The sequence below is a fragment of the Gastrolobium bilobum genome, unplaced genomic scaffold, assembly GCF_033153095.1.
Source record: "Gastrolobium bilobum isolate Gb01-03AN ecotype WA unplaced genomic scaffold, APGP_CSIRO_Gbil_v1 utg34958, whole genome shotgun sequence".
NCBI classification, from domain to species: Eukaryota; Viridiplantae; Streptophyta; class Magnoliopsida; order Fabales; family Fabaceae; genus Gastrolobium; species Gastrolobium bilobum.
In genome coordinates, this window is record NW_026896229.1 from 143,579 (window position 1) to 208,129 (window position 64,551).

General features: G+C 36.4%; 5 protein-coding genes and 1 non-coding gene across 6 annotated transcripts; 2 read left to right on the top strand and 4 right to left on the bottom strand.

The window, feature by feature from the left end:
- Positions 1-1,069: 1,069 nt before the first annotated feature.
- On the top strand, positions 1,070-4,955 carry LOC133298384 (uncharacterized). The gene is made up of 5 exons (XM_061497652.1): positions 1,070-1,201; positions 1,715-1,890; positions 2,961-3,059; positions 3,166-3,317; positions 4,438-4,955. The coding sequence occupies exons 2-5, from the start codon at positions 1,720-1,722 to the stop codon at positions 4,823-4,825; spliced, it is 810 nt and encodes a 269-aa protein (XP_061353636.1). The 5' UTR covers positions 1,070-1,201; positions 1,715-1,719; the 3' UTR covers positions 4,826-4,955.
- A 2,941-nt stretch (positions 4,956-7,896) lies between these two features.
- LOC133298392 (U2 spliceosomal RNA) lies at positions 7,897-8,091 on the bottom strand. Its single transcript, XR_009749794.1, has one exon. It is a non-coding gene; the product is annotated as a U2 spliceosomal RNA (small nuclear RNA).
- Positions 8,092-16,107: 8,016 nt separating this feature from the next.
- On the bottom strand, positions 16,108-25,507 carry LOC133298377 (small ribosomal subunit protein RACK1-like). The gene is made up of 2 exons (XM_061497644.1): positions 25,223-25,507; positions 16,108-16,362 (listed from the first exon to the last, which is right to left on the bottom strand). Exons 1-2 carry the CDS (start codon positions 25,505-25,507, stop codon positions 16,108-16,110), a joined length of 540 nt encoding a protein of 179 aa, XP_061353628.1.
- An 814-nt stretch (positions 25,508-26,321) lies between these two features.
- Positions 26,322-29,554, bottom strand: LOC133298374 (proline dehydrogenase 2, mitochondrial-like). Its single transcript, XM_061497641.1, has 4 exons — positions 28,994-29,554; positions 27,010-27,655; positions 26,480-26,720; positions 26,322-26,384 (listed from the first exon to the last, which is right to left on the bottom strand). Exons 1-4 carry the CDS (start codon positions 29,552-29,554, stop codon positions 26,345-26,347), a joined length of 1,488 nt encoding a protein of 495 aa, XP_061353625.1. The 3' UTR covers positions 26,322-26,344.
- An 8,511-nt stretch (positions 29,555-38,065) lies between these two features.
- LOC133298375 (proline dehydrogenase 2, mitochondrial-like) lies at positions 38,066-40,225 on the bottom strand. Its single transcript, XM_061497642.1, has 4 exons — positions 39,619-40,225; positions 38,666-39,311; positions 38,325-38,565; positions 38,066-38,221 (listed from the first exon to the last, which is right to left on the bottom strand). The coding sequence occupies exons 1-4, from the start codon at positions 40,168-40,170 to the stop codon at positions 38,182-38,184; spliced, it is 1,479 nt and encodes a 492-aa protein (XP_061353626.1). The 5' UTR covers positions 40,171-40,225; the 3' UTR covers positions 38,066-38,181.
- Positions 40,226-58,761: 18,536 nt separating this feature from the next.
- Positions 58,762-60,726, top strand: LOC133298378 (uncharacterized). The gene has a single exon (XM_061497645.1). It carries the CDS (start codon positions 58,762-58,764, stop codon positions 60,724-60,726), a length of 1,965 nt encoding a protein of 654 aa, XP_061353629.1.
- The last annotated feature ends 3,825 nt before the right edge of the window (positions 60,727-64,551 follow it).

The following is a 64,551-nucleotide window of genomic DNA, read 5'->3' on the forward strand; positions in this document are numbered from 1 at the left end:
GGAGGTTAAGCCCCTCTTGGGCGTGTCTCTTTTCTGGTCATGTCCCATGTGAGCGGTCTCTCTCTTAGGTCACGCTTCATGTGAGCGTCTCTCTCTCTTCACTGGGTCACGCCCGTTGGGCGTGTCTCTCTCCTGGTCACGCCCTATGTAGACGTGTCTCTCTTAAGTCACACCCTACATAAGCGTGTCACTCTTCACTGGATCACATGTAGGTGTATTTGACTGCTATACCTGTGTAAATAATTTCAAAACGACTATATTTGCATAATTATTTATTAAAAAAAGTAATATTTAAATTTTTTTACCTAAAGGAAAGACCAAAGTTTAAATTTTCTTCGTAAGATTTCCAAATTGCAATAATTTAGGGTTATTTTCATAATAAAACGCATAGACAGGTCTAAGATAAAATAAAAGATGTAATTAATAACTAAATTAATTTTTTTAAGGCTTCCATAAGTTTTTTTTTTATAAAATTAAAAATTAAACACGTAACCTAATACAACTTATTCAAACTCCTCACCACAATAAGATTTATTTTTGATAATTTCTACCTACGTAGATTTTGGTTTCTATTTATGTATATTTTTTTGAGATATGGTATTATGTCTATCTTCTTTCATATATATTTTACATATTCTTTTTCAACACAATTAGATCATGATCTTAAGAATAGAGAGAAAGGACAAATGTCGGTTAAGATTATGGTCTATTAGAAATGAATAGACGTGAAAAAAATAGACATAATATCCTATCTTATCTCATTTTTTAAATATCAGTCACCATATTTTTATCATTTAAATTCTCATATTTTTTATTTTTTATTTTATAACAATTCTCATATTTTTTTAGTTACTTTAATTTTTGTTTATAATTTTTACTTATCAAAATGTTAGTATTTTATAAATATTAATTTTTGTAATTTTAATTTATTGAGATATCAATCCTTACAAAAATTAAAACTCATAAATAAAAATTCAAATATTATTGAAACTCATATTCCAACTAAAATAACACAAAATGATAATATAAAAAAAAAGAAAAAGAAAAAGAAAAAGGCAAGAGCTTTCCAAATACCGTTTTTGCTTGTGCGGGAGGCTTCTTCTCAGTTCTCAGATCTCAGTTCCTTCTCCGAGACACAGTTCTTCATCTTCTTCTTCTTCTTATTGTTGTTGTTTACACCACCGTGATTCTTCTCTTTGAGGTTCGTTCTTCCTCTTCAGATCTCTCCGCAGATTTGAATCCCACTTTTTCCTATTAATATCTATTCAAATTCTGTTCCTTTCTCTTTCTACCCCATAAACGATTCTGCTCTCTCTCTCTCTCTCTATGGCTTTAAAGCTTGCAACTTTTCTCTCTGTTCCTTATTGGGTTGTTTTCAGATTTGCATGCAACTTCGAATTTTCATTTTTTTTTCGTTTTTTTGATGGATCTTGAATCTACGTTTATTTTGGTGTTTATTTGTGTTGCTGATAGCGTAGCACCTGTTCAATTCATTGATATATGAAAATTGTTAAAATGGGGTCTTCTTATTGTTATTCTCTTTCACTGAATTCATTAGTTGCTTATAATGTGATGAAGCATTTTGTTTTTGTTAATGATTTGTTGAAGTGTTGGTTTCTATGCCTTATGGAATGCCAACCTAGTGTTGATTTTTCTGCACATCTAAGTTGTTTCTGATTGCTTTTTTTTTTTTTTCTTTTTTTTATCATGGCAGTAAGAATGTATAATAACGTTGGATCCCAACCTGGGGCACCGCAGCCCCCAACAAGCTCGCAACCTAATCCTTTTGGGAGTGCATTTAATGTTGCGGGTTCAGGACTCATTCGAGGTGGACTGGGTGCATATGGAGGAAGAATATTTGGATCCAGCTCTGAATATGTACAAAGCAATGTAAGTATTAAGTAGCAATCTAGCAATATATATATATATATATATATATATATATATATATATATATATATATAGGGCTTAACATTTCTGCAGCAGCCGTAGATAGTGTTATCTACAGCCCACACAGAAAAGTGGGCCCCACGGCTTCTTAAAAAAAAAAAAAAAAAACTCAGGATTCGGACGTGTATCCTTGCTTGCTGTAGGTACAGCAGCTGTAGAAATCATTTTGCCATATATATATATATATATATATATATAATTTGCCATGTGGTTTGTAAGATTATACCTTTTAATGTTTCTTTATATTTGTTATTAAAGGAAATACTCAAATTGGTCCTTTACGGGGGAGTTGGGACATCGAGTTGGTCCTCCAAAAATTTTGGACATCGAATTCGTCCTTCATAATGTAAAGTAAGCATTAATTTAGGGACCAAATTGACGTCAAAGATCAATTGAGTGACTAAATTGATGTTCATTTTAATAGGAAGGTCTAAATTGATGTCCAAAGTATTTGTAAGACCAACTTGATGTACCGTGTATCTTTAGAAGACCAATTTGAGTATTTAGTCATTGTTATGTTTTATATGGACTTCAAAGCTCAAATTGTTTTTCTTTTTCCCTGTCTTCCTTATGCTTAAATTGTGTCTCGACAACTGATCATGCTGGGAAAACTGGCATAACCTCTTCAAATCCAACCCCTTTTTAACCAGTTGGTATATCATCTCAGCAATACATATCTATTGATTTTCAGAAACTATTTTCATGTACTACTTGGCACTTTATTATCTGGAGTTCACATTTAATATTTTGAAGAAATTTTGAAATGTTCCCAGATTTACTTTTAAAATCTAATTCATATATGGCATTATGCTCTCTTCAATAATGATTATATATCAATAGTTTAGGCTTCACTGATTTTTGAGGGCTAAGCCAACGTAGCTGAAAAATGACATTAAATAGCTTAATGGACCTTAATTTGGTATCTTTGCTTACCTCAGTTATAGATAATCCTCTGAATGTGTGAATTCAAGGTTTTTATTTTTAAATTAATCTTCTTTATTGAATAACAGATAAGTCGCTATTTCTCTGATCCCCAATACTACTTTCAAGTGAATGACCATTATGTTAAGAACAAATTGAAGGTGGTTTTGTTTCCATTCCTGCACAGGGTAAGCAGTAATGTCACACTTTTCTGCATTTCCCTCCTTGGATTTTCATTTGATTATCTTAATTTTATCTTCTTGCTGCCCTTATCTTTTATCTTTTCTGGTTCAGGGTCATTGGACTAGAATTACTGAACCAGTAGGGGGTAGGCTCTCCTATAGACCACCAATTTATGACATAAATGCACCAGACCTATACATTCCATTAATGGCATTTGGTACCTACCTCGTTCTTGCTGGCCTCTCATTGGGTCTTCACGGAAAGTAAGTAATCTTCTTCCTCTACCCTAATCCCATAGTATAGTACCGATGCGTTCTATTTATTTTTCTCAAATGTGTAGTTAGCAATATTACCCCTCACTACCCTGTTTGTACTTGTGCCTTGTGTATCTGTATATCATAAATGTATTGTGTAAAATTCTTGCCTTTTTTATAGTGCAAGTTTTATTGTCAGTGCACTGCATAATAGGGATTCCTCTTTTTTCCCTCAAAACACGCACAGCTTACCTTATATATATATTTTTTTTGTAATACCTTCTATTTTTAACTTGTATTGTTTGCAACCTAGAGTTCCGCTCTTTGTCAGCAGGTTTAGAACTCGGCATAAATTTTAGCTGAACAAATTTTCCTTCTCATGCTAAAACACCTGTTGTTGAGATTGACCTTTTCAAGACTGACTTTAAGACTTATGTAATGCTACTTGTAGTAGTAATTAGGGACTCTTGAATTGTTATGGATGGGAGTTACCACATTGTTAACTATATGCTATTGTCTTTTGATTAGGATGATTTTAAAGGAATAGATAATCTGTTTTTTTCCTTCTAATGTCCCTATTCTGTGCTGTGAGTTTTATTTGCTCTGGATGAAATGTTTGTAAATCATTATGTGAAAAGGATTTGTGTGGTATGGGTGTGGTGGGGAGGGTAGGAGAATGCAAATTGCCACCTACCTGGTGCAATCCCGGTGCAATAAAACACATGGTACTCTATTAGCAGTGTTTAAGATTGGCAACTTCATTTGTTGCAAGGAATTTTGGCATTGTCAGAGTGTGATTTCCTGTAGTTTCCACCCCTTTTTTTTGTTGTCTTGACTCTTGAGTGCACAAGTTGTTTCGGTTAATTTCTAAGTCCAAAATTATTTTTATGTTGTTTCCACCAGAAAAGCTGTAAGAACCTTTTCGGAAGCCAGAGAAGTGTTGAACTTTAAGATGTCATAGAGATTGCTAATTGTATTTTCATCATGATTGCCGTTTTGAAATTTTCAACGTTGGCTTTTGGCAAATTACACTCAGAATTTTGTTTAGTTCATATAGCTCGTTTGTTCTATCTCCATTTTTCCCTATAGTTTTGTCATGGTTTCTTAATGATGCTGTATTTATGTCCAGGTTTAGTCCAGAAGCTTTGAACTTGTTATTCATCAAAGGATTGCTTGGTTGGTTTATGCAAGCCACACTGCTTAAGGTGACATTGCTTTCATTGGGCGGTGGAGAAGCACCCCTGCTGGACATTATAGCATATGCCGGGTATACTTTCGCCGGCATATGTTTGGCTGTTTTTGGAAGAATAATTTCGGGCTACTCATACTACTTTTTTATGCCATGGACCTGTTTATGCATGGCAATATTCTTGGTGAAAACAATGAAGAGAGTCCTTTTTGCAGAGGCCAGGAGTTCTGACTCGAGCAGACACCACTATCTCTTACTCTTCATTGGTTTTGTTCAGGTCCCATTGTTCACATGGCTCGGCAACATTACTATCAATTGGCTTGTATAGAATATAGAGTGATAGTTTTTACACTGTACTTAGGAGCAATTCTTAGTGATAATTTTTTGGTTGTTGATGTTGAACAGTTGTAATATATGGACTTTTAGTTTCCCCATTATTTTTTTCTGTTGGGAATAAACCTTATCCACATATATGCTTATTTTTCCCCGTACTTAACAATTGAAACAATATTCTTCTCTAAAGATATGTATACACTTTGAAGGTCGATTTTTTTTGTTTTATGCCTTATACACTTTTGATCTGGTGACACTTGGCCAATATCATACATTTTTTTGTTTTGTTTGTGTATTAATCTCTGTTCTGCCAATGTAAAATATGTGACATGATTTCTGCCGCTTAGCTCCATACTCCTTTGAAATGGATCTAGAGAGCTGGTTGTTTGCAGAATTAGTTTTTGGGCAGGAATGAAATGATTATTCTCTTTTTTTTATGTCTTTGAAATGGATCCTTTGAAATGATTAGTTTTTGCAGAATTATGTCTTGTTTTAACATGTCGTGTCAAATTTTTTTTCCCTTCATATAGAATTCAACGCAATTGAAATGATTATTCTCTCTTTTTTATTAAAACAAACTTCTATATAATTGCAACTGTATATCAATGACAGAAGCTTTTCACATGAACGGGGAATATATTTCTCATAAAGCAATATACAAAAAAGTAAGAACTTACTAAAGAGAAGAGAGAGAGAGAAAAAAAAGTGAGTTCTATTCATTTTGTGTTGTGAGATGAAATTGTCTCATTCAACATAAAAAATAATTTTTTCTAAAATAATATAGGGGTTAATGTTTCTTATGTTGTTAGAGAGAAAAAAAAATTTATATACATATAAAAGTGTATGGAGCTCATGTGAAGAGAAGAGAAAAAAAAATATAGATCACACATATTTTTATGTGTGTATAGGAGACAAATTTATTTCCTAAAATACCAAAAATATTAAACCCTATAATATATTAATATAATGTGCTTTATTAGTCTCTTTTCACAGGAAATTTTTTATCTCCAACGGTAGACACAAATCAGCAATGAGTCCCACTAAAAGAAGAAAAAGAAATTTTTTTGAATGGATCCACATCTTTTATAAATTTGCAGGAAAAAAGTCTTATCTCTTTTAGAAGAAAATTAATAAAGCCCTAATATAATATGGGTTTTATAATTCTTATATAATATGAGAATTGAAAATTTTCTATATATCCTTAAATTTTCGTACTAATGTTGTCCCACACATTATTTTTTTTAATATATGAGTCCCACATGTTTTTTGCCTTTATGACGTAAGATTTCTATTCTCCCAAAACGTGGTTGATATAGGTAGGGGTTGAATCTGGAGAGATCGGATCGCTTTTGAAAATGTAAGGAACACAAGTATGCAGTAGCCACATTGAAACTAGAAAATCAGAAGCTTTCTTTGATCTTCAGTGATTGTAAATGGTTTGTTTCCTTCATAGCTACTAGTTTTGACAAAAGCTTCCTTTATGGTTGGCTGATTTTTGGTACTAACTTTCCAATTTTGCTAACTTGGCCACTGCAAGTATGTAGAGGGTGTGAGCGCCCCTTATGTGTAAAACATGATTTTGCTAGTGAATTGGCCAAGAAATTATGAATTTAGAGAGGCGTAAAATTTAACAGTTATGAATATGCTTATATGTTTGTGCTTCAGTCAGAGTGAGCTCATCTTTATCTAGCCTTCCGAGTGAATTTCCTTAGTTATATCTTGATTTCTTTAAGATCTCTCTTCGGTCCCGAAACCATTTTTCTTCATAGATAAAAGGGAATATCTGAGATGCCTAAGGGTCAACCATTACAATGCTGAGAATGTAATCTTCACCCTGTTTGGTTCTTCAGTTATTTTCTCTTCTATAGTGATTTCATCTCACATTCATGTACTGAAAGCTCTTGGAGTTGTGAAAGGATTTTGGCTATGGAAGAAGAAAGAACACTTTTCAAACAAGGCAGCACATAATCTTTAGCTTTTTAAGATTCAGAAAGCCTAAGATTCCACCATGTTTTTTTTTCCATATGTGCATCAGTTTAGGAAGAGCATACAGATGCATTTCTTGCAGATTATAATTGTACAGCGTTTTGGTGCACCCTTCATCTTCATTTGCATCCACTCCCTCGGATACTGAAGATGAAGATTCGTTTATTGTTTCATTTGGAAATTCATTCTTGGGTTTGAGGAGAGGATATTAACCAAAACATGAGTTGTTTTAGGTGATGGAATATTCAGCATGTTGGGTGGAACACAAATCAACAGTTTTTCACCACCTTCAACAACCAGTTCCGTATCTTTTTTCAAGTAAGGAAGCAGGTGTTGATCTTGCTCAATGCATCTTATGTTTGTAGTGCAACCTGCAAAATATATACTTCTTGATATAAACTGTTGTTGTTTTAGTTTTATTTTTACTTTTTGGTTTAGGGTACTTCCATTTGTATAACATTTCTTGGTTAGTAATTCCAAGAGAAAAGTGAAAGTCAATTCTATCAGTTATTATATCTTTTTTCCTTTTATGAGTCATCATAACTTTTGCTGTGCTTATATATGGAGAATGCATGTATGTACCTTCAAATTCTCATTAGCATGATAGATGGTCATCTCCCATTACGTGCACATACTCATATGATCCTTTATATATATGGAGAAGCACAAGGTTTTCATCTTTGGGCTTTTTTCAATTATCATTTCCTCACAGCTAGGGAGTTCAATACTAAGTTCCTGAAAAGATACATTTGAGTTGGGAAGATAAGGAAGCTCCCGCTTATTCAACAATGGAAACGAAATCGTAGCTCTGATTGATCCTTCAGTTTCTTTATCTTTGTAATTATCTCCTCTATCATATGATGAATTCTCGCACTCGGATGTGCTTGGAACCCCGTCATTGGAAATATAAATAATCCCCTCCACACTGGTTATTTGATAAATCAATTCTCTCCATCCTACTGGAAGCATTATACATGAACAAATAAAAAAACAAGAAATTAATGATAAAAAAGTAAACATAAACTTTTTCCGAAATTTTATTATATTAATAAGCAATATAAAACGATTTAACTTGATTTGGTGGGGTGCGCCGGCCCGTGCAGTAGTGCAAAGCATGAGCGACACTTGAGAGCCCCAGTAGCAAGCTACTGTAATGGACCCTCCCCCTTAAAAAATTAATTTAATATCATGTGAACCAATGGTCCACGTATCAGATATTAAACTGATAAGAACAGATACTACACTTGATCTTAGCCAAAAGGCCGAGAAAGGTATGCTTTGAAATGAAGCTCGCTGTTGTTTTTATATCTGTTATGAGCTCTGCTGCATTTCTGTCAGGCCGAGGTGGGACTCTTATACAGCAAACCAAAATGATAAAAGTTCAAAACTCGCTGCTTTGTTGCTTTCCTTAACTTTGTACTTTTGATTATGGTTGAGAATCTTGAGATCTTGATGCTGTTTAAAATTTGTATTTCCATTATGTTGAACAGCTTGGAAACGTGCCATTGTGAAATTTTCACTATTGGCTTTCTTAATGATGCTGTATTCATGTCCAGGGGTTTAGTCCAGAAGATTTAAACTTTTTATTCATCAAGGGATTGCTCGGTTGGATTATGCAAGCCACACTGATTAAAACATTATAGCTTATGCCGGGTATACTTTCGCCGGCATATGTTTGGCTGTTTTTGGAAGAATAATTTCGGGCTTCTCCTACTACTTTTTGATGCCATGGACCTGTTTATGCATGGGAATATTCTTGGTGAAAACAATGAAGAGAGTTCTTCTTGCAAAGGTTAGGAGTTATGACTCGAGTAAACATCACTATCGCTTCCTCTTTCATTGCTTTGGTTCAGTTCCCATTGTTCACATGGCTTGGCAACATTACTATCAATTGGCTTTTATAGAGTATAGAGTTATAGCTTTTACACTGTACGTAGGAGCAATTCTTAGTGATATTCTTTTGGTTTCCCCATTGTTTTTTCTGTTGGTAAGATTGGGGAATAAACCTTATCCACATATATGCTTATTTTTTCGCCGTACTTAACAATAGAAAAAATATTCTTTTCTAAAGATATGTATACCTTTTCACCAAAAAAAAGATACTGTGGTTGGATTGTATGACTGTTTTGATGCTTTGTATAGATGCATTCATATAGAGCTATTTGATAACATGATATGTTTTGTTCTGATATGACTTCGATAATATGATTTCTGTAATAATCTCTGGCCATTGATTGTATAGTACCCTAATGTCCGCTTTGGGGTCCTCCCTCGGGACTAAAGGTGTACGCCTCTGATATGTCTGGTTTCGCTTTGGGGTCCTCCCTCGGGAACACGTGCTTTGATTTCCGCTTGGGGTCCTCCCTTGGAAATGACGGCGCACGCCTCTGTTATGATATGGATATATGTTTTGTTCTGTTATGATATCTGTTATATGTTGTATTCGTATACTCTGTATCTGACTTTCATCCAGGAGTGAGCCAGGGGTATGGAGAATTCTCTATAAACCTAGAGATTATTGAGATTTGTAATCTCACCCCTCGTTGGGACCATATTTTCAGGTTCCCAGATTCCCGGTGAGACCTCTCTAGTCAGGGACACGACCCATTGCTGAGGATTTGGACGGATTGGATTTTGAGTAGCTGTAGGCTACTTCTATTTTGGAGTGCATTTATGTATTTCATATTTTCTTAATTGATGGATCATGATGTTAGATCCTTTACTTGTATATGGCATGTATATGTTTTGTACATGCCTGTCAGTTTGATGCATGTACATTTAAGTATTCAGGCACGTTATATGATGATGTAGTATTCAGTTATGATTATGTATTGAATTGCATGTTGTTAGATTAGCGGCACTGAGCCAAGTTATGCATGTGCCCATAGATGGGTATTTGATTATATCTGCATGACTGATACTTCTAGATTGATGTGCTGTATAAACTGTTATCAGGAAATGCTTTTGAGTGGGTATTTGTACTTTTGATTATTTTTTAGGTCTTGATGTTGTTTTCAATTTTTATTTCCATTGTGCTTAACAGATTGGAAATGTGGCCATTTTAGATGATAGAGTAAGCGCGTTTATTTTGTAGTTTTATGCATGATTATTTCTGCGAAGTAATTTAAGTAGAAGTAGATTTTTAATTAGTTAGCTATAAATTACATAACTCGTCTTGATTTTGATGGATACTCCCATGGCAATTCACCAAGGATGGTTGTTCTGATGCACAAGGTTGTAGGCAAAAGCTCACTAGATTTGGTAGATTGCTCAATGTAAGATACTGTAGTTGACAAAATGTAGTGATGATATCTATTTTCTCCTCGATCCGTTTTGCTAAGAACAACTTCTAGCGTGCTGCAGTTAATAATGTTGATTCTCTTGTGGGATGGCCACTCTAAAGAACATGCCTCTTGGGAGATGGTGGCACGATCACTAGATAATGAATTCTCAAGTAGCTTGAGTGAATTTGATTAAGAAAGAGTCAAACTATCTTTTTCTTCTCTCTGGACTAGTTGCTCTACCACCTTACAGCTTCATATTTTTATTCCTTGTAATTTCACAAGGAGTTTTGATATTGAATATGAGAATAAACATCTCAACTTGTGACAAGCATCTAAACTTAACAACCTGAGGTTGTTGAATGCAGTGACTCCAACAGGACTTGTAGATACCATCAACTTCACTAGACAATTGACAGAGGTACCAGAAAAATAATAGGAAAGAACCATGATTCTGTGGCTCACTTTGTTTTTTAGTTTTGTGAGCCATTTCTATTTGTTATGTGTAGAACTAAAAAATTTGTGTGTCATCAACTGTTACTTTGCAGAAGAATTTACTCTGAGGGCGCGTTTGGTACGCGACTTATTTGTGAAACACCGGGGAAAGCATGGTTGGGGATATATGTTAGCAACGTTTGGTAGCTTCAATATCTAAACTTCGCGGGAAAATTTGTTGCCGGAAAAATGTGTTCATGTGATAAAATTTGTACGGTCCGACAAATTTATAATCCACAAAATAAGTGGAAAAGTTAAGTCCCTGGGGAAGCAAATATTAAAGGCGAAAATGTGGACATATATAACCTTCAATGAAGAAAATCACTTCAAACCCAGATCCTTCCAAGTCTGACGATTTGAGATGTGAACCGCTTCACTAGTTGAGGTATTTAAACGTAAATGAAGAAAATCACTTCAAACCCAGATCTGTCTCAGACAGTGGCGGACCGACGTGGGGTCAAATGACCGCACGTGCGGACACAGAAATTTCAATTTCAATTTAATTTTTTTTTCTATTTACTTTCTCTCTTGCTCATTTTGCTCAGTCGAACATATCGTAGAGCTGTGACTCGGAGCAGGAGCGACTCGTTCACATTCTGATCAAGATCGCGTTCGGAGCAGGAGCGACGCCGTTTTGAGGAGCCGACACAGTGGTGCTGCACCTGAATCTGGCCATCACTGCCTCTGATAAACCAAAACCTACCCACTTCTCGACTTCTCACAAAGGTAACTCGGAGATGGTTTTGTGCAGTTTTTTTGTTTTCAAATTTTGCTTCTGTGCGCGTGTGAATAAACTAGGGATAGACTCGCCGGAGATCCGAATGGAAGTGGCGGAGCAGCCCCCTTTGCCCTCCGTACCCAAACCAAAAATCTGAAAAAAACAAAAACAAAAAATCAAAAAACAAAATTTTTGCAGTTCCGCCTAGAAGTAGGCTTTCCATGTCTGGTTCTTGTGATGCTTGCAAAGATTCTCTGGAGTTGTTTATCTTGTGGATTTCCCCTACTAATTTGACTTTAACTGCTTGGATAATGGTGTTTCTGTGTGGTTTCCCAATGTGAATTCCCCTTTCTGCTTTAATTCTGAATTCTTTAATTTGTAAATTAATTCTTCTCACTTTCTTTGACAAAATGCATTTAGTTAGAAAAGACGTGCTAATAATTGATAGTATCATGTGCAGTGCTTTAGCAACATTCTATACCCGAAATTTCATGAAAAGTTTTCCAGATATGAAGCCACCTTCATTACAGGTTGTAATTGTGAAAGTGCTTTTGTAGTTTTGTAATTTTAATCCCAATTTATTTTACACATGTTCCTATGTTTTTCGTGAGCCCTTGGGTAATTGTAAAAGTGCTTTTATGCTTTTGTAGTTTTGTAATTTTAATCCCAATTTATTTTAATTGTGAAAGTGCTTCTATGTCTTAAAATTTAATGATTTATTTCTTTGACGATATCTGTTCATCAATCTTGCTTTTTTTATTCAATTAGAATTTCTTGCAAAACATGTTTTCTATTGTATTGCTGTACAAATTAGGAAATGTGTATCACTTGGTTTCATTTCTCAAAGAGGAAATAAGTTGTTAATCTTAAAACTATATAGTTTTCTATTGAAGCTATAATATTTGACAATACTATATAAATGGTAAAACATATATATTTGCAACTCGAGCTATAATATTTATTTGGGATAAAAAAGTACTAACTTTTTGTGGTTTTTTTTCTGTACCCTCACAGGTTTTGGTTGATAACTTTGGTTGATTCTCCAAAGCTTTACTTTTGAAGTGGAAGTAAAAATTTTATCATGATGTTGAAACATTGAGAGCATAAACAATTGTAGGTTCATAATAATTCGACAAGTCTCAAAGAAAGGTAACTTTTTATATTTTTTTAATTTTTTTATAATTATTTTAATAACAACAAATGGTATAATTTATATTTACTTTGGATTTTTAGGTTGTCATTGTTTCAATAACATAATGAGTATAATTGATTGAAGTATATATTATGATTTGTCACGGATACAATCTTATTTCAAACGTCAAAAATGCACAAATACAGAAACCGAATCCTATGAACCTCAGAGACAAAATGTTTCAATTGTGGAAAATTCTCCTCAATCTCAAAGACAAAGTGTACCACCACAAGCATTACAAAGAAAAGATCAAGATCTTTTAAATGCAATTGGTTTAGTGAAGGTTGTCAAGTCTCGTTTACAAGAGGTGAGAGATAATGGTTTTGATGAATTGCTTCAAGAAACGAACATTTTTGCAAATAAATATGATATTGACATTCCAAATATGGAGGATGTTTATTATCCTAAAGGGAGATCAAGACGGAGATTGGAATCATTCACATTCTTGCACTACTTTAAGGTGGAGTTATTTAATAGAGTGATAGATACTCAGGTTCAAGAGTTGGGTGATCGATTTGATAATGTCAATACCAAGTTGCTTGAGTGGTTGAGTTGTCTTGACCCTCGTGATTCATTTGCTAGTTTTAACAAAGAAAAGTTGATTGAGTTTGCTAGATTTTATCCTTTGGAGTTTAATGAGCTTGCAGATATTCCTTTTCTTTCTTCAAGTCTTGGTAATTTTATTGTTGATGTAAGAGCTGATTCTGATTTTGTCAATTCAAAAAGAATTTCTGACCTTGCTTTGAAGATGGTTGAGAAGAGAAAGGATATTGTTTATCCATTGGTTTATTTGTTGATAAAGTTGACACTCGTTCTACCGGTAGCAACTGCTAGTGTTGAACGAGTTTTTTCTGCAATGACTTTTGTTAAGGATAAGTTGCGCAATCGGATAAGTGATGATTGGTTTAACGCATGCATGCTAACTTATGTTGAACGTGATATGTTTGATAATATTGATGATGAAGTTATAATGCAATATTTTCAAAGAATGAAAAATCGAAGAATGCTTTTGTCATATTCTACTGCCAATGTGGTATTAGCTTCTATTATTTTTGTTGTTATCTGGTATTTTTTATTGTGTTGTTCTATTCATTTTTGCTTTAATTCATGTTTCATATACTACTTTTTTTTATTGCGATTTGCTTTTAGCTTTGATGCTATATTCTGGCTTAAAAAGAGAGGATTGGTTGCAGAGGTGACATTTTCAAATAAGTTAATCTCTAGATATAAGAGCTTTCCCTTCTGTACAGGTAATATTGATTTTTTTATTCACCATTATAAATAGAATGATGATGTATGAATGTACTGGAGTTTATTCTCATATTTGTTTTGGAGGATTGGTAACATTTAGGGAGATGATTGGTCAAACTATTGCCTGCAGCTTGTTTTGGAAGCAACTAGATTATGAGCGAGTTCATAACCTTGTACATAAAGCATTGATTTAAACTTTCTTTACAAAAAAAATTTCGGGGGCACCCGTCACTAAATGTGCGGACATAAACATAATATCCTGGGTCCGCCACTGGTCTCAGATTGTCTTCAGCAATTCCACTTTTTAGCTACATCGCACTGCCGCATAAACAATGGATCCACTGGGCTGGATGAGCAACCTTATCTGGAAAGGAATAAGGAATAGTGAAAAGCCATGTCACTTGGAACGGAACTGGTTGCTTATAAGACAAAAGCTAGCTTCTAGATGTTCTTTGCGTGAACATATGGAGGAAGCAACCTTCTGGCCTCTGTACCATTAGTGGAGTGGCTTGCATTCGTTATTTGAATAAAAGGGTAAATGTGGGGTTATTTTGGTAAAATAACCTCACATCCCACTAATATTTCATAACCAACCAAACACAAATTTAATAAAATTAACTTCATCTTTTCGGGAAAATATGAGTCTACCAAACAGCTTTTTATTAACAATTCAGTAAAATATATTTCTCACTACATTCAAGTAATAATTATTTTCCGGATAAAAGAATATTTCTCCCGATGAAGGAATGATTCAAAAACAAGGAAAAGGGCTAACAGTGGTTTTCTCAGAAGTTGTATGTACTTTCTGTTTTCTAGAATAACAAAACGCATCAAATTATGTTTTCATGATCTTAATGAGGCAAAATTGACATATATGCCACTCGGCAAAATTGCACAAGACTGTTTATTATATGATGATTCAAGAGTTTCGCTTCTGCAACATAAAAGATTTCCACAGAGAATCAAATAAGTTTGCACATTCTCTTGCATTATTTTCAAGGATTAGCTCTGAGGAAGTGATTTTTTCATTTCTTTGTTGAAATCTGATGCATTACACATGCTTTTCACTTTATTTCTTTTTTGTCTCAAAAACAAAGTGGTAAGGTCATACGATTTAATTTCATATATTGAAAAAAAAGAGTCAACTAAACTAAACAGTAGATATGGAATGATACAACTTTCAATCATATTTTAATTCCATGAAATTTGATTCCACCCACTAAACTTTATTTTCTTATTCTGATATCTAGAGTTTGAGAGAAATGCAACTCAACCGTTAAAGATTTTAATTGACCAAACACAAGGGTTTCCACATCATCATCATATCTATTTCTTTCAGCTGAGCAAATAACAGGCATTGATTGGCCATCCAATTGTGATTCTTTCATACCAAACACCATAATTTATGAAGAGCATGCATGTAACAAAATTTGCAAAAAAGAAAAATTTAACTTTGGGAATCCAAATTAGATTTAAAAAGGGTTCCAATGGGCATAAGTTCTTCAACACTTGATTTTGAACTGCACCCAGATAAAAACATAATATGAATATTAATCATATGTAACAAAATGGACCCACATAAAATCATACATGTTTCACTTATTTAAATTATAAGACATGAACTCACCTAATTGTATTTACATTATTTTTTTTGGCAATTTCTTTATTTTTTATTCCATGTAAGGTTATGTATTATAATTTAGGGTTCATCTAATCTCATGTTACATGAGAAGATCTCTCATATTATAGACACACGTGTGGCAGAGTCCACCATTTACAAAAAAAAATAGTGTCATGGTTTTCGATGAATCTATTGGAGATAAAACTACTCTTATATTCATAACAATAGTTTTTCCCTATAATTTAAGTGGTTGTAATTTACAAAAGAAGTGAAAATTTATCCCGAAAGTTTGCATTGTTTTTAATTACTGGGTCTTCTTTGTCAGCATAGGCTGCGAGAGCTACTCAATCGTTGTTCCTTTTGCGACTATGAATTCCAATATGAGCCATGCTTGAAAATGGCTAGTCAGTTAAGCCCAAACACGAAAGGATTTCAGAGTCACCTATGGTTTATGGGGGTGTTTGGTTCAGGTGAAAGTTTTGTTTTACTAGGAAAATGTAATTACTAGGGATCTGCTGGGAAAGTGAGTTATATAAAAAGTTTAAAAAATGTTGTTTGGTTGGACAAAATAATACCGGAAAAATTGAGCGAAATTCCTGAATGTGTGTTTGGTTGAAGATAAAATGTTGATGGAAAAATTTATTAAAATTACAAAATAACCCTTTTAGAAATAACCTTTTTAGAAATAACCCTTTATTTTTAAAAGTTATTGAAAACATAGCCAAAATTACATTCAATTGACCCAATGGCAATATTCACATCGTCTTTGTCTCCGTTTTTGTTTGCCATCTCTGTCTCTCTCTTCAACGGTGTACTTGCACTCGCCACGAATGTTCCAGAGCTTGATCGTGCGGTCGCGAGATGCCGACGCGTTCTGACGGTTGTAATCCATGGAGAACGCAACGGAAAGCACTTCCTTTTTGTGGCCGATGAAGCGGCGGAGGGAGGAGCCGTCGGCGAGGTCCCAAAGGCGGAGTTTATAATGACCCTCACATTTTATTATAGATTTAATATGGAAGGATAATTATAAAGAAAAAGAAATAAAGTCACATTTGGTTGTAAAAGAGTTAAAATGACAGTTAAGTGAAATAAATGCGGGTAAATAAAGTTATCCAAAAAGTAAAAGTAAATATAGAAAAGTGACTAGAAAAATATTCTAGTCTATTGGGTGAAGTTTGGTAATGAATGCAGGTATGTAGATAGATAAACTTATACCCGCTAGTAAAGTGAACTGACTTAAGTGACTAAGGAGTCACTATTCATCTTCTTAAATTTGTGTTTTCCTCGCGTAATCGACAGAGAGACAGAAGTGAAGAGATTGAAATTGGAGGTTTTGAATAAAAATCTTTCAAAATTCATAACTTGAGCTAGAGACCTCCAAATCACTCCGTTCCAAATCCAATCTTGTGAGAAATTTCGAGAGGAATCTATTGGTACCAGTATTTCTGGGTGGATTTCACTATGGAGAGAGATATTCTTCCTCTAAAATTTAGATTTCCTGGAAAATGCTGATTTTGATGGAGCTTGAAGTAAGCTTTCCCCTTCATTCTAAGTAAGTTTATGTTCAGAAATCCTAGTTTTCTTTGAGTTTTGAGGAAGATTTGATTTAGTTTTGCATTTTGAAAGTTTGGTTTGATTGAGCATGTTAGAGCTTGATTGAGGCTTAGCTCATGTTGAGAAAAGTGTTCGGATGAGAATTTTAACCGTGAACATGTATTTGGAAAATTTAGTATACTGTATACGTGAATAGTGTTGTATACCTGAATAGTAACGTATACATGAATAGTATCGTATACGTGAATAATGACGTATACATGAATAGTACTGTAGAGATGAACATTACCGTATGTATTAATAGTTAGGAAATATTTGATAAGTAAAAGATGAAATCAATAAATGGTGTGTCTGGTTAACAACTTGGCTTTGAACCATTTTATTGATATTTGTATGGATTCTCTATTTTAGTTGCGCTTAAGAGTCTTGTTGAGGATCCTACATCAGAGGAGGCTTGGTAACTCGGTTGTCGGGTAGGCTATCTATACAGCTTTGAGAGGTAAGCTCTATGATTATGGGGTTCGCTCCTACTTTGTGTTCCGCCATAGTATACAGATTGTGGTTAGGTTGTATGATATATATAAGATATATGATATAGATGCATTCATATAGAACTATATGATGATGTGATTTGATATGTTTTGATATGATTTCTGTAATGATCTCTGATATGTTTTTGATTCCACTTGGGGTCCTCCCTTGGGAACATGTGCACTAATTTTCGCTTGGGGTCCTCCCTTGGGATTGATTGTGTACACTCTGTTCTGTATTGATCTTTGGCCATTGATTGTCTAGTACACTGATGTCTTCTTAGGGTTTCCCCTGAGATTGACGGTGTACGCCTTTGATATGTTCTGGTTCCGCTTAGGGTCCTCTCTTGGGAACACGTACGATGATTTCCGTTTGGGGTCATCCTTTCGGAATTACTATGTACATCTCTGATATGATATGTTTTGTTCTTATATGATATGTTTTGTTCTGATATGATTATTGTAATGTTTTTGTAAAGGATATTTGTTACGTACGTTGATTTTCACTTGGGGTCATCCCTTGGGAATGATTGCGTACGTCTCTGAGATAACATGTTTTGTTTTGATGTGAGTATTGTGATGATTTTTGTAAAAGATATTTGTTACGTGCGTTGATTTCCGCTCGGGGTCATCCCTTGGGAATGACTACGTACGTCTCTGATAAGATTTGTGTATATGCTTTGTTTAGTTATGATATTGGATTTCATGATATGTTATATGAGATATGTTCAGTATAGTATGATATATGATGTTTTGTATATTATGTATCTAACTGTCATGCAAGAAGTGAGTCCAGGGTATGGAGAGTTCTCTATAAACCTGGAGCTTACTAGAGATTCGTCTCTAACCCCGTTTGAGGGATATGATTTCAGGAAATAGTTAACCGGAGAGCCTTACGGGACAAGGACACTATCGTGGCTAGAGGTTTCAGATATATGCACGTGCTGAGATATGTATGCTGTTAGACATAGTGGCACAGAGCCAGTTATGCATGCACCCATGGATGGGTATAAAGTCCTTTATCGATATCTGGTATTTCTGAAATTATATATGGTATAAACTGTTTATCAGGAACCTTTGAGAGTGGGATTGGCAAATCCCCAGTGTTCCAATTTACAGAGGTTACTCTGCCCGATTTTCGTCTTCATCAAATACGAATTAAATTATGTGAAGTATGCAATGTGAGATATCATGTAAATTAAGATTAATGAAAAATAAAAGAAAAAGTTAGCTCGTGTTTTCGTAAGTTAAGTCTTCCGTTGTTTCTGTTTGTATCATATGTATGTTAATTGAACCGGCTCGAGACGGGGATGTTACATTTATGGTATCAGAGCAGTTGCTCTAGGGAGTTACATGATATATAGCATAAGATATTTGAAGTTGGAAGTTCTTGAGTGTTTTCTTGGAGTGCTGTATAATGCATGTGTGATCACTGAGTGTGAGCTTTGCTAACTCATTCCTTAGTGTGATTAGTTGCGTGATGCGACTGTATTTTCTAGGATTGATCTCCAGTCATGGTATCGTCAGATCCAGATAAAGTCGGATGATGTTTCGAAGACAGTTTTCAAGTCCAGATATGGGCACTATGAGTATCTGGTTATTTCGTTTGGGCTTACAAATGCACCGACTGTTTTCATGAGTTATATTGAATCGAGTCTTTAAAGCCTATTTAGATCAGTTTGTGGTTATCTTTATTGATGACATAATAATATATCCAAAGAGCAAAGAAGAGCATTCTGAGCATTTGAGAGTTGTTCTGCAGATTCTGGGAGAGCATCAGTTGTATGCTAAGCCATCAAAGTGTGATTTATGGCTTTTCGAGATACAATTTCTGGGCCATATAATTTCATCTGAAGGAGTGACAGTGGACCGAGTAAGATTGAAGCAGTGTTAGATTGAGAACATCCTAAAAACATTACATAGATAAGGAGTTTTCTTGGTTTGGCTGGATATAATAGGCGTTATATTGAGGGATTTTCACTGATGGTACTACCTTTAACACGGTTAACCGTAAAGGGAATCCATTTGTGTGGACCCAAGAATGTGAAGTGAGTTTTCAGGAATTAAAAAGGAAGTTAAGTACCACTATGGTATTCATTTTGCCTGATCCTGCAGGTAAATTTGAAATATATTGTGATGTTTCTAAGATTGGAATAGGCTATGTTTTGATGCAGCAACGTCAGATGGTTGATTATGTTTCTTGGCAGTTAAAAACTGCATGAAGAGAATTATCCAACACATGATCTTGAGTGGGCGGCCGTAGTGTTCGCATTGAAAATCTGGCGACACTTTCTATACGGTGCCGATTTTGTTGTCTACAGTGACAACAAAAGTTTAAAGTATCTATTTGATTAGAAAGAGTTGAATATGAGGCAAAGCTGATGGGTGAAAATTCTGAAATATTATGATTTGAATTGTAATATCACCCAGGTAAAGCCAATGTGGTAGCCGATGCCTTAAGCAAGAAGGCAGTCTGTATGGCTAATTTGATGATTTCAGAGTATGATTTGATTGAAAAGTTTAGAGCTTTCAACACTCCTGTCAGTTCAGAGGATAATTCGTATTTGTTGACTTCTACTGTAGTACTGAACTCGTTAATAGAGCGGATTAAAGAGGCTCAATTATTTGATGAAAGAGTTCAGTCTATGAAAGAAAAGGACTTTGTATTCGCTGATAAGCTCGGTGTTAAGTATAATAAGATTGGATCATTGTTCTGAAATGTCAGATAGTGGATGAGGTGTTAACTAAGGCCCATATGGGTAAGTACACTATTCATCCTATTGCTACCAAGATGTATCAGGCCATGAAACCAAATTTCTGGTGGTCTGGTATGAAGAAAAAGATTGCTCAGTTTATGAATAAGTGTTTGATATGTTGTATATGTGCATTCATTCACATTCATATAAATATTATATGATTTTTGATGTTATGATGATGTATGTTATGAGAATCCTGGCCAGTGACTTTGGTATGTAGACTGCCTATGGCTTTGACCCTGGGAGTTATTTTCATACTACAGTTTGTGTTGATTGCCTATGGCTTGACCCTCGGAGTCACACTAGACATGTGAGACATGTCAGTTAGCTATTCTTGGGGAGAGCCCTTGAATAATTAACCAGAGTATTAGTTATGATGTTATGTTTTTCATTTGGTATGTATCAAGGAGATTCCTTGTGTAATTCATAGAGTGCAGTTTCTCTGGTCAGTAGAATTCGTATATTGTATTATCAGTGCAAGGACTGATGTACAATAAATTGTGAATTATATTATCAGTAGAAAGGCTGATGCATTGATGTTTCAATGAAATTATATTTTCAGTGAGAAGACTGATATACAATTAGAAAGGAAAGGGTATTATCAGTAATAAGATTGATGTAATAAGTATATGGAAGTCCATTATATGCTAAACAAGTCATGTTTAGACCAAAAATGATAAGTTTAGAAGTTTTACGATTTTGTGTGCAAACATTGCACAGTTAGTAATTCATAGTGCATTTCGTTAAAAACGGTGCAGAAACCCAACTGTGAATAGTTAATATTGTTCCTTAGGGAATAAAAGTGAACTAAAATTAGCTCCGAGAAATAAAATGACGAATATAAGTTTGAGAATGAGTAGCCCTATGGATTACTGCAGCCCTTGAATATTCCGGAATGGAAGTGGGTTAGTATTTCTATGGATTTTGTAGTAGCATTGCCGAGAACTTAGGCTGGTTTTGATTTTATATGAGTTGTGGTAGACAGATTGATTAAGTCTGCATATTTCGTTCCAGTCAAGATGAGTTTCTCTATTGAGCAGTTGGCTTGATTATATGTAAAAGAGATGGTGAAAATTCATGGTGTTCCAAAAAGCATCATTAGTGATCGGGACCCTAAGTTCACTTCTCAATTTTAGGGAGTATTGTAGCAGGCGTTTGGTACGCAGCTGAGACTGAGTACGACTTATCATGCCCAGATTGATGGTCAGACAAAGAGGATCATTCAGACCTTGTAGGACAAGTTGAGGGCTTGTGCCTTAGAGTAGGTGATTGTTTGGGATAAGTTCTACCTCTTTGTGAAATTTTCCTATAATAATAGTTATCATGCCAGTTTGGGCATGGCTTCCTATGAGGTTTTGTATGACCGTAGGTGCAGAGCGCCTACTTGTTGGTCAGAAATTGGTGAAAGATAGTTATTTGGGCTTGATATGGTCAAATAGACTATTGATCATATTACTATGATTAAGAATCTATTAAAGAAAGTGCAGAGCCTCCAAAAGAGTTATTATGATGTGAAACATAAATCCCTTGAATTTTGTGAAGGGGATCATGTGTCTATTAATTTGTCTCCGACTACAGGTGTTGGGCGTGCTCTTGGAATGAGGAAATTGAGTCCGAGTTCATAGGGCCCTACCAGATAATAAAGAGGGTCGGACTTGTGACGTATCAGCTTGTCTTACCTGCACATTTGTCTAATCTGCATGATGTTTTTCGCATCAGTCAGCTTTGTAGATATGTATCTGATGTGTCCCACATTGCCCAACAGGACGAAATGGAGGTAAAGAAAGATTTGAAGTTTGTTGTGGGACCACTGAAAGTTCTGGTTCACGATGAGAAAGTATTGAGGAACATGGTTATTGGTTAAGATACAATGGGAAAGTTTGACTTCTGAGGACGCTACTTGAGAGTGAGAGAATGATATTCTCCAGCGTTATCCTGAGTTTGACGTCAAATATGTGTTATGTTATATGTGTGATTTTGGGGGCAAAATCCTTAAAAGGTGGGGTGAATATAATGACCCTCACATTTAGGGGTGTTCGCGGTCTGGATTGAATCGGTTTTGGAAGCAAAACTCATCTGATCCAATCCCTTCGGTTTGATTATGTAATCATCCATTCGGTTTAGATTTTTTTTCAAATCTGATCCGATCTAATCCAATTTTTTCGGTTTGGATTGGATCGATTTTCGGTTTTTTGAATATCCTAAAATTAGTTTCATGATCATTGTGCAAATAACATCTTTTGTAAATATTGGCTTTGTAAAAAAAAAATTGAAATACAAAAATATCAGTAAACAAAACTATAGTTGATGAGACGTGACTAAGTTTTTTCGTGGGTTTAGTTGATGAGTTAATGGGTCTTGAGTTTAGAAATTTTTGGGCTATGATTGGAGAAAGGACAAGTATGTAGAGGATAATTAATATATTGGATCGGTTTGGATTGGATCAGTTTTCATCAACCCATCCGAAAACCGATCCAATCCAATTAAAATTTGCGGTTTTTTTTCGGTTTTCGATTTTTCGGTTTTCGATTTATTCGGTTATCGATTTTTCGGTTCGGTTTTCGCGGTTTGGATCGGTTGATAAACACCCTTACTCACATTTTATTATAGATTTAATAGAAGGATAATTATAAAGAAAAAGAAATAAAGTCACCTTTGGTTGTAAAGGAGTTAAAATGACAGTTAAGTGGAAAAAATGCGGGTAAATAAAGTTATCCAAAAAGTGAAAGTACATATAGAAAAGTGACTAGAAAAATATTCTAGTCTATTGGGTGAAGTTTGGTAATGAATGAAGGTATGTAGATAGATAAACTTATACCCTCTAGTAAAGTGAACTGACTTAAGTGACTAATGAGTCACTATTCATCTTCTTAAATTTGCGTTTTCCTCGCGTAATCGACAGAGAGACAGAAGCGAAGAGATTGAAATTGGAGGTTTTGAATAAAAATCTTCCAAAATTCATAACTTGAGCTAGAGACCTCCAAATCACTCCGTTCTAAAGCTAACCTTGTGAGAAATTTCGAGAGAAATTCATTGGTACTAGTATTTCTGGGTGGATTTCACTGTGTAGAGAGATCTTCTTCCTCTAAAATTCGGATTTCATGGAAAATGGTGATTTTGATGGAGCTTGAAGCCATGAGAGCTTGAAGTAAGCTTTCCCCTTCGTTCTAAGTAAGTTTATGTTGAGAAATCCTAGTTTTCTTTGAGTTTTGAGGAATATTTGATTTAGTTTTGCATTTTGAAAGTTTGGTTTGATTGAGCATGTTAGAGTTTGATTGAGGCTTAGCTCATGTTGAGAAAAGTGTTCAGATGAGAATCTTAACAGTGAAAATGTATTTAGAAAATTCAGTATACTGTATACGTGAATAGTGCTGTATACCTGAATAGTAACGTATACATGAATAGTATCGTATACGTGAATAATGACGTATACATGAATAGTACTGTAGAAATGAACAGTACCGTATGTATTAATAGTTAGGAAATATTTGATAAGTAAAAGATGAAATCAAAAATGGTGTGTCTGGTTAACAACTTGGCTTTGAATCATTTTATTGATATTTGTATGGATTCTCTATTTTAGGTGCGCCTAAGAGTCTTGTTGAGGATCCTACATCAGAGGAGGCTTGGTAACTCGGTTGTCGGGTAGACTATCTATACAGCTTTGAGAGGTAAGCTCTATGTTTATGGGGTTCGCTCCTACTTTGTGTTCCGCCATAGTGTACGGACTGTGGTCAGGTTGTATGATATGTATGAGATATATGATATAGATGCATTCATATAGAACTATATGATGATGTGATTTGATATGTTTTGATGTGATTTTTGTAATGATCTCTGATATGTTTCTGGTTTCGCTTGGGGTCTTCCCTTGGGAGCATGTGCACTGATTTTCGCTTGGGGTCCTCCCTTGGGATTGATTGTGTACACTCTGTTCTGTATTAATCTTTGACCATTGATTGTATAGTACACTGATGTCTTCTTGGGGTTTCCCCTGAGATTGACGGTGTACGCCTCTGATATGTTCTGGTTCCGCTTGGGGTCCTCCCTTGGGAACACGTACGATGATTTCCGTTTGGGGTCATCCCTTCGGAATTACTATGTACATCTCTGATATGATATGTTTTGTTCTTATATGATATGTTTTGTTCTTATATGATTATTGTAATGTTTTTGTAAAGGATATTTGTTACGTACGTTGATTTTCACTTGGGGTCATCCCTTGGGAATGATTGCGTATGTCTCTGAGATAACATGTTTTGTTTTGATGTGAGTATTGTGATGATTTTTGTAAAAGATATTTGTTACGTGCGTTGATTTCCGCTCGAGGTTATCCCTTGGGAATGACTACGTACGTCTCTGATAAGATTTGTGTATATGCTTTGTTTAGTTATGATATTGGATTTCATGATATGTTATATGAGATATGTTCAGTATAGTATGATATATGATGTTTTGTATATTATGTATCTAACTGTCATGCAGGAAGTGAGCCCAGGGTATGGGGAGTTCTCTATAAACCTGGAGCTTACTAGAGATTCGTCTCTAACCCCGTTTGGGGGATATGATTTCAGGAAACAGTTAACCGGAGAGCCTTACGGGACAAGGACACTACCATGGCTAGAGGTTTCAGATATATGAATGTGCTGAGATATGTATGCTGTTAGACATAGTGGCACAGAGCCAGTTATGCATGCACCCATGGATGGGTATATAGTCCTTTATCGATATCTGGTATTTCTGAAATTATATATGGTATAAACTGTTTATCAGGAACCTTTGAGAGTGGGATTGGCAAATCTCTAGTTGTCCAATTTACAGAGGTTACTCTGCCCGATTTTCGTCTTCGTCAAATACAAATTAAATTATGTGAAGTATGCAATGTGAGATATCATGTAAATTAAGATTAATGAAAAATAAAAGAAAAAGTTAGCTCGTATTTTCGTAAGTTAAGTCTTCCGTTGTTTCTGTTTGTATCATATGTATGTTAATTGAACCGGCTCGAGACGGGGATGTTACAGAGTTCGCCGTCCGAGGAGCTGGAGAGAGCGTATTGTGCGTCGGAGGAAAGGGTGACATCCTGAACGGAGCGAGAATGGCCGGTGAGGCAGAGACGGGGGACACCGTAGTCGTTGTCGTCGTCCTTATTGGTAAGATCCCACATGATGATCGATTTGTCACGCGATGATGTTACTATTATCTCTGAGTTATTATTGTACATTGGAGTAGCAATGGCTGTCACCATGTCACTGTGACCATGCATTGTTCCGCAAAAAACAAGACCCTCTAACATTATTCTCTTGTTTTTGGAAAGCGCAATGCACATTTTTTTCTTTCTTTTTCTTTCGCTTCTTCTCTTTCTCTCTCTCACAGATGATGGTGTGGTTGTGTATGTACTTTGCTCACTATTCCTTAGGGTAGTTTTGTCACAAAAGTGCATCACTTTTTGCCATTTCGGTATGCTTCTCAGAATACGACGTTAACTTTGGTTTCCTACTTCTTTACACGCGAAGGACGATGGCTAGGCAACCGTGAAAGCTGGGAAAATTTTTGATTCTCCTAAACCAAACAATGCTACCACTGATTCCCACTCAAAGATTGCTGGGGATATTAACACTTCTCCTGAACCAAACAGCCCCTAAGAGAAAATAGTTAAGCTAGCTAGGCTCTTGTTTATGTTGTCTATCTTAAAAAGTTTTATTTGGTAAGCTATAATAAACCTTATAAACAACTATTGTTTCTCTAATTTTCCCATCGTTGGACCTTTCCAATTTACTAAGATGCTCTACTCTCAAACACACCAATCAGTAAGAATAATCTAATATTTTACGAATCAACCATCGCAATTCAATGTATTACTTGGACAAATTGTTAGAAGTTCGAATAATTACTTATCTCTCAAGTTGTAAAGCTCCTTTTCTTTTCTCATGTCATTATTTCTATTTGCTTTATGATTATCATTGTTTTATGACTATCATTCCCATCTTTATATATTTCCAACAAATATACCATAATAATGCAGATTTCATTTCATCAAATACTCAATTTCAACAGATTACAAAATTCTCTAATTTGTACAAAGGTTATCAAATCCTCTTGCCTGCCTGCATACAAGACATGATTATTGCCTTCAAAATATAGCAGCTTTTAGTCTCCTTCCCAACTCTTTTCTGTATAAAAAGAAAAGACCATTGTTAGCATAATGTCAAGCAAATTTTACCTACGTCACGGGCTAAGAGGTTAATGAAAGAAAATTTTATTTTACCTCATTAGTTGTCTATCAAAGCCTGAAGCAGCCAAGAGCCCTCTGTTCTCTTCAGCCCTTCTTAGAAGGTAAGGCATGACCATCTCAACCGGTCCAAATGGCATGTACTTGCTGACTTGAAACCCTGCATTGCTCAAACTAAAGGAAAGTGCCTCAGACATTCCATATAATTGTGCAAATTCTAGCTTATGGTTCACCTTTCCAATCCCCAATTCATGTGCTTTTGCCGCAGCCAATTTCCCTGTACAGCATTTTCATGTCTTATTAGACACAGGAACTAAGATGTTGGGTTTCCTCATATTATAAAGGGTTTTGCATTTATCATTTAACATGACACAAAAAAGTTTCCTACACACACAAAACATTTTGTGGGGCCCACACTTTTTGAAGCAAAAAAAAAAAAAAAACTACGACACGCAAAACGAATCTCTATAACATTACACAATCATTTTTCCTACAACATAACTCTTATAAAACCCTATTATAAATCATCTAAAAATGAATAACTTCAATTCTATATATCTAAGTACCTGATTCAACATTGTGAGTTGCAAGAACAACCGAACCAGGTCCATTGGCAATCTTCTCAAGCATAAATGATGAGCAGTCATTGTAGCAATTGTGTGTATCCTGAATAGTATTGTGAATTGGGGATGCATATCCCAAAGACTCAGCCAATTTAGTTTCTGCGGACATGTAAGCACCCCTTACCAATTTGAATCCTAATGGAACTCCCATTTTGTCTGCTGCCTTTGTTGTAAGCAACAACCTCTCCTTGGCATCTTTTAAGTAAGTCTGAATGGTTCCAAACACAATGGGGTTGTCATCTTTGTTGTGCATGATGGCTGAAGAGTATGTGAAGTAATCGATAGCTGGTTGAACCCAAGTGTGTTCAGCATCAACCAACAATGGAATATTGGCTTGTACACATCTTTGGCAAAGTTCAAGTAGTCTCTGATTTGCAAGTTGAAGATCACTCTCTTCTTCTATGGTTAGAGGCTCCGGTCTTTTCTGAGTGTGGTATAAAGGGCTGGATTCCGAGAAAATTGGAAGAGAATCTTGCTTCCATTGCAAAACCAATGAAGGGTCTTTTTGTTGCCATCTTAATAGGTCACTAACTCTTTCTAGCAACGCCATCGGACATATTGCAGTGATTTTCACAATGACAAAGCTCATCTGTCATATCAAATTTTCAATTTGCACACATTAGTTAAATACTATACCACACACAAAAAAACAGATGAAAATGAGCAAACTACTAAACCATACTCGATTTCAAGCACTGTAACATGACACGGCATCAAGTTTTCTCCTAAGAGAAACTTCAAATTTAAACACTAGTTGCCAATTTTCATTTAAGCCACGACATGAGAGAAGATGATGTTCGTTTGCAGAGGTAACGTTACAAAATTGTCATCCTCATTGTTCTTTGGTTGGGTGGGACCCACCATAATACATCATATCAAAAAAATTGCTAAACAAAACAAAAAGGGTAGCATAACCTTAACTGGCATCTCTTACTGCAATGCTGAACCACACAAAACAACAAGACACGCCGCGCCCAATCTAGCACATTTAAGTTAAACATACGAAATATATGCAAGTGTTTTTTTCATTTATATTCAAGTTATCTGTATTAAATAATGGATTCGCTTTTTCTATTGTCAATTATCTCCATTGAGTCCAAAACGACATTGTTTTGAGGCGGAAATCAAAGTATTTTTGTAATTATAATTTATTTCAAAGTTATAATAGTCTTTTTCATTATAATTTTTTAATTTTTTAACTCAAAACGATATCGTTTTGGAAGCGAATATAGATAATTCATCTACGTTCACTATAGAAACATTAAAGCCTTAAATAATATATAAATTTTTATGGGTAGGATACATTTATAATTTTTTTTTACAAACTACACTAAGTATGACCTGTCATATACTATAAAATATGACCGGTCATACTTAATGTAGTTTGTAAACAAAAAAGTTTATAAATATAACATTTTTCCGATCTTTATATCCATAAATATTTTACACTTTTCAGTGATAAATAGTTTAAGGGATTAGTGTTTGTAACACACAATTTGTTTTACTCTCTTTTCTTTTCAATGGGCTCACATGAGGTCCACACCTTTTATATGTATATTTATATATATAGAAAATAAAATTATTTTTTAAAATATGAGAAACATTAATTTAATTATAGATACTAATTCGTATAAAAAATTACAGAAACATTAATCTGTATAAAAATGTTAATTTAATTATGGAAAATACTACTCTCATCTTTTCATGAGATAGTTATCTCATATTCTCTCACTTCGAAAATCGCACCCTCCTCTTTTTTTTCTTTTTTTTATTGGTGGACCCACTTGAATTCTCTCTATAGCATGAAAAAACTAACTATCATCTGACATGAGAGTAATATTTCCCTTTAATTATAGATACTAATTTGCACATTGTGATATAATTGCATATAAATACAACAAAGTAACGGTGAAGGTGAAAAGCTTACAGAAGATGGTGGAAGCGATCTGCAAACATCAACGGTGTGAATGAATGCATTGAAGTTACGGTCACATCCATCGTTGTCGTGTGCATCTTCAACCCCATAAGCCAGCATGCCACGTAACCCCGTCTCGTTCAGCGACCGTATGCTCCGGCCGGCGGCGGCGGCATCCTCGCCGGCACAGAAGTGTTCGTAGAAGGTCTTTCGAATGGTGGCCGTCACAAGATCCTTAGACATTCCCTCCCTTTGGACGAGCTTGGACTTCATGACCCACATTCCGAGGTCCACCATGGGCCCCACCGCGGTGGCGTGGAGCACGGCGGAGGAACGGAGGAGCTTGGAGGTTGGCACGGAGGAGAACAGCTTCTCCGCGTCTTCCAAGTTAACGGAAGAAGACGGAGGAGCCACGGAGGCGGAGGACGGCGGTTTCTCGATGAGTGAAGGAGGAACTACGGCAGCGGCGGCGGCGGGAGAGAGGGAAGGGAGACGAGGGGAGTTGAGTGTCTTGGTGGTTGTGTTGTAACGGATTTTCTTGAGAATTCTTGGAGGAATCACGCGAGTTGCCATTAAAGGTTAAGATAACAGTGGTGTTTTGTGTTAATGATGTTTGATGTAGTTTCAAGATGTTGTTGCCGTTTCTTATGTTTTCTTCTCCGAATGCAAATGATGCAACTTGTAATGTTTTTTAGAAGTGAGGTTAGTGGGTTTTTATGGGGGCCAAGTTAATTGGGATTGGGAATGGTTAAGTAAGGAAAAATACAACACTAACAAGTTACGTTGGGCAAGTGCATGATGTTGTGTTGAAAGATTTAGACTAGTCAACTTGGGTTTATGCTTTCATTTTTAGTAATCTTTTTCTTCATTTTCCTTTATATTAGTTAGTTTTATTTTTTTTTCTTTTATGGTTTATTTTATTTTATTAAACAAAACGTGCGTTGTCAATTGACTCAATTCCACGTATATATGAGTTGGCCATTTAATTCGGTGGAACCCAAAATAAGGGAACATGTGAATCCAATATATCGTTTTCTTAATTTGAGATTGTCATGGCGTTAGCTACTGAGCTGTGTCACTGTCAGCACATTGGGATGAGATGATTTGGACAAAACAATTACATTTAAATTCAAAAGACAGAAAAAGAAAATAATATAAGCTTTCATTGTCTTCACAATATAAATGTGTTGCAGTGTTGGAAACATTCTGAATGGGTCTATTATGTGCTTAATTAAACATTCTGAAATTATCAAAAATTAAAATTTGATTAAACAGAATATTCTAATTGCATTTTATTTCTAATGACCGTGTTTCTAATATTAATATATATATATATATATATATATATACTTTTTAGTTCTTTTTTGTTTAAATAATAAAATATTTGATTATATTAAATGCAGATCAATTCAACGATTTAGCATAATACTTTTTTGTTCATTATATTTTTGTTACAAATATAAAAAATATACACAATGAAAATAAATGAATATAAATTTTAAATTTATATACAAAATAAAAAATGACATTTATCGTTTTGTAAAAAGTAAATAACAAAATTTTATTATTACAAAAAGGTTTTAATTTAATATATAACAAACAAATTAAACTTTCATTCTTTTGATGTAAGAGTATAAATAACATAATTTCATATGTCATAAATGAAAACTAGAAATTATTACTTGGAGAATGTGCACATCCTTCTATCCATGTTTCCCACTACTTTCTATATGAAAAATTATTAAGCTTATTAATAATATTAATTATTATGTCTATTGATTGAAAAAATATTTAATATTGAAAACTTAAATTTTTAAATTTGAATTTTGAACTTGAAAAGTGAAAAACGAGTTCAACATTTATTATTTTTGAAACGGGAAAAAGATATTTATATAAGAAATTTGAATTTAATATAAAATTATAGATTAAACAAAAAATATTTAAAATTATAAAATATACGTATAGTTGATAAAAAAAATTTAAATTTTTAATTTAAATAAAAAAAATAAGAAAGGACGAATTTAGACTTTAAAAGAATATTTATTAAAATTTAAACTTTACAAAGTAATACAAAAAGAGAAAAAAATTGCATACAAATATTTTTTTTAATAAATATTTAACATAAACATTTTGAATATACATGTATAACCACTTTAAAAAAAATATGAAAATCATAAATTAATACAAAAGAATTTAAAATTTAAATTTAAATAAAAAAAACGACCTCTATCATTCAGTAAAAAAATTATAAAAATGATAATTTTAATTTAGTATATAAGAAAGAAATTAAACTTTCATTTTTTATGAGTTTTATAAGAGTTATGTTGTAGGAAAAATGATTGTGTAATGTTATAGAGATTCGTTTTGCGTGCCGTAGTTTTTCTTTTTTATTTTTTTTCAAAAAGTGTGGGCCCCACCAAATTTTGTTGTGTGTAGCAAACTTTGTTGTGTTAAATGACAAATGTAAACCTCTTTTTTTATTGCAAGAGCATAATTAACACAATTTCCTACGTCGTGAATGAATAACTAAAAGCTATTACATGGAAAAAGTGCACAACTTTCTATAGATATTTTTCCCTACTTTTGTATGAAAAATTATTAAGTCTATTAATAAAATTTATTATTATATATATTGGGTGAGAAAATATTTAATATTTAAAATTTAAACTTTTTAAATTTGAATTTTGAACTTGATAGGTGGAGAAAGAGTTCAGCATTTAATGTTTCTGCAGTGAAAAAAGGACATATATAAAAAATTTGAATTTAATATAAAATTATAGATTAAACAAAAAATCTACCTAAAATTATAAAAATATATTTATAGTTGATAAAAAATAATTTAAATTTAAAATTTAAACTTCATAGGTGGAAAAAAAAGTTTGAAATTTTATTTGTCAAATAGCTATATTAATATCACACTACTTTTTGCATATATGATTGTTAAGCCTATTAATAATACCACACCTTTCTCCATCAAAAATTGTTAAACCTATTAATAATATTTTGTTAAGCCTATTAATAATATTTATTATTATGTAACTAAACTAACGAATGGTTTTTTGATATTATCCTAATCACCTATAAAGTGTTTGATAGAATATTAAATGTACGAACTCAAATATTTTCCAATTTTTTATCTCTTATATATGTCACAAGTTCACAGACCACAAAGAGTCGATTTAAAGACAATTGTAAAAAAATATAGATATATAGTAATCTAGATGCAACTATTAGAACAATTTTGTATTGATAATTATAAAAATATATTACATGCTGATACAAAATGCTGACAGTTAGAGGTGCAAACTGGGTCAGGCCCAGAGGGCCAGCCCATCAACTTATTTTTATAATTAAATTAAAATTTCATCATTATTATTTTATAATTAAATTCCTAAATCTGATTTCAATTTTAGTAAATATAAATTTGTAAAATTCAAAATACTAAGGATACATATCCTTGCAAAAAAAATTATTATTTACATAAAATGTTGATAGTTAAAGGTTGTAAACTGGGCTTGGCCCGAGGGCCTGCCCGCCCTGCCTGCAACAAGTTTTTATAATTAAATTAAAATTCTACTATTCTTCTTTTATAATTAAATTCCTAAATCTGATTTCAATTTTTGTAAATACAAATTTGTAGAATTTTAAATACTAACGACACAAATCCTTGCAAAAAAATAATTATTCTTATTATTTTATAAATCTAATTGTAATAAATGAAAGTTCGTCTCTGAGATAAAATATAAAAACCTAGACGCAACTATAAGAGTTTTTTTTGTGAATAAATATAAAAATCTATTACATGCTAATAGTTAGAGGTGGCAAACAAGGCTCGGCTCGGAGGGCCGACCCACCAATATATTTTTATAATTAAATTAAAATTTCATCATTTTCTTATAATTAAATTCATAAATTTTTGTAAATACAAATTTGTAAAATTCCAAATACTAATGATACAAATCCTTGTAAAAATAATTATTTATTATTATTTTTTAAATATGATTGTAATAAATGAAAGTTCATATTTGAGATAAAATATAAAAATCTAAATATGACTGTAAGAACCTTTTTTGTGAATAAATATAAAAAACTACTACATGCTGATAGTTAGATGTGGCAAATTGGGCCTCGGCCCGGAGGGCCGACCCACCAACACACAGACCACAAAGAAGCGATTTAAAGGCAACTGTAAAAAATATAGATATATAGTAATCTAGATGCAACTATAAGAACAATTTTGTGTTGTTAAAAATAAAACATATTACATGTTGATATAATGCTGACAGTTAGAGGTGACAAACAGGGCCCGGCCCGGAGGGCCAGCCCACCAACTTATTTTTATAATTAAATTAAAATTTCATCATTATTCTTTTATAATTAAATTCTTAAATCTGATTTCAATCTTTGTAAATATAAATTTGTAAAATTCAAAATACTAAGGACACAAATCCTTGCAAAAAAATTATTATTTACCTAAAATGTTGATAGTTAAAGGTTGTAAACTGGGCTTGCTCTATGGGCCTGCCGCCCCACCTGCCAACAAGTTTTTATAATTAAATTAAAATTTCACTATTCTTCTTTTATAATTAAATTCCTAAATCTGATTTCAATTTTTATAAATACAAATTTGTAAAATTTTAAATACTAACGTCACAAATCCTTGCAAAAAATTAATTATTTCTTATTATTTTATAAATCTAATTGTAAGAAATGAAAGTTCATCTCTGAGATAAAATATAAAAATCTAGACGCAACTATAAGAGCCTTTTTGTGTGAATAAATATAAATATCTATTACATGCTGATAGTTAGAGGTGGGCCGAGCCCACAAAAATATTTTTATAATTTAATTAAAAAAATTCCATTCTTCTTTTATAATTAAATTCATAAATATAATTTTAATTTTTGTATATACAAATTTGTAAAATTCTAAATGCTAACGATACAAATTCATGAAAAAAACAATTATTTATTATTATTTTTTAAATATGATTGTAATAAATGAAAGTTCATATTTGAGATAAAATATAAAACCTAAATGCGACTATAAGAACTTTTTGTGTGGATAAATATAAAAACCTATCACATGCTGATAGTTAGATGTGCAAACTAGGCCTCCCGGAGGGCCGACCCACCAACACATTTTTATAATTAAATTAAAATTTCATCCTTCTTCTTTTATAATTAAATTCCTAAATCTCATTTTAATTTTTGTAAATACAAATTTATAAAATTTCAAATGCTAACGACACATATCGTTGCAAAAAATAATTATTTATTACTATTTTGTAAATCTGTTGTAATAAATGAAAGTCCATATTTGAGATAAAATATAAAAAATTAAATGCAACTATAAGAACATTTTTTTCCTGGATAAATATAAAAACCTATTACATGCTGATAGTTGTCGGTGGCAAACTGGGCTCGGCCCGGAGGGCGGACCCACCAACTTATTTTTATAATTAAATTAAAATTTCATTCTTCTTCTTTTATAATTAAATTCCTAAATCTGATTTCAATTTTTGTAAATACAAATTTGTAAAATTCAAAATACTAAGGAATCAAATTATTGCAAAAAAATAATTATTTATTATTATTTTATAAATCTAATTGTAATAAATGAGTGTCCATCTCTGAGATAAAATATAAAAACTTATATGCAACTATAAGAATTTTTTTATGTGGATAAATATAAAAACGTATTGCATGCTGGTATATAATGCTGACAATTAGAGGTTACAAAACATTTTTTTATAATTAAATTGAATTTTCGCCCTTCTTCTTTTATAATTAAATTCCTAATTCTGATTTTAATTTTTGTAAATACAAATTTGAAAAATTCCAAATACTAACAACACAAATCTAAAATAATTATTTATTATTATTTTATAAATCTAATTGTAATAAATGAATGTCCATCTCTGAGATAAAATATAAAAACTTATATACAACTATAAGATTTTTTTATGTGAATAAATATAAAAACGTATTACATGCTGGTATATAATGCTGACAATTAGAGGTTGCAAAACATTTTTTTTATAATTAAATTAAATTTTCGCCCTTCTTCTTTTATAATTAAATTCCTAATTTTGATTTTAATTTTTGTAAATACGACTTTGAAAAATTCCAAATACTAACAATACAAATCTTTGCAAAAAAATATTTATGTATTATTACTTTTTAAATTTGATCTTTCTAAATGAAAGTTTATCTCTGAAAAATAATGAAAGAAGCTGAGTCAAGCTTTGTAATTTTTGAATGATCACATGACAATGTAAAATACAGCAATATACTTTTATGTGTTGCGTTAATTTTTACGAGACAAACAAACTGATTTTTTTTCTCCGTGCAATGCACGGGTAATACACTAATTACATTTAAATTCAAAAAACAGAAAAAGAAAATAATATAAGCTATCATTGTCTTCACAATATAAATATGTTGCAGTGTTGGAAACATTCTGAATGGGTCTATTATGTGCTTAATTAAGTTACTCCCATTCGAATGCTGCTTTGCGCAAAAAAATTTAATATTACAGGTATATCGGATTCGGTACATTCGTTTACCAAAATAGTTAATTTTTTATTTTTTATTTTAACTCTTGTTTTATTTTATATTTCTCTTCATATTCTAAAATTTTTCCTCATTTAGTCAAGATAATGTAGGTACATCTAAGTTGTTCCTTGGCATATGGTTAACTCATAATTTTTTAAATGATTTTTGTGTTATTTTGCAGATTCTTTGGCATATGGTGTTTTTGATTTCTTGTTGGAATTTCTAGAAATGGAGAAATGAAATAGTGCATAATCATCCACCGTCCTTTCATCGTTACAAAGTCCAAATTATCCATCATCAAATTAAAGAGGTTAGAGAAGCTTACCATTGTGGAGATCTAAGTTCCCTGACAAGGATTAGACATCATGTTTTTATTGCTTGGCAACCCCGTCACGAGGGATGGATCAAATTTAATTCAAATGGAGCTTCAAGGGTAATCCTAGTTTTGCAGCTTGTGATGGGATTGCTAAAGACAATTTTGGTAACTCGTGTGGTGGTTTCTCATTTGGTATTGCTGTCTATTCGGCCATCATAGCTGAATTATGGGAGATTCTTAAAAGTTTGGAACAGGCTTGGAAAAAAGGATACAAACAAATAATCATAGAAAGTGATTCCTTATATGCAATCATGGTGCTCACCAAACCTGGTGATGCAGCCCGAGAGTCTCATATTCTGACTCGCATTCGGGCATGGCTGAATAAAGATTGGCAGGTGTTTCTTCAACATGTCTATAGGGAAGGTAATATGCGTGCAAACTGGTTATCGAACTATCCCTTAGATCATCCTCAAGATGCTGGTTTTCGTTTCTACCATTTTCCTCTGTCTAGAGTCTGACATTTAACTTTAGCATATATAGCTTCTGTTAGTTTTCCTCGTTTAGTTACTTTGTAATTCTTGTTTCTACTGGGGCTATGCCCTTTAGCTTACCAAAAAAAAAATGTAGGTACATCTATTATACCAAAAGTTATATATGGATATATATTTTTAATGGAGTACAGTTTCACATATTCTGCAAGATAAAAATTTGCACACAAAAATAAGTAGAATCCACTAAAAAGAAAAGAGAAAATCCATTCACTTTTTAACGTGTGTATAAGATAAAATTATCTTACATAACATATATAAGAGACTATATTCCCATTCTTTATTTGAGATAGAAAATAAAAATATTAAGTGGCATGCATCATTTTAGGATAGCTTAATTCTCTCGTGATTTAAAAAAAAAAAAAAAAACGGGAATGAAGATTTCGGTTCTCTTTCCCCTCCTTGAATTTCCCTTATTTGTCTCCTTTACTTGCCAGAATAAAATGGGAATAAGTTATTTTAATGAATAAATTGACTTTAAATTATGTAATTTGTATATTAATGTAATTTTAAAAAATAATTTGAAGAAAAGATATATTAATGTCTTACTCAATATTGGTGATGTACCTAGATGTCATAATTTGACTCGCTCGTAGTAAGAGGTTAAAATTATGAGAGCCCCAATTAAAAAGGGTAAAGAGATACCAATCTGAAATCAGAGTAGTCATATCTATTAAAATTTCGATATCGATTAATATCTAATAAATATAAAATTTTATCAGACGCATCCAAATGTCACACATATAAGAAGTATTTAACATTGGTTAATAATGGGCTAATTGAAATTTATAATTGGAAGGACCCACGAACATAATATTTTAAAGTTTTGAATTTAGACATAATGTCGACCTACTTTCTACGGTTAGAATAGCTTATCCAGAATAGCTTATCCCATTAGTAATGATTCCATGTTATGAGCTCTTTGTGACCTGACAAACATACACAATTTTTTATACAGAAAGATATTTCTGCAGTTATTGCAGATAAATTATCTGCATTTATTTTCAAAACGACGTCATTTTGATATTGAAATATTAAAAAATTATAATTATAAAGACTATAATAACCCTGAAATAAATTAAAATTACAAAAACACTATGATTTCCGTTCAAAACGATATCGTATTGGACTTACTGCAGATAATTTATCTGCAATAACTGCAAAAAAAACAAACTTTTTTATATGCATATAAAAGGCAATTTATTAATAAACATGCTTTTCATGCATCTAAAAATGTAATTAATAATGATTCATTGCATACTTTCTAGGATAATTTTAAAGTAACTTTTTTTTTTCTTTTGTCTCTTTTAATGGCGTATGTTATAAGGGAAGATATTTTTTTGAATTTAGCACTAATGGTAGCGGGTGTGTACATTTATATTATAAACTATTTTTCTTTCTCTCATTTTTTTCATTGTGAGACCATTCCAATTTATTTAGACGCTCAACTCTCAAATTCACCAATCAGAAAGAATAATTTAATAATTTACGAATCACCAACCCCAATTCAATCTATGTATTGATAAAATTGTTAAGAACTTGAATAAATATTTTTCTGTGAAGTTATAAACACGTTTTTTCTCGTCAGTGCTTCTAATTGTTTTATAATTGTCTTTATTTTAGCATTCGGATCTTTATGCATTTCCAACAAATATAACGTAAATTGAATATTTTATTTCACTGAATATACATTTTCGTAAGATTATAAAATTCACTAATTTGTACGAAGATTCACGAATCATCTTTTTTGCCTACTTGCAAAACAAGATTATATAGCGTTCAAAATACAGCAGCTTTTAGTCTTCTTCCCAACTCTTTCCTGTACAGAAAGTAGGAAAAGATCATTGTCAGCAGAAAGTCAAGAAAATATTTCCTATGCCACATCCTAATTAAGAGGTCAATGAATGAAAATTTTAATTTACCTCATCAATTGCCTATCAAAGCCTGAAGCAGCCAAGAGCCCTCTGTTCTCTTCTGCCCTTCTTAAAAGGTAAGGCATAACCATCTCTACTGGTCCAAATGGCATGTACTTGCTAACCTGAAACCCTGCATTGCTCAAACCAAAGGAAAGTGCCTCTGACATTCCATATAGTTGTGCAAATTCTAGCTTGTGGTTCACCTTTCCATTCCCCAATTCATGTGCTTTTGCTGCAGCCAATTTCCCTACACAGCATTTTCAAGTCATATCAGACATAAGAAATGAGATGTTGGGTATTCTTATATTATAAATCATTTCAAAATGCATAAGTATAAATCTAAGTACCTGATTCAACATTGTGGGTTGCAAGAACAACCGAACCAGGTCCATTGGCAATCTTTTCAAGCATAAATGATGAGCAGTCATTGAAGCAATTGTGTGTGTCCTGAATGGTATTGTGAATTGGGGATGCATATCCCAAAGACTCAGCCAGTTTAGTTTCTGCGGACATGTAAGCACCCCTTACCAATTTGAACCCCAATGGAACTCCCATTTTGTCTGCTGCCTTTGTTGTAAGCAACAACCTCTCCTTGGCATCTTTTAAGTAAGTTTGAATGGTTCCAAACACAATGGGATTGTCATCTTTGTTGTGCATGATGGCTGAAGAGTATGTGAAGTAATCAATAGCTGGTTGAACCCAAGTGTGTTCTGCATCAACCAACAATGGAATATTGGCTTGTACACATCTTTGACAAAGTTGAAGTAATCTTTGATTTGCAAGTTGAAGATCACTCTCTTCTTCTGGTGTCAGAGGATCCGGTCTTTTCTGTGTGTGGTATAAAGGGCTGGATTCCGAGAAAATTGGAAGGGAATCTTGCTTCCATGGCAAAACCAATGAAGGGTCTTTTTGTTGCCATCTTAATAGGTCACTAACTCTTTCTAGCAACGACATCGGACATATTGCAGTGATTTTCACAATGACAAAGCTCACCTGTCACATTAAAATTTAGATTTGCACCTGTTAATTAACTACTATCACACACAAAAAAGCAGATGAAAAATACAAGCAAATTTATATATTTTTTTTAATACAACGATGACACTGAAATTTGAACCTGTAAAATCGTAAAGACTACCCCAAGCCATCATTATTAGATTAATTTTAATGGCTAACATATAAATCTTTATTACCATAAATATTTTATACTTTAAGCGATAACTAGTTTCATATATGAAATAAAAAATATTAATTTAATAATGATATAATTGTATTAAAAAAGTGGAGATGAAAAGCTTACAGAAGAAGGGGGAAGCGATCTGCAAACATCAACAGTGTGAAGGAAAGCGTTGAGGTTACGGTCACATCCATCGTTGTCGTGTGCATCTTCAACGCCATAAGCCAGCATGCCACGTAAGCCCGTGTCGTTCAGCGACCGTATGCTCCGGCCGGCGGCGGCGGCGTCCTCGCCGGCGCAGAAGTGTTCGTAGAAGGTCTTGCGAATGGTTGCCATCACAATATCCTTAGACAGTCCCTCCCTTTGAACGAGGTTGGAGTTCATGACCCTCATTCCCAAGTCCACCATGGGCCCCACCGCGGTGGCGTGGAGCACGGCGGAGGAACGGAGGAGCTTGGCGGTTGGCACGGAGGAGAACAGCTTCTCGGCGTCTTCCAAGTTAACGGTCGACGAGGGAGGATATATGGTGGCGGAGGACGACGGTTTCTCGATGAGTGAAGGAGGAACTACGGCGGCGGGAGAGAGGGAAGGGAGGTGAGGGGAGTTGAGTGGCTTGGTGGAGGTGTTGTAACGGATTTTCTTGAGGATTCTCTGAGGGATCACGCGAGTTGCCATCAAAGGTTGAGATAACACGCGGTTTCAAGATGTTTTTTTTTTTTTTTTTTCTGTTTCTTTGTTTTCTTCTCCGAATGCAAATGATGCAAGTTGTGATGTTTTTTTTTGAAATGAGGTTGGGGGTTATTATAGGCACCAAGTTAATTGGTAATAGGTTTGGTTAAGTATGGAAAAGTACAACACTAACAAGTTAAGTTGGGCAAGTGCATGATGTTGTGTTATAAGATTAGACTTGTCAACTTGGGCTTATGCTTTCATTTTTAGTAATCTTTTTCTTTATTTCCCTTATATTAGTTAGTGTTCTTTTTTTCTTTTATGGTTTATTTTCTTTTATTAAACAAAACGTGCATTGTCAATTTGACTCAATTCCACGTAGATATGAGTTGGCGATGTAAGGAGGTGGACCAAATTTTCTTTTATTCTTTTGTTTTTAGTATTCTTATTTAGATTCGTTTTTTCTAAAATCACTTTAAATAATTTTGTTTAATATTCATCAAAATAATATTATTTTAGAAGAAAATTATAGTATATTTGTAATTTTAATTTAGAGTAAACACCATTTTTAGTCCCTGTCAATATCTACGAAGTCCTTTTTAGTCCCTGGCAATAAAAAAAGACCAAATTGGTCCCTGAAATTACAAAAAAGGGTCATGTTAGTCCTTATGTCAACTCCCAAATATGTAGAGTGGCCCTTTTCTTGTACTTTCAGGGACCAATTTGGTCCTTTTTTATTGTCAGGGACTGAAAATGACTTCGTAAATATTGCCAGGGACTAAAAAAGGTGTTTACTCTTTAATTTATTTCAGTATTATAATAATCTTTATAATTTTAATTTTTTAACCCTAAAATAATATCGTTTCGATGAATATTGGACAAAGAACAAAATTATCTAAAGTAACATTATATACTTTATTCCCTTCTTATTTTTCTTTCACTTACAATTAGATGGGTTATGTTACTCTGATTAACGAGAGATATGTTATCTTATGTTATAAATATAATAATGTGAAAAGTCCTATTGTTTATTTAAAAAAAAAAGCACAAAAATCAATGGATCTAAGTTATATCACTCTCGTGCAAAGAATAATATAACTCTAATTAGTTATGATAAAACGTGTGTTGCCAATTCCACGTGGTTACGCGTTGGCGATCTAGGTCGGTGGAATCTAAATTCGGGGAATGCGTGAATCCAGTCCAATATATATCGTACTTAATTTGAGATGACTATGGTGTGTCCAGCGCCATATGATTTTCAATTATTTATAAATTCAAAAGACAAAAATAATAATATAATATAATTAGATTTCCTTGTATGCACAGGATATGCATGACAATCATTCTATTCCCTGACACTGCTTCTAAAAAAAAACATTTTTTTTATATTTATATGCCTTAGAACAATTTTTGAGAAATAAATATGTTTGATAACATGTTCAATTTTTATTATGAGAATGAGAATTATATTTGATAACTCAACAAATAATGTAATAAAAAATAATTTCTATTAAACGCAAATTTTTTTCGGATCATCACTTTTCTTTCCATATGGTGTGGTGGTGGTGGCGGCGGTGTTGTGGTGGTAATGGTGGTGATAGTGGCGGCGGCAGCAGTGGTGGTAGAGGTAGTGGTGGTGGTGGTAGTGCCGACAGTAGTTGTGGCGATGGTGGTGGTGATGGCAGTGGCTGCGACGATAATGGTGATGGTTTGTAGCAGTGGTGGTGGCGTGGTGGTGGTGACGGCAGTGACTGCTGCGGCAGTGGTGGTGGTTGGTGGCGGTGGTGGCGATGGCAGTGGCTGCAGCGATGGTAGTGGTGGAAGTGGTGGTGGCGTTGGCTTGGTGGTGGTCGTAATAGCAGTGGCTGCGATGATGGTGGTGGTGACAGTGATGGTAGTGACAGCGGTGGCGGTGATGGTGTCGGCATAGTGGTGGTGGTAGTGGTGGAGATGGTGGCGATGGCAGTGACTACGATGGTGGTGGTGGTGGTTTGTGGCGGTGGTGATGGTGAAGGTGATGGTGATGACATGGTGGTGAGGTGACGGTAGTGGCTGTGGCAATGGTGGTGGTGGTGGTGGCGATGACGTAGTGATGGCATGGTGGTGGTGGTGATGGCAGTGGCTGCGGCGATGGTGGCGATGACGTGGGGATGGCATGGTAGTGGTGGTGATGACAGTAGTTGCGACAATGATAATAGTGGTTGGTGACTGTGGTGGAAGTGGTGGTAGCAATAACGTGGTAATGGCGATGGTGGTGGTGGTGGTTGGTGATGGTGACGGTGGTGACAGTGATGGTGGTTGTGGCAGTGATGGTGACGATGGGTGGAGGTGGTGGCGATGACATCATCGTGGTGGTGGTGGTTGTTGTGGTAGCGACGACATTGATGGTACAACGACAATGATGACGATGGTGTCGGTGGTCGTGTCAGGATGATGGCGGCGAAGATGATAATGATAGTGGTGAAGAGTGATTGAGAGAAATAAGTGTTTTTCATTTTGTGCCCGAGAACAAAAAAATAGAAATTTTTTGATTTTTTTTTCTATTCCCCAGCACAAAAAATAAACTGGTTCATCTTAGGAACAAAAAAATAAATCAATTTTACCAAACGAATTTTCTATCCATTTCTATTCCCGGGAACAAAAATTAAAAAAAATTGATTACGGAAAGGTTTGTTATGCACACCCTAGAACTGGGGTGGGAAGATTTTGAATGGTCTATCTGCTTAATTAAGCAACTCCAATTCAAACAGAATCTAAAAAAATATGTCTTCGCTCTTCTCACTTGGCAAAGACATATTTTCTTAACTCTAATTCGCCAAATTTTGTTACTCTTCTACCCTTTTCCAATTTTTTTTTTCAAACCATCTATTGCTCACTATCGACTTCAAGACTTTCACAGCTGATAGTAAGTCCTCATTCTTTGTACTTTTTGCTCTCTTTTTTGTCTTATTGACAAAATTGATTCTTTCCAAAATTTCTGTTAAAAAAATAACATATTATTTGACTTATAGGTGTTGTATGCATCTATATATCTTATAAGCATTCTACATGCCATTTTTTTTAGTTTTTTATTTCTAGTAACATAGTTAAATTGTTAATATTTTGAGTTGTTGTGTATATAGAAAAGGAATATATTACACCAAATTAAACATATAAAAGAAACAAAATAATTATAACATATATTTTACAAAGTACAACATGCCATTTTTGAAGGCTTGATAAGCCAAGTCAAGCATTGTATTTTTTGAAAAATAAGTCAAGCCAAACTTATAATTTGACTTGTATAAGGCTAACAAGCCAAGCTAAGCTTGAAATAATTTACACAAGTCTAGCCCATTTAGGCTAAAGTTTGACTTGACCTGACTCATTTACACTTTTAGTGACCCATGTTATATAATGTGAAGAGAAAAAAAAATATGGATCTCACACAGTTTTTGTATATAAAAAATAATTTTATCTCCCGTTACATAAGAACATCAAATCCTTCCTATTATTATAGAAAAATCATGATTTACTGTTCGGCTCCTGTTTTAGCTAGGGGTGGCAATACAGGTATTGACCCGCGGGTTGACCCGTGACCCGACCCGCCAAATCACGTGTCGTGTCAACCCGCGGGTCAGGGCGGGTCGTGTCAGGGTTGTGTAAATGTGACCCATTTTTTTTCGTGTCGAGTCACGTGTCAACTCGCGGGTTCGCGTGTCAACCCGCACAATGTCATTTTTTTAATTTTCAATTAAATACTTTATTATATTATTATTTTTATTCATTTATATATTGATATATATAGTCATTGTTTAGTATAAAAATGAATACAAGGAACTAAAAATCTCAAGAAACAGAAGCTAATCTTTTTTTATTTTATTTTATTTTATTTTATTTTTTTAATTTTCAAAAAATTCCACTTTTTTTTAAATTTTAAATTTTGCGGGTCGTGTCGTGTCGACCCGTGACCCGCAACGGGTCGTGTCAAGGTTCGTGTTTTGTGACCCATTTACAAAACGGGTCGTGTCAGAGTCGTGTCAAATAATGTACGGGTCGAAAACGTGTCGTGTCGGGTTGACCCGTATTGCAACCCCTAGTTTTAGCCAACCGGGCCACCCCCAGTACTAATTAAATCATAACTTCACAGCACGTGCTATTTCATTATCTTAAATAATAAAGAAAGAATCCCAAAAAACAAAAACAAAAAAACAACCCTCGTGAATAATAGCATGTGTGCATAAAGATTATTTATTTTGAGTTTCACGACGGTAATTAAGCATGTAAAAAATTAGTATATCATGGAGTTGTTTACAACGTTTATTATACAAGTCATAAACTTTTTTTGAAACGAATTATATATTTTTAGTGCAAAATTCATAAATTTATGTTTTTCTAAAAAACGAATTATAACGTAAATATAAAAAGATTTATCTTACAAATAATACAGTAAGGTACTATACTTTAGACAATCAAACATAATATTGGTAATGTTAGTTGTTCGTGACTTTTGACTAAGCCCAAACATAATATGACTCGATTTGCCTCTGATCATACACCTTCTGTCGTTACAGACTTACCGGGATAATCTTTTTATGATTCCCCTCTTTTTATATGTTATCTCTTCAAACGCAGGTACGAAGACCAGGGTATTCTCATACATATTTTAATTTTTAAAATTTAATTCATAATCTTATAGCACTAGTTCAAATTATAGAATTAGTAATATAAGACTTAAGACATTTATTTAATATTATTTCTTTGAAAATTAAATATACGTTTAGTAGATTTTGACAAAATTTACATATTTTGAAGTCCTGACATTGAAAATCTTCCAAAGATGTTGGATTCCCATCACCACGTGTTCATGTTGTTATAGCGAGGTGGAATCTGCAACTTGGGACTCTAAAAAAATCCAATTCAACAATGGTGGGTGATGGAATCTTTACCTTGGATTTTGTTATCACACGAGAGATCGATCTGTCCAATCAGAAATTAGTATATTAATATAGAATTTGTTTGTCCTCTCTCAGGTACTTATAGGATAGGTATTCTAAAGATAAGCGGATCATTGTGCATTATAATATAACGACATAGTCAAGACGTGGGGGTGTGTGCACAGTGACAAGCTAAGAGAGAGTTTAGAATGTGTGTACCTTATTGATTTAACCCTTTATTTATAGATAGGTTACTTGGCAGAAGTGAACTTTTGGGCCTCTCAGGAGCATTGGGGGTCCAATTGTCCAATTGTTGGTCTATTACTGTCGTAGTAAGATTAGCATAATTAAGGAATGTTTCCTTAATTTCCTCTTAGCTATTAGCACTATTTGAGCCTTCTAAAATGTAGACCTTTGTCAGATCCATAACATATTTCATTATTAATTAAGCTGAACGATGATGGTTTATGGAATGGAATAAACGTTTTGCTTACTTTTCGGCTGGGAGTCACTTTTCAAATTAATTTTAAATTATTGAAAGGACCAAATGAAGGTAGCTTAGATGGCGTCAAAAAATTGAGCAAGTGTTTAATTCTTCTCAGTATCAACTTTAGGAGGGTTTAAAACCGTAATTTCGAGACCTACTCTGAATTAGACTAGTTAAAAATTGATTGAAATATCTTAAAAAAAAATTATTGAAAGTTACACAATTATATTTTTATTTATTTATATCTCATAAAGTTATTTGATTCAATGTAAATTTTGAAAAGTCGAATAAATTAAAGGGATAAGATATTTTTTTTTCACGTGAATTCAATTATTTATATATCAAATCTAAATTCAATTCAATTTTTTAAATTAAAATATTTACAAAAATTTTATTTACTTGTGACACAAATATATTAAGAAACTATGAATTTAGAGAGAAAAAAGATTATTGTACGTCGACATGTCGCATTCACTTCACTTGCACGTAGTGTATTTTACATAATTATGTATTACAAAATATTTTATGTATTTCAAGAATATTTTAAATTTGAGTAAATTTTAAAAATATAAATTCAAAAAGAATACTTAAAAGAAAAAATATTTCAAATTATAAGAGATAGATGTTTAATTAATTTAGGTAAAATAAGAAAATAATTAAAAGAAAATATTTAAAGTTATAACAAAGAAATACATAATTAATTCAAAAGAATTAAAATTAAAATTTTGAAGAAGAAAAATAAAAAATAATATGTATCAATGTTTCAGAGAGAGGACTAAAAGAAAAGATCATTATAGACATATAGTATTGAGCTCTCCGGTGATCAGAAGAACCGGGTGTATCTTAATACAGGGTAGCTCTATGACAATGATATGAATCAAGGCCCTTGAGAAGCTTCCCTGATGCTATAAGGTGACAATCAAGATGGGGTGGTGTTTAACGGTCAAGGTGGTTTTTAATTGAATAGAGTACTAGCTCATGGAGATAGTGTATTTATATATGAGGTTTGGTATTTAATGCGGTGGAACTTGCATTTAATGCGGCGAGGGAGAGTGAGGCTGGATGAAATGGTTTGATCTGCCATCACTTGTATTTGCCTTGCTTGAAGGCGTTATGGCCATTGTCTATCATACCATGGTAGTATATTCCTTTGATTTGGGAGAAAAATCACCTATTTTCTCTTAGGGAGAGGTGACTTGTGGGGCTTTATGTGTGGGTTGGCTTATTGGGCTTGTGCTCAGGGCCAGCCATTTGGGTTGGCCGGTACAAAAGCCCCCCAGCTTAATAGCATGCAGAGTCAGGGTGTTAAGATATATTAGGCCAGTGTCCGAGCGGACGCACTAATTGGGTTGTGGAAGGGGGGTAAGCATGCCTTGACCATTGTCCATCCGGTTGCCAATTATAGGGTGTCGCTTGGGAGTTGTCTCCTGCTGTGGGCTTCTTATATGGTTGCCAAGACTGTTTTGTTATCTTAATTATGACCGCTTGAGTGTCTTGTCGTCTCTTTTTTGCAGGGTCTTGCAAATGTGTCGTTTTATGTAACTGTTTTGCCTGCTTCTCTACTTTGATTCTTTATGGCCGGTCGTGGCCACGTGTGATGTTCTAAGTGGAGGAAATTTCTTTTTTAACAGCTTTACTTTTCCCTGATGTGGCTGTTATGCTTCAGCTTCAGCTGCAATTAATGGGACGCGATAAGGCGCATTTAATGTGGCATAGGAGTGTGCTTCCTTAGGAAAAGACAGGATAGCCATTGATTTGCGCCATTGGTTTCAAAAAACAACCCTACATCTAGCGTTCCTTGTCTTCCCGATGATCTTATTTAGGAAGATTGTCTTCCCTCCTTTTTCTTTTTGTTTTCTCTGAATTTTTGCTTATCTCTGAACTCATCTCTCCCACTTCATCTTGTTCATGTTTCCCCATACTAAAGCTTTTGGTCTCACCTCTTTACGTTGGCATCGTATAAAAGTTGTGGACTTCCTTTAGTATGGGTTTTTTGGTTCTTTCTCTTCCAAACTCACTATTTTTAGCAGGTATGCAACTCTTCCTTTCTTCTGTTTCTTGTGAGGGGAAAGGGTTGAGTCTGGTTATTTCCTGTCAATGTCTTTATTGGAATAGTGAAGATTGAGGAGTTTAATTTGAACGAGGTAAGTGTTGGATCTCAATTTCGTGAACTGTTTGTTCACTATATGGAGGTCACGTGTAGAATAATGGAGTCAATCCACGGTCCTCCACCACCTACTGTGGCGGAGAGAAGGGAGAATAGTTGTCATGGTGGCGAACCAAGTGGTGGTTCTGGTAGTGTTTTTGGGTTATGGAGAGTTGAAAGGCTTTATTGGAGAATCCTTGAGTTGTTAAGCTTCCAGGAAGAAGAGGTTCATAACATGTTTCCTCCTCGTTGTGGTCATAGAGAAAGTCGATTGAACTGGGCATTCTTATGGTTATCTTCCATGACATGGAAGGGGATTCTTTATGCTCACCCCTTAGGGGAGTTGTGCCTTGTGGTACTGAGTTTACTGTTTAGGAAGGAAAAAGAAAAGCAGAGGAGGCGACCACTAATCTGTTGAAAATGCCTTGAGCGATCAAACAGGTGGTGGTGATTGATAAAGACACCCAAGATGCCCAAGTGGTAGATACACCTGTGGTGGCAAAAAATGCTACCCTTCCACGACCTTCTTTACCTGTTTCTCTAGTCAAAGGTTTGACGTTAACCGAGGATGAATAACTCACTATGTGAGTGTCTGGGAAGCTGGAGGTTCAAGTTCCTTTATATCTATCAAAAATTCAGGTGTCAGGTGAGGGCGTCTTTAGAGTCGCTCTGCAGAGCATAGATGCAATGATCTCTTAATTGTGCGTCCAACGGGCATTGGTGTTGGCGAGCTGTCAACAATATGAAAATCGGGGTGAACAAATTGCTGATCTTATCATTGAATTGGAGAGCCTTAAAAAGGCCAATGAAGATAATACTCGTGAGATCAGCATGTTGGGGAATAAGCTTATTTCCCAAGAATCAACTTACAAGAGCTTGAAAGATAGTTATAATAAGTTGAAGAAGGAGTATGACGACCTGACAAAGGAGAAGAAAGATTTGGTACATGCCAAAGAGGATGCAGAGAAATCCATAGAAGATTTATCTATCGCGAAACGGGAACTAGCCGAACGATTGACTAAAGTGCAAAATACTTTGACGGCCACTAAAGTGAAAATGATAGAAATGAAACCTCTGAACATGGAATTGGTGGCCCTTCAAATGATAGTAGTGGAGTTGGAGAATGAAAACTTTGAGTTGTCCGAGAGTATGGTGGTGGTGTATGAAAAGTTTTTCTAAAATGCGCTCGACCAGATTATGTTGACCAATCGGCCAGTTAAATTGGATACTGCCTGGATCAACAAGGACTTCAGGTGAAAGGTGACTATTTAGTCGAGGAGGGTGATGATGAGGAGCCCGACACGATAATAAAGAATTTTAGGCAAGCAGTTGATAGTGATCAGGCAATTGAAACGAGGCAAGGTGTTCTTGCCAACAACAAGGGTAATGTAGGCGAGCATAATGCTTGAAGAGTTGGGATGTCAGTTTATTTTATACTTTTCTTTCTTTTGTTCAGGTCGGTATGCCAATTTTTTGGTTGTATTTGAACAATGTGCTTCTTATTGGCAACCTTTATTGTATTTCTTTTAGCTCTCTTGATAATCCGCGTTGCCTTTTGTTCTTTGATTTTTTCTTTGAAGATGTCATTGTGCTGTTTGTTATCGTATTCTTTCTTCGAGAATTTCTTCATTGGCGACCGAATGGGCACCTTTGGCATTTCAAGAATTGTTTCGTTGGCGACCGAATGGGCACCTTTGATCCTTTGGGAATTTCTTTGTTGGCAACCTAATGGGCACCTTTGGCCCTTCGAGAATTGTTTCAAACACTATGTACTTGGAGAGGTTAGTGATATGTTTGCATTTGATTAGGCATAACATCAAATAAATTGTAAAACTTGAAAGAATGGAAAAATTTAGGGCGTTCTTATATAGATAAGTGAACTGATTACACCAAAATTACATTTCATTTATCTGGTCACCCTAAGGTTGGCTAACTGTAGTATTTCTTAAGCTTGTTAGCGTTTCATGCCCGCGATATGGCCTTTCCATCAGGCATTTCTAGAGTGTATGCTCCTCCTCTCAATTTGTTTGCAATTAGGTAAAGGCCTTCTCAATTTAGGGAGAGTTTTCATTTACCAGTGTTTTCCTATATCTTCCTTTCTGAGTACTAGATCTCTAACTTGAAAACTTCTTGGTATCACCTTCTTGTTGTACTGGGCGACCGATCTCTCTTTGGATGCGAAACAATGACCAAGCCCTTTTCCCTGCATCCCCTTACTAAGTTCAGTTCTCCCCTTAAAGCTTATTCATTTGTTGCTTCTTCAGTGTGCTCCTTCCTCCTGAAGGGCTCTCCAATTTCAATCGAAATCATGGCGTCTGTTCTATATGTCAATCTGAACAGAGTCTTTCTCATACTGGTTTGAGTGATCGTTTGGTAGCCCCAGAGAACATTGTCAAGGTGTTCTACCCATGCTCTTTTGAGTTCTTTCACTCTCCTCTTGATCCCTTTGATAAATATTTTATTAGCTGACTCTCCTTGCCAGTTGGATTGTGTATGTTTGACGGCGGCAAAGAGGTGTTTAATTTGCAAATTTTCCATTAACTCTCTGAACTTGGCGTTAGTGAATTAGGTGCCATTATTGGTGATTACTATGTCGAGGATGCCAAAGTGGTAGACCACATTTTTCATGAAGAACTTTCTTACACGCGAGATGTTATGGTGGCGACCGGCTCTGCTTCGACCCACTTCGTGAAGTAATCGACTGCTGCAATTAACCATTGGACCTGGCCAGCTACCTTTGGGAAATGGCCCAACAAGTCCATTCCCCATTTGTAGAAAGGCCAAGGAGAAGTGGTCGTCATCTCTTTTGGGGGAGCTCGCTGGATGTCTATGTGGCGCTGACATTTTTCACACTTCTTCACATGTTCATAGGCATCTTTTTCAACCGTCGACCAGTAGAAACCAACCCTAAGTGCTTTTCTGGTGAGTGAACGGTTGCCTAGAAGATGACTGTTTATTCCTTCATGAATTTCTTCTAGCACGTACTGAACATCATTTTCCTTTAAACATTTGAAGAGTGGATAGGAGAAACCTCTCCTATACAACCGACCGACAATGAGAACAAAACTTTCGCTCTTTTTTGCCAATTTTTTTTGCTTCTTATTTATCTAGCGGTAAGTTTTCTTCAACAAGATAGTTTATGATTGGCATCATCCATGATTCTTCCTCTACTGCAACCGCACTGCCGGAAATGGCCATAATTATGCATAGGTTGGGCAAATTATGTTGTATAACAGATCTATTGTTACCAGGACTTTTGGTCCTCGCTAACTTGGCCAAAATGTCTACTCTCGTGTTCTCCGTCCGCCTGATATGCTCCACCTCTACGATCTCAAACTTTCTTAAAAGCTCTTTAACCTTCTCCAAGTACTTCGCCATCAATGACCCCTTGGCTTAATACACACCGCTTATTTAGGAGGTCACCAACTGGGAATTGCTGAAGACTTTGAGGTTTCTTAAGCTCTTTGACGTGAATGAGACCGACAATTATGGCCTCGTATTCTGCTTGATTGTTGGTGGTGATGAAGTTGAACATTAAAGAGTTTTCAACTGTTACACCTTGTAATACTTTGCTCATGAAGTACACTGGTCTCTGACCTTTGGTAATGGATTCTCTACTCAAGGTTGTACTTATGGCCTCATTATTGACCGCAAAGTGCAGATATAAAGTTTCTCTTCATCCGGTTGTGTGAGTATTGGTGGGGAAGACAATACCATCTTGAATTGCTGAAAGACTGCTTCACATTCTTCATTCCATAGAAAATTGGTTCTTTTTTTGGCAGACCAAAATTGGTTCTTCACATTCTTTATGTTATCCTACCGGTTAACTGTTGGACTTCTTTAACTGTTTGTGGCTTTTTATCTCAACAATCATTTTGCATTTGTTTGGGTTTACTTTTATTCCCCTTTATGTCAACATGAATCCGAGGAACTTTCTGCCGGAGTGCCAAAGGCAAAAGTTTCCTCCAGATGCTTCAGGTGGTCTTCTTCAGAGCATGACTCCACAATCATATCATCAATGTATACTTCGAGTATCTGACAAATTTGATCTTTGAATACTTTGTTCATCATCCTTTGGTAGGTTACCCCAATATTTTTCAATCCGAACGACATCATGGTGTAACAGTAATTGGCATTATGTATAATAAATGCCATTTTATCTTCGTTTTCTTTGTACAAGGGGATTTGATTGTAGCCGAAATAGGCATCCATAAAGAAGAATATCTTGAAGCCTGAAGCGTTGTCAACCAGTTGGTCAATGCTGGGAAAAAGGTAGGCATCCTTGGGACAAACCTTATTCAGGTCTTTTTAATCTACGCACATCCTCCAGATCCCACTGGGTTTGTTGGCTAGGACAGGGTTGGCTAGCCAGGTGGTATAGTCTAACTCTCTTATAAACCCGAGGTCTAGCAATCTTTGGACTTTAACATCAATCACTTTTTGGCGTTCTAGACCAGCCCTCCTTTTCTTTTGGGCGGTCGATTTTTCTTTAGGAGAAATGGATAACCTGTGGCAACAAAAAGCTAGCATATCGAATGGCTTCCATGCAAAGAGATCTTTGTTCTCTCTAAACAGCTTAACGAGTTTGTCCTTCATCTCTAGGATTATGACTGACCCAATTGTTGTGGTTTGTCCCTCCATCTCTCTGATGGTTAAATGTTTCAGTGCTCCATCATGTGTTGGTCTATAATGCTCTGCTTTGGGGTCATCTTTGGTGTCGAATTCAACCATGCAACATTGTGGATTTTTCTCTTTCCCTTTCTTATCTCTTGGGAGATTTTGGGCGTTGTCTTTTTTAACCTCATCTTCAAATTTCATTCCTGAGGTGGGGCAAAGACTTATGTTGTAACAGCTTCTCGCAGCCTTTTGTTCTCCTTGTATTGTAGCAATCTTATTATTTTCAGCCACAAACTTCATAGCTAGGTAGGGATGAGAAATATTAGCATTGTAGGCGGCCATAACTTGTCTTCTTAATATGATATTGTAAGTAGAGGGTAAATCAATTACTAGGAATTGTACATTGACGAACTTTGAAGTGGGAGGGGGAGGGGTCCTTAGGGAGAGACGTAATTCAATCATTTTGAGTGGTTCCGTTGAGGTCGCCTTGAAATCTAGTAACAACCGAAGTTAACTCTTTCTCGTGGTATCCCAATGCTCTGAAGCAAGGCAGGAAAAGGATATATGCTGAGCTTTCGTGGTCAGTGAATACTCTGCTCACTTCATAGTTGGCGATTACTGCTTGGATAACCAATGGGTCATCGTGTTCGGGGATTGCTCCCTCAATTTCATCTTCATCCCACACGATCTTGGGTAGGGGTGTAAATGGGCCAGGCCAGCCTGGCCTGGCCTACAATCCGGCCTATGATGAGCTTGGACTGGCCTGGCCTTAATACATAATAGAGTAGGCTTATGCTATTAAGAGAGCCTTTTTAGAAATAGGCTATAGGCCAATTGAGTCAAGTCTGGCCTAAAGCCTTGTAGGCTGGCCTACTTAATTTATTAAAATAAAATAATTTTTTTATTCTAGGTGGCTAACTGGCTAAGCACTTTCAAGTCCAACCCTAATTTCATTTTGTGCAGCGCCGCTTCTCATCTTCTTCTCGTTCTCAGTTCTCACGCTCATTCCTCCTCCTCTTCGACGTGCTTGTAAGTTGTCGCTGGCCATTTCCAACAAACTCTGTTTAGGTACACACTCTCTCTCTCCCCCTCTCTTTCTCCTAATCTTTTTCTTTCTCTCCCAAAAGCCAACTTTCGTGATCTTCTTTATGGTACACAGAACTTGAAGAACCATCCCTTTTCTGTGTGCACGCGAAATCAAAGGAGCAACAAGGTTGAGTGTATTCCTTCTCTCTATCTTCTTCAACGGGTTTTACAGACTGTGGGTAAGAACTTTTCTTCCCTCTTCTATTTGTTGGATTTTATGGTATAAGGATAAAAATTAAATGGGGAGTGCTGCATATAGGGGAGAGACGGAGAGTGGTGTCATCGGTTATTGTTTGGTGTACTTTACTAAAATCAATTTCAAAATATTTTGCTGTGTGAAGAAACATCAGCTGTTTGGAATGAGTTTCTGCACTTTGCTCTGTGACTCGCTACACTCTGTACTCTGACATTCATCATAGAGCATGAAAATGCAGTAATCAGGAATCACAAACCAACATATATCCATTTTTTTAAATTAAATTGAAAATGTATTGTGATTTTTAATAACTAAAACTTAAGAGTAGAAATACTCTTATTTACTTACTTTATAGACAAATTAATTTAGAGCACGTTGATATTAGGATTTAGGATTTTAACTTGGTCTGTATGTTACAAATCCAAGTTAACAATATTTAAATATGGCATCTCCACAGCAAATCCTAAATCCTAAATATGGTCTGTATGTTATAAATCTGAAGAGTAGAAACTCATTTTCACGGAGCAAATCCTAAATCCTAACTTGGTCTGCAAGTTGAAGGCACTAACTAGAGAGTAACAGCAAGCTTGTTGACCATTCTATTATTGTTTATCTGTACATAGTTGATGTCATATTTTTATTGTCGTTTCTGTTGACAACTAAATGATCACTGATTCACTGCAAGTCTGCAACCTTCACTGAATCATTAATGTTTACATAGTCTAATGAGGTTACGTATATTATAGCTATTTTTTCTCATATATTGCTTGGGCTTGTTTGAATTTATAGTTGGTTCCCTTCTTAATTTTTCTTAACCTTTATGATACTTTTTTTTGTATGGCTAGGTTGACGAACCTGTGTTGCCTCTGTTTCATTGCTTTAAAGGATTTTACAGGTAGATGTAAATTTCTACAGTTTTTTGTCATGTAATTTTTGTCATGTAATGTTACATGCTGATTGCTGATGCAGCTTAACATCGTGGAGTAATGGGTACCTTGTTGTTGCTGGTTTATGAAGTTATTGATGAAGCATCTTTCAATAATACTTTCGTTTCCCTTGTCTTGATTGAGTTATTAATGGTAGAATTGTAATTTCCCTTTGCCATGTATGTGATAACATGGAAGCACAAGAGTGAGAAATGGGTGATGTGACAAATTGTAGATCGTTGGATGAAGCATGAATCTGATGGACAGCAAGCAAGCTTTTGAACTTTTAGTTTTTCAGTTTTTAGTTTTTCCAAGTTTTTAGGAGGCACATGCAAGGACGTGTTTCTTGGAGGAATCCAAGATTTAGCCGAATAGAACCTTCAAGTTCTGTAATTCCGATTAGATTCTATTTTTGCTGAACAATTTCACTTTGAGAATATGATCGGTATCTCTTAACCTTTTTACATTTAAACTTGGGTATGCAATGACAATATTTCAGGAGTTGTTTAATATTTAATTTGTATTTGTAAGTGATCCATTGGATATGTGTTGTAAAAGCATGGAACTGGAGATAACATTTTGTTGTTGTATAACCATGTGCCAGGTTGCAGTTTTGTGCTGCTCCTTTGCTCTATCAAATCTGTTTCTATGCTTCGTTGTTTTTTCTCAACAACTCCCCAATTGGGGGTCCACAAAATTTGATATATTTATTTCTGTTGATGGATATATCTATTTCTGTTGATGGATTCAAGATTTATATATATTTATTTTATGAGCTTGGGGGTCCACAAAATTTGATATATTTATGGTCTACGATTCCCAATTATTACTTTACAATCTTTGTCCAGAAAATAACTCAATCACTCTTTGGTAGGCCTACAAGGCCTATAGGCCATAGCAGGCCTTTCATTTTTTAAAAATAGAGCAGGCTTGGCTTATAAGCGAAGCCTTTGATAGGCCGATAGGCCAGATAGGCTCAACTTTTTTTTTACATAGGCTTAGGCCAAGAAGGTCAAAGCCCGGCTCAGCCTGGCCCATTTACACCCCTAATCTTGGGTTTCTTAGGTTGGCTGGAGCTTTTGTTCTTGGCGATCAGTTTACCTGTTACGGCCAAACATTGTTTGAGATACTTCTTCCTGGCGCTAGCTGTTTCTCCTCTTCTGCCAGGTCCGCGGGAAATCATATTTATCCTCTCATGGCTGACTATGACGGAGCCTTCACTTTCATGATGACTGTGCTTGCTAGGAGCTCTGCTTGTTTCTTTTTCCATTCGCCCTTGTGGTTTAGAGGTGGTCATCTTAACCTCTTTGACTCATCTTTGGTTTTGGTAGTCTTTTCTTTCATCTTTACGTCTACCAGAAAATGAGCTTTTATCACACCTATATCATCTATTCTTGCTCTTTGTATCTATCATTCCAACGACGTCATTCTCTTTGTTGGGTGTACTGTTGGGGGATGCCCTTCTCAATTAAGAGTTTAATTTCTCGATTGAGGCCTCAACATGCTTCAGTGGAATGTCCGTACATTTTGTGAAAATTATAGTATATGGTTTCCTCTCTTTGGGGTCTGTTAGCGGGCTAATTCTCATGGAATTACGTCTGTATCACTTTTTCTGACCTGCAACTGAGGAGCGGGGTACAATTGGCCTCGGTGTTATGCCTAACACTGAGGGTTTTTTTGTCATCTCGTCCAGGTGACTTTCTATTTTGGCTAGACTTTCCTTCACTGTTTCTGTTGGGTTTTCTTACATTGTCTCCTCTGGGTTTTCCTTCACTTGCTATGTTAACTTTTCTCCTGCTACCTTTTTATTCTTTTATCCTCATAAAACTTATGCCCTTTGTTTGACTTCATCAATATCTGTAACTTCATGGCGGGCTAGTTCGTAAGCAAATGGTCATTGTCGTAGGACGGAAAAGAGGATATGCACTTGAACTTTCGGGTCTAATCGTTTTATTGATACAACTTCTTTATCAAAATGGTCGAAGAATGACCGAAGGCTTTCTCCAGGTTGCTGACGTACTTTCTCCAGCACGTGTACGTACTTTGGTGCTGGGCGACTTGCTGAGAACTGATTTTTGAACTTGGATGCTAAGTCATCCCGGGTGGAGATACATCCGGTTGGAAGTTTGGCGTACCAGCCAAGGGCTCTGCCTTCGAGGAGAGTGGGGAAGGTTATGCACATGAGGGGATATGTCTCTCCGTGTACAATCATTGTTGCTTCAAACTTTTGCACCCATTCAAACAGGTTAGAATCACCAACGTATGAAAGAACATTGGTTGGGCCTAGCGTAATGGGCATCAATCATAACCCGTCGACCAAGGGTCTGTTACGTTTAGAGGGGTTGATAGGTGTGCCTGGGGGAATATGCTATATATCCTTCACCTTGGTGTTATTGGTTCAGTTGTCGGTGCTGTATGTTGTGATAAACCTTTGGTTTACCATGTTTTTAGGCTAAATTATACAAGAGTTATGTAGTAGAATGCATGGAATTCAAGGTTATACAACATATAAGTCATAAGATAGGAAATTGAGCTGACGTTTTGATGTTATTTTCATTTTGAAGGTAAAACCACAAAGATTTGTTGCTAAAATTGCTAAAGAAATCATGACGAAGAAGTAGCGGCTCAATATGGAACCAAAGGAAGCCAAAATATTACAATTCAAGGGCCAGAAGAGCACGCTCAAGCGCAACAGAGGATGCTCGAGCGCTTAATAGCAGGGAAAACAGCCAAATTGAGCAATCCAGGACGCTCAAGCGCACAGATGCACGCTCAAGCGCCCAAGAAGACAAGAAATTATCCTCGAGGAGCACGCTCGAGCGCATAGTAGCACGCCCGAGCGCCCTAGAGGTTTAAGCGGCGGGGGTGAAACGTCTAACTCCAGGAAAAAACACGTAAAACAATGTCTGGCGATCGCAGGAAAGGTGATCAGCAAAGAGAAAGGGCACCCTGGCCCAGCCAGGCCAAACATAGTTTGGGACAGCAGCGAGTTGGGGGACGTTCTCCCCGGGCACGACGACCCGCTTGTCATCCAAGAAATAATCGCCAACTACGGCGTCAACCGTGTATTTGTTGACCACGGCAGCTCAGCCGATATTTTATTCTTGCCATGTCTCAAAGCATTAGGGTTCACAATTAACGATTTAACTCATGTCGCAGGTGAACTTTTAGGTTTCAATGCTACCACCACGAAGCCTTTGGGGTGATAAGTTTGCGTCTCTCGCTTGGAACGCCGCCAACTTCACGATCTGCAGACATCCAATTCCTAGTGCTGGATAAACCATCCGCTTACAACGCCATCCTAGGCAGGAGGATGTTTGCAGCCTTTGAGGCGAGCATCTCCCACCCCACCTGGCAATGAAGTTCATAGCCAGAGATAATAACATAGCTACTATAAGAGGAGATCAAATTGTTGCCCGAAGTTGTTACAATATTTCTCTGCGGCGAATGGCAAAGGTTACTTTCAAAAAAGAAGCGACACCCCAGCAGGAGACATCCCCAGTGGAAGGAAAACCCGCCGGAAGGAGGAACGAGCACAATCTGTGCTTCTTGGTGGATTTTGACGCCAGGGACGACCCTAGAGTTGAGCACGCCAGACCCACGCCTGACGGAGCATTAGAACACGTGGTGGTGGGCGAGGAGCATCACCAGACGACAACAATCGGGGCAACAATCGAACCCGAAGTAAAAAGAAAGCTGATACAGTTGTTAAAAGCAAACAAAGATTTGTTCGCTTGGAAACCGTCCGATATGCCAGGTATCGACCCAAACATATGCTGCCACCGTTTGTCGGCGGACCCTAAAGCAAAACCAGTTGCGCAAAAGAAGAGGAAGTTTGGCTTGGACCGCCAGAAGGTCATTGATGAAGAAATCAAAAGACTCCACGACGCCGGGTTCATCAGGGAAATCAAGTACACAACTTGGTTGTCCAATCCAGTGTTAGTAAAAAAATCAAACGGCGCGTGGAGAATGTGCGTTGACTACACAGATCTTAACAAGGTCTGCCCCAAGGACGCCTATCCTTTCCCAAGCATCGACCAGTTGGTTGACAACGCCTCAGGTTTCCAGATGTTGTCCTTCATGGACGCTTATTCAGGCTATAATCAGATTCCGTTGTTAGAGGAAGATCAAGAAAAAACGGCATTCATTACTCAGAACGCCAATTATTGTTACACGATGATGCCTTTTGGTTGAAAAATGCGGGCGCCACATATCAGAGGATGATGAATGAGGTTTTTAGGGACTTGATCGGCAATTGTATAGAAGTTTACATTGATGACATGATAGCCAAATCAAAAATGGCAGACCAACATTTAGCTGATCTCCAAGGCATTTTCCAAAGACTGCGAAAATTTAACATGCGCCTCAACCCCAGCAAGTGCGCTTTTGGTGTTCCCGCGGGAAATTTCCTTGGCTTCATGCTCACGGAGCGAGGCATAGAGGTCAACCCAGACAAGTGCAAGGCAGTCATTGAAATGCGAAGCCCGCAGACAATCAAGGAAGTTCAGCAGCTAACTGGAAGGCTGGTGGCCCTCGCCCGTTTTTTGGCAAACTCAGCACATAAGTCCCTCCCCCTATTCGGGTTGTTAAAAAAGGGGACCGCCTTTCGGTGGTCAGAAGAATGCGAGAGCGCCTTTCAGGAGTTCAAAAGGGCTCTCTCATGCCCACCAGTACTTTCTAAACCCGAGCACGGAGAAATGTTATACTTATACCTCGCCGTCGAATCAGAGGCAATCAGCGCGACCCTAGTCAAGGAGTCAATAGAAGGACAAAAACATGTCTATTTTATCAGCAAAGTCTTACAAGGAGCGGAGCTCCGGTACCAGCAAGTCGAGAAGGTAGCATTAACACTCATTTTTGCTGCAAGGCGTTTAAGGCCGTACTTCCAGTGCCATCCAATCACTGTTAGAACAAACGAGCCAATTCGACAAGTGTTGCATAAGCCAGACCTGGCTGGAAGAATGATGTCGTGGGCGATAGAACTATCAGAATACCAGATCGCCTACGAACCAAGAACGGCTATTAAGGCCCAAGCCTTGACATATTTCATCGCTGAAATGACTCCAAACCCCCATCCGGAGAAGCATGCAACTGAAATGCCTACAGCTGGTAACTGGAAGTTGTACGTTGATGGCTCTTCGAACGCCAAAGGATCGGGCGCTGGGATGATAGTCGAGAACCCAGATGGCGTAGCACTCGAACATTCTCTGACCTTTGACTTCAACGCTACGAACAATCAGGTAGAATATGAGGCCATGATAGCAGGACTGCTCCAAGCAAAAGAAATGGGCGCCAGACGCCTTAAAGTCTTCACAGATTCCCAACTGTTAGCTTTCCAGATCTCAGGCGAATACCAAACCAAGGGACCATTAATGTGCAGGTACTTGGAGGAGGTAAAGGAGTTGATTGAAAGTTTTGAAGCTGTTGAAATAGAGCATATAAGGCGATCTGAAAATACACGGGCAGATATCCTCGCCAAGTTGGCAAGCACCCAAAGCCCAGGGAACAACAGATCGGTAATCCAGCACAACATGCCAAGCCCGTGCATCGTAATGAGCATTTCTAACCCCCCAGAGGACGCCACTGAGGAAACCTGGGCAACGCCTATCATCAACTACTTAGCCGAAGGGGTGTTACCCTCAGATAGGAGTGAAGGTCAAAAGCTAATACGGCGGTGCGCACATTTCTGCCTAGTCAAGGGATGTTTATACAAGCGAGGGACCTCGACCCCACTCCTGAAGTGTTTGAACCCTAATGACGTCCAGTACGTAATTGAAGAAATTCATGAAGGTATCAACGGCCATCACATAGGCGGTCACTCACTGGTAAAGAAGGCATTGAGAGCAGGGTTTTACTGGCCAACCATGGAGCGTGATGCTCATGAGCATGTAAAGAAATGCGAAAACTGCCAAAGATTCGCTGACATACACAGAGCACCACCCGAAGAATTGGCATCGATCACATCTCCATGGTCGTTCTACAAGTGGGGAATTGACATCCTCGGGCCTTTCTCCAAGGCGGCTGGGCAAATCCAGTGGTTAATCGTCGACATTGACTACTTCACCAAATGGGTAGAAGCAGAACCCTTAGCTACTATCACGTCCCAAAAAGCAAGAAGGTTCTTCTGGAGAAGCATTGTCTACCGATTTGGTATCCCTGGGGAGGTCATTACTAATAACGACACTTAATTTACTGACGCCAAGTTCCGAGCATTGATGAACAGTCTACAGATTAGACATCACTTTACCGCTGTAGAACACCCTCAATCCAACGGCTTAGTAGAATCTACAAACAAAATGTTGGGGAAAGGAATCAAGAAGAGGTTGGAAACCCACAAAGGAGCATGGTTAGAAAATCTAGACAACGTCCTATGGGGGTACAGAACTACCGCCCAGTCCTCCACCAGAGAAACGCCTTTCAGGCTGACATACGGTTCCGAAGCCATGATACCAGTGGAAATAGGCCAGCCTTCATGGCAACGTGAGCACGTGACAGAGGTCACCAACAACCAGCACTTGAAAGAAGCGTTGGACCTGCTGGACGAAGTAAGAAAACACGCCGCCCACAACGATCGCCAGACAAAAGAAAGATCAGCCACTTGTTACAACAAGAAAGTGATTCCACGAATTTTCGAAGAGAAGGATTTGGTTCTCAGAAGAGCAGACGTCGGAAACAAGAATGCCCGGGAAGGGAAGCTCGCCCCTAATTGGGAAGGTCCCTACCGTATAACAAACAAGCTGGGAAGAGGAGCATACTCACTTGAGACGTTGGATGGAAAGGCGATCCCAAGGGCGTGGAACGCGGACAAGCTCAAAAAGTACTATAGTTAAAATACCATGTAATTTCACCTGCACTCTTTTCCTTCCCTAAGTTTTTGTCCCAATGGGTTTTACTAGGGAAGGTTTTAAATGAGGCAGGGTCCCACATTTTCAATAAAAAGCAAATATTGACCGCCTATACTGTTAAATTAATCAACAAGCGAGATGGTTCTCACCCTCGCCGCTGTTGGACTGGGACGGTCCTCACCCCCAGCCAACACCCAACAAGCGAGATGGTTCTCACCCTTGCCGCAGTTGGACTGAGATGGTCCTCACCCCCAGACAACGCCCTTAAATCAGGCTTAATTCGCAGGAAAAGACATGAAAAACAAAGTGGTCCTTTAGATAAAGCGAGAAAAATGACAAATGCAAAGAAAATCCACTCGTTGATATTGATAGTTTTTACAACATAAAGGCCGCAGTTGACATACCAACCGCGCCAAAAAAAAAAAACAACTGGCGCCTGAACGGTCGCCAAAACATCTTAAACATCCTGAGCCTGAACGATCGAGTCCTCTTCAACTGCTGAGGCAACCGCCACTGACGCCTGAACAATCTCAACCTGCCCAGCGGTCACGTTATCAGTACCATCGCCACAAATAACAGGATCAGTTGACGTAACACGCCCATCACCATCTCGCGTATGATCACTGTCCGTGTCAGTCATATGAAGCACGCCGCGAGCCCCTTCATCGTCGTCAGTCTCTGGCGACGTTTCAATCACCTTCACACCATCACCTTCAAGGCGCTCTACAATCTGGCCATCCTCTACATCATAAGACGGATCCAGGCCAGTCAAGTCAGCACCAGGATACCTGACGACAACCTGTTTGAGGGCGTTGTTGAAAGAATCGTACATCAGGTCGGCCAGAGCCTCTTCCAGCATCCCCACTTGCTCAACAGCCTTCTTATAATCGTCATCCCTGGCGTGAAGGCTCCCTTGCGCGGAAAATAAATCTGAAGATAATTGATCTCTCTCTGCTGAAAGAGTCTCTTTTTCCTTCTTCAAATTCTCCACTGACAGACTCAGGTTGCTTTTATCGGCGGTCAATAGTTTCACCGCGTCCTCTGCCGTTTTTAATTGTGCCGTCAGATATTTTGAAGAAGCTTTCCCGTCAGCAACTTCTTTGCCAAGGCGCCCTACGTCAGCGGTCAAGCTATTCACCTGCCGCCCCAAATCAACAATACGATCCTCCTGTTGGGAGCATCGTTCCTCAAAATGCAGAGTAATCTCCTGTTGGTCCAGGAGACGACCAATTATCCACTGGGTGCAGTCCATGTATTGCTGATGGTCGAAACGCGCAGGCATTACCATCTTGGGACGCCTGATGTTGGGGAAGCCGTGGACAAGGACCCTCTCCGACAAGCTGAGCGCCATGCTCACAAGAATTTCAGGAAGAGGAGGTGAACCTACAGCCTCAGACGGCTCAGCAGGGTGGTCATCTCCCGAAGCGTTGTTAATTGCCGGATCGCCTTCAAAAGTGCCATCCCGGGTCAGACCGCCCCCAGAAGGCTCAGTGCGCCTCGCCTGGGAAGATCTTAGAGGTGTTAAGCTCGCTGTCGCACCTCGTAATCCAGAACCAAGAGTTGATTCACTTGCAGAAGAGTTGCCAGTCACGCCAGTTGGATCTATAATAATAGGGCGATTAGCCCCTTTCTCAAGTTCACCAGCAGGGATGTCAGCAGCAGACCGAACTTTCTTCTTTTTAGGGCTGACCTCTATGGCTTTCCCCTTGTCCAAGCTTTTCCTTTTTGAAGGAAGGATGGTCTGAATCTGAGGCGCTACGCCCTGCTTGGCCCTCACTTTAGCTGCTGCATCACGCACAAGCTTCAACGCATCAGTCGCCATGTTTCCAACTACAAACAATAAAGACACGAGTCAGTATAAACACAAGAAAGGGTAAACACAAGAAGCGACAGAATAAACCGCCACAAATAAAACAACATTGAACGCCACCACACCTCCATGGCACAACACTTGCTTCGTGGGCCACCGGTCAAGACCCCCCTTTACTTCCAAAAACCAATTGATCGCCTGTACCTCCCCAGGAGACAGGACCCCTAGAGCAAACGAGTATTGACCGGCCGGCGTTTCGTAGTGAGCCTTAGTCCAGTATAAGGGAAACCGACACTCCCCACTCGACGGATCAACAAAGAAAGGGAGCTCGCCCTCGCTTAGCACTGGTTCAATCCAAAAGAAGGTACGCGTCCAATTCTTATAAGAGTTGGCGTACTGGGCAAATATTGATCCAATCGCATTGCCCGCCTTCAATAAAACCCAACCAAGCTTCGTCTTCTTGGATGACGACACTTGAAAACAGTAGAAGAATGATCGTACAGAGTAGGCCATATCGAAATACTTGCATATACTCTCAAAAACTCTGACAAACGCCGAAACGTTGGGATGCAGTTGCGAAGGCGCGACCTGTAAGTGAGATAACACCTCCATCTCGAACTCGGACAACGGAAACCTCACCTTCTGATCAGTAAAGTGCGTTTTGTACACCATAAATCGCCACCGTGATCGCTGCGCCATAAGAGGCGCGTCACAAGCCCGACGATCAGCGCCGATCGCGACCAGTTGCCACTTCGCCTCCATTGCGCCATTTTCAGTTATGCTGAAGCTAGGCTCACCTTTATAGTGGCTGCGTAAGATGCTCTTGTCAGAGTAGCTTGAAGAGGTTGAGGCCACCACTGAATCAACCCACTCCCGCGCCCCGAGACCGTCGTCCGACTGAACAGTCGCCATAAGTCTGGAAAATCTTTTTAAGTCCTACCTAGGAGCGACAAACACACAGTCAATCCTCTAAACCTCACTGACGCCAGGAAGACCATTGCAAAAGGAAACGAGATAGTCCAACCCACCCTATTAACACTCCTGTCACCTCCAATACCCCTCACGCCAAGCACAACGAAAAGGAAAAAGAAAAAATTAAACAGTTAACTCACCATCAGAATCCGAGGTGTCTGATGAACTTGAATAAAAATCTGAATAGCTCAGGTCAGAAGGCCACCAAGCAGGCGGTATCTTATAAAGCCCTATGTCCTCAAAATGGCGTCCCACACGCCATTCCTTATGAGGCGACCATCCTCCGGGTGGTATCTACCCAAACGGTTCTTTGTGGACTCATCATACATACGACGATGGAAAGATTGGGGAATGGAGGGAATTTGACCTTGAGATGAACGAAGGGC

Bases quoted from the DNA above. Each gene is read 5' to 3' on its own strand.
- LOC133298384 (XM_061497652.1), top strand. From the start codon at position 1,720: ATGTATAATAACGTTGGATCCCAACCTGGGGCACCGCAGCCCCCAACA. The intron at 1,891-2,960 runs GTAAGTATTAAG...ATTGAATAACAG, and splicing joins CTGAATATGTACAAAGCAAT to ATAAGTCGCTATTTCTCTGA. The intron at 3,060-3,165 runs GTAAGCAGTAAT...TTTCTGGTTCAG, and splicing joins TGTTTCCATTCCTGCACAGG to GGTCATTGGACTAGAATTAC.
- LOC133298377 (XM_061497644.1), bottom strand. From the start codon at position 25,507: ATGTTAGAGGGTCTTGTTTTTTGCGGAACAATGCATGGTCACAGTGAC. The intron at 16,363-25,222 runs GTCTCGAGCCGG...ATAAAATGTGAG, and splicing joins GCGAACTCTGTAACATCCCC to GGTCATTATAAACTCCGCCT.
- LOC133298374 (XM_061497641.1), bottom strand. From the start codon at position 29,554: ATGGCAACTCGCGTGATTCCTCCAAGAATTCTCAAGAAAATCCGTTAC. The intron at 26,721-27,009 runs GTACTTAGATAT...AATGCTGTACAG, and splicing joins AACTCACAATGTTGAATCAG to GGAAATTGGCTGCGGCAAAA. The intron at 26,385-26,479 runs GTAAAATAAAAT...CTTTTTATACAG, and splicing joins TTTGATAGACAACTAATGAG to AAAAGAGTTGGGAAGGAGAC.
- LOC133298375 (XM_061497642.1), bottom strand. From the start codon at position 40,170: ATGGCAACTCGCGTGATCCCTCAGAGAATCCTCAAGAAAATCCGTTAC. The intron at 38,566-38,665 runs GTACTTAGATTT...AATGCTGTGTAG, and splicing joins AACCCACAATGTTGAATCAG to GGAAATTGGCTGCAGCAAAA. The intron at 38,222-38,324 runs GTAAATTAAAAT...CTTTCTGTACAG, and splicing joins TTTGATAGGCAATTGATGAG to GAAAGAGTTGGGAAGAAGAC.
- LOC133298378 (XM_061497645.1), top strand. From the start codon at position 58,762: ATGAATGAGGTTTTTAGGGACTTGATCGGCAATTGTATAGAAGTTTAC.